The 60948-nt window shown below is 30.0% G+C and overlaps 4 protein-coding genes across 17 annotated transcripts; 1 reads left to right on the forward strand and 3 right to left on the reverse strand.

The window, feature by feature from the left end:
- The first annotated feature begins 4454 nt into the window (after nt 1-4454).
- Nucleotides 4455-17352, forward strand: LOC148239157 (very long chain fatty acid elongase AAEL008004). Its single transcript, XM_088191617.1, has 7 exons — nt 4455-4706; nt 6111-6172; nt 13495-13685; nt 13854-13934; nt 16454-16616; nt 16687-16823; nt 16903-17352. Exons 2-7 carry the CDS (start codon nt 6124-6126, stop codon nt 17182-17184), a joined length of 903 nt encoding a protein of 300 aa, XP_088047743.1. The 5' UTR covers nt 4455-4706; nt 6111-6123; the 3' UTR covers nt 17185-17352.
- On the reverse strand, nt 17340-22760 carry LOC148239158 (caspase-6-like). 2 transcript variants are annotated; one of them, XM_088191638.1, is made up of 7 exons: nt 22671-22760; nt 22448-22500; nt 19554-19617; nt 19400-19473; nt 19205-19333; nt 18659-18810; nt 17340-17861 (listed from the first exon to the last, which is right to left on the reverse strand). In XM_088191638.1, exons 4-7 carry the CDS (start codon nt 19446-19448, stop codon nt 17574-17576), a joined length of 618 nt encoding a protein of 205 aa, XP_088047764.1. In that variant the 5' UTR covers nt 19449-19473; nt 19554-19617; nt 22448-22500; nt 22671-22760; the 3' UTR covers nt 17340-17573. The 2 variants fall into 2 exon arrangements, with proteins under 2 accessions (XP_088047764.1, XP_088047755.1); XM_088191629.1 differs by lacking the exons at nt 22448-22500; nt 22671-22760 and adding an exon at nt 20173-20221.
- Nucleotides 22761-23369: 609 nt separating this feature from the next.
- Nucleotides 23370-29637, reverse strand: LOC148239159 (caspase-1-like). Its single transcript, XM_088187262.1, has 6 exons — nt 29604-29637; nt 29042-29090; nt 28479-28573; nt 28245-28376; nt 25651-25799; nt 23370-25591 (listed from the first exon to the last, which is right to left on the reverse strand). The coding sequence occupies exons 1-6, from the start codon at nt 29605-29607 to the stop codon at nt 25292-25294; spliced, it is 729 nt and encodes a 242-aa protein (XP_088043388.1). The 5' UTR covers nt 29608-29637; the 3' UTR covers nt 23370-25291.
- Nucleotides 29638-30390: 753 nt separating this feature from the next.
- On the reverse strand, nt 30391-60551 carry Klc (kinesin light chain). Of its 13 annotated transcripts, none has more exons than XM_088196264.1 (12): nt 53890-54144; nt 44252-44680; nt 44003-44133; nt 43705-43933; nt 43503-43636; nt 43309-43433; nt 43127-43252; nt 42976-43054; nt 41176-41405; nt 40846-40857; nt 39064-39156; nt 30391-32124 (listed from the first exon to the last, which is right to left on the reverse strand). In XM_088196264.1, exons 1-12 carry the CDS (start codon nt 53916-53918, stop codon nt 32089-32091), a joined length of 1653 nt encoding a protein of 550 aa, XP_088052390.1. In that variant the 5' UTR covers nt 53919-54144; the 3' UTR covers nt 30391-32088. The 13 variants fall into 13 exon arrangements, with proteins under 13 accessions (XP_088052390.1, XP_088052391.1, XP_088052425.1 ...); XM_088196251.1 differs by lacking the exons at nt 30391-32124; nt 53890-54144 and adding exons at nt 38395-38610; nt 60476-60551; XM_088196263.1 differs by lacking the exons at nt 30391-32124; nt 53890-54144 and adding exons at nt 38395-38610; nt 60376-60551.
- Between the last annotated feature and the right edge of the window lie 397 nt (nt 60552-60948).

Consider the following 60948-nt stretch of genomic DNA (forward strand, 5'->3'; position numbering starts at 1 on the left):
GCTTTTAATAAATCTTAATTCCATCAAATTTTAATTTGGACAGTTTTTTACTGAAAGAACACTATCAAATTTGGCATTGATGATCAACATTTTTTCCACAATTGCATTTGCATAAAAACACGGTCGCCCACATAGGACTTCGATCCGCAAAATCCTTGAAAAACTACCAATAAATTTGTTGCGAAAATTTATAAACAATTTTTTATATATCAACAATTAATAGTTAAATATCGATTTATTATCAAGCTTTTCGAATCAATAATATATATACATATATATGAAGAAGTCACTTGTGCTTAAAAGCCAATTTATTTTTTTCAGTCAAAATTCGATGAGCGGATTCTCGTTAGAAATTTGCAAAAGTGAAAGCGTATTATTATTATACTGAAATTAAATATAAAAACGAGTTTTTTTTATTTATAAGCGTACGTCTTAAATTAACTACTCATCATCGCTCGATTAAAGTCTATTCATACGTTTTTACATTCTCTCTATGTTCGTTTCATTAATAAAAAAACGACTACAAAAAATGTAATCGCTTCATTGTCTTCTAAATTAGATTATTTATTATATACAATGATACTTTGTTAAACTACTTTTTATATATATAGCAAATTATCGTATAAAAAATCAAAAGCTTTCAACGCGCTAGGTGCAACGCAACCCATTATTTTTATTAATATAACTCATTGCTTTGCAATCATTACATATTCACATATGAGTTATAGTTAAATATTTTATATTAATAGATTCCTTCATTTTTTACATTAGGGCATGAAAGGTAAAAATCGCTCTTAAATTCATTATGTTAGAATGTTACAATCGATTAATGCAATAACCGGTTATGTCCAGAATGTTGAATTTTATTTTGGTGTTATATTCATATTTTGTAATGCATAACGAAAAATTTCTACATAAGAGCCCTTGAATTATAATGCATTTAGATTATATGCAAAAACGCGTAATGCGTATTCTAAACAAATTGATCATCGATTGTTTTAATACATAAGAGACGCAAAATCACAGAAACACATTATTCAACTAATATGGTTTTTATGTTAAGATAATGCATTATGTCACTGTCATAAACACGTGCTACTTTTTATAATAACTCATATGACATTGCTTTTGTATTTACGTGCAATAAGTGTCAACGTTTTAGATAAGCATACATTGAAAAATTTTGTTTGTAAACTAATTAGTGTTCTTTTATATTTAAATGTTTATGTTTTAAATTTTTAAGTCAACCAAATTCGATATAGAGTACCGCAATCAAAATAAAAAGCATGTAAATAAAATTATATAAAATTACTAATACACAGAAACAGTAACAAAAAGATTACAAGAAAAAATCTTATATGTGTTTAGCATTCAATGAAAGATTACAACTGATTCTAAATTATATTTTAAAAAGTACAAAAAATATATTTACATAAGTGTTTAATCCTCAATTTGAATATATTATAATGTTTTCTTTATTACATATGCTATTAATGGAAACCCGCATTTAAAGTAAAAATTACTATTATCCAAAAAAATCTTTTTTTGTTAAAGTTTCATTGATTGTCTAATGAAATTATCTATATATTTATATATAAATGGTTAAAGAACTAAAAATCAGATTAAGACATTTTTGCAGTTATAAAAACAATGTAAAATTACAATTAAAATAAACCTTAACAGTTTCAAGCACTTAATGACACTCAAGCTTGTTCGTTTTTACACTCAAGTCACTTAAATGAATAATTGAATACTTTTCATTGTATTCGGCATTGTCATTTTTCTGATTTATGATCAATAGTTTTATTAAATACACTACCTTAGTCATTATATAATATTATATATAAAGGTGTAAAAAAATGCCATTTTTAAATTATCACACTTCGAAGACGAAAAGTCTAGTTTTCCGGTCATCCCAGAATAACTTGCGTCACGTCATCGAAGCCCAGGTGGGTTCTTTGATTTAATTCATTAGACAGGTGTTTGACTTGGACCGATCCGAAGCGTTGACCTTTGGAACGGTCGTTTGAGACCTCAGCCGTAGTAACACGAAAATAAAATAATCAGTAGATTTTTCAACCATATGCCAGATTCATTAAATATTTGTTCCTTCTTAAACATTTTTTTCTTAATAACAATTCAAAACATCATCATGATAGTGATGTAGGGTCATCATTTTGCATTTAAACGTCACGATTACAACAAGCGAGATGATACACGATTTTCATTAATGCGGATAGGAAAATTATTTAGCACGAACGCGTGGCGGTTCTCAAACTAAATTTTATAAATTATTGCATATCTATAGGCTACTTTTCAGTGCGCGATATCAGGTGGTTTTATGTACCAATATATTATATGGTAATGGACTAGATCCGTTTTCGCGTTTGTGGGTTAATAATATGTTTAAGAAATAAGTATTATTATAAAATATATTTAATTATATGATACGCGATTTGTAATTCAATATTGCTTAATAAGTTTGATTACAATATATTCAGTTACTTACAATTTTCAATCATATTTTTTAAATTTTCATTGATTATATTTTATATAATTACATAAGTAAATTTCTAAAAATTTTATCTCATAATTTCTACAAAAATAGTATTTATTGCTTTATCGCGAATATTTTATCTAGACAAAAAATCAACGTAATAGATAATTCTCATATATTTTTACTAAAATTTATGGTAGAAAAGCTCCTACATTATAATAATATGATAAGTTAATTTACTCAAGAGGTATTATAATAATAAATTTTCATTATATTTATTTTATATACATAAAAATATAGAGTAGTATGATAATTATATAACTATAAAGTATGTTATAACTACATATTTTGTAGTTATGGTTGTATAACGATAAAATATATATATATTATATGGTTATATAACTAAAATCCAAACCCTTTTTTTTCAATTATTTTTCTATTGATAGTCTAAAATGTGAATTGTAAAAAAAAGTATTTTCTTTATATACGGTAAAATCTCAATATAGCGAAGCTCACGGGACTGAAGTAAAAATTTCGTTATATTGAATGTAAGGAAGATGTTATATTATAATTTTATATTTAATTACCATATTTCTACAGCATCAAAATAACCTCTTACGAGACTAACAGATCGTTTTTTGTTTATTTTTAGGGATACTGTAATAAATACTGTTTTATAAAAAAAGTTTGAGGGTTGACGAAACACCTTGAATGTCACTTGTAAACTAATCCGGCACACACAAAGTCAAGGACTGGATTCGAATAAATATTGTGAAAGTTGTAGTCATTCTTAAATTCGGATCAAAATATTTCGTTATATTGAGATCAGTCTTCGTTACACTGAAAACATTTTATATGAATGTTTTTCGGGGTTTTGTTATACTGAGAATTTTATTATTTCGGTATTCGTTACAAAAAAATTTCACTACATTAAATTGTTCAGAAATCACAGTAAGTAGGCAACATTTAATAAAATCATTTCACTAATTTACTTTCGGCAAAAATACCATTGTTTCACCTACACTCATCTTGTACAGCAGTCTTACTAAGAATATCATTTTTTTGAGAATACCGATTAATTTTTATTTCTGATTTAAAATACAGTTACGTAATTTATCACACTCCTATTCTAGTTTTATGAAACTGCAACGACTATTAAATTTTTTTTTAATGTATAAAGTAGTTATACTTCAATCTTGTGGTATATATGTTTTGTATTATATTTAAAGTATGGCTCTAATAATATTTTACATGTTTTACCCATCCGTAAATTTTTACAATAATAAGCATAAAATGTTACTTCTTCCCTAAAGCTTTTAAAGAAAAACATTTCAATAAATATAAATTATATCTAAAATTGTTTTTTTAAGAAATGATTGTATAAATGTATCTTGACCCAAATATTTCTAACACTTTCTTACTTATGATTGACAAGAGATTTAAAGATAAAATTATAAAAAAACAGCCTTTGAAATGGATATGTGTGGTAAAGTAGATGCAATATTTTCAATGCTTGATTTTGTTACATAGTAGAGTTCTAATCATATTTATTTTTGGGAGTTATAAGTATAATATTACATATTTTTGTTAAAAATATTTTTTTACTTTCAATTACATAGATAGAACCAAAAATTGTGTATTTCACTTAAAATAATTAATTCAATAAAAGCACTAAGCAGTAAATATGTTTAATTAATATCACTAAAGAAATATATTCTTTTTAATTCATTGCCAGTACTAATTAAATATTTTTTTTAATATTTCTGATCACTGATTAAGATCAAATTACAATGATAATAAAACAATACTCAAATATATGTATTAAATTGCGATTTAAATCGAACCACGATTTTAAGTTTAATTTTAAAATATTTATATAACTTCAACATATTGAGAACCACTGATCAACATCGACGATAGTGGGATGGTGAATGTGCGTTGATATCAGATGCCAAACATTACAACTGTGTGTTCAGTGCACAACAGACCTGTGGACCAAAACGTCGGCGTGCTCCGCAGGTCTTTCGGAAACTTAATTAGTACTTATTATGGAACGAAGTTTCGCGGCCGGCACCCAAGCCCACGGTTGACGGCGTCTAACAACCCCTAACAAGCGCGTGGACGCTATTGAGAACCAGTGCAAAACATACCAAGAAACATTTTGTGATTTTGTGATATTTTTATTATTTTTATATAAACGTTAATTTAGGTACGTATTTTTTTTATATACAATAACAAAGCTTAAAAGCTCTGCACATAACTTAATTTATTTTTCGCGCATTAGAAACATTTTCTAAACGCAGATGCACTTTCACATGTCATTTTTTAGAACAGAAATTCGAAAGCTCCAAATTGTCGAAATTGTTTCAATCGAAAACTCTCGTTTGGTAATTGTTTCCAAATGTAAATTTGAGCGTTTCTATTTATTTTAATTAACTAAAATGTACTTCAAGAGATTTTGAATAAAGGCAAACAGAGCGTCTAAATGGTACAAATATTTTCTGTTTCAAAAACGTACACCGCGACGAATATATTATAATATTTTTAGTTTTGCATGTGAATAAAGTTTAAAGCCAGTTGGTTTTATGGAATGTCGACATTATGGGTGTTATACGTTTGACCTCCATTAGTGGTTTATAACGTTTTAGGTAGAATTGTTAATTTTCTATCAGTGTTAAAAAAACATGATTAGCATAAATTTGTCATAAAAGAAAGAGTATATTATTATTTTTATTATCTTATTATATTATTTAAAATATCAATATTTTATCGATGGAAAATTAAAATTGTATCATGGAAAATGTATGATAAATTAGATTTATTTTCCAAAAAACGCAAATATTTCTCTCAAATACAAAATCAATATCAGAGAATTTTTATGTATTTATACGCATATGAATTCCATTTTATACATAACCAGAGCCTATATATTTTTGATTGTCATATGCTATATAGATTAGCCTTTTTACTTATTATTCTATTCTTACTAACGCATTTAAAACAAAACTTTTCTTTGGTAATTAAAAATACTACAATATGAAGAACAATTTAAAATTATGTTAGTTAGCTGTAAACTTAAACATTGATAGGAATAATAGTATTAAGCTCATGGGTTACTAAATCTCAATAATTTATATTCATACTATAATTCCGATTTATTACTACAGATATCACGAATTAGTATTTATATAATCAATAAAGTTTATTGGAGTATTAAATGTATTAAAAAGTTATCTACGTTCTATAATATGAATGAATTGAAAAAACAGTTCTTTTGCAGATTTTATGCTTGTAATAAGTCACATATTTTATTACCGCATATTAAATTAAAAATATATATATATAAAAAAATATGCATTTCTCAATCTGAACCAACCTGTTTAAATTGTTGTAATTTTAAAATACATATTTATGATTGTTTTATTGAATATACAAAGGCTAAATTAAATTATATCAGTAAATATATTTACAAATATTAAAAAATATATGTATTTCAGAATGTTAATACAATAGAAACACCGCAATTACATCATTTCTAAATTGAATATATATTAATTTTATATTTAATATTACTCTTAATAAGTGTTTTAATTTTAATTTATTTCTTTTACAGATTACTTACCAAAATGTCTAACCTTATGGAGTCATATAGGAATTTTATGGAGGCGAAGAGTGGTGAGTACTGTTTTCAATTTCAATATACAATAGAGAAAGAATCCAATTATGGAATGCTCGATTATCTTTTGCGTATCAAAATCATATCTACGATCTAATTTTCCACGATTTTAATCAAAACTCTCACTTGGTCCAACTAAAAACAACAGATACAGCTTTTACTGTATTTTTTAATAAAAAAAATCGACACGCCTAACCTTAATAGCGTTTTTTTAGCATTCTATTTAATATTCTCACATTCTAAACGCGATAAAAAGTTAAATTAAAACTATGTCAAAAGGGTTTTGCGCTATTGATAATGTATTAATAATACTAGATAGATTTATAATTTAATACATTAGAAGAAGCAAAAAATAGAGCGATTACTAATGGTACTATAATATACTTATTTATGATATGGACAGGCAAGATTTAGTTATATGTTATTTATTACTCATATGTGATAATAAAATATTATTTTTTGCAATACTTACAAATAAGGATAATAGTTATTTTATATTTTTAAGGTCATAAACACATACTATATGTATAGTAATATAGCATTCGATACACTGTTCAATGTCAATGAACTTATAGTTAGATTATAATATCTCACAAGATTTTTATTGTAAAATTAATTATGATTATATTGATTGTTAATTATGTTGAGTTAGAATCATTTAGTTACTTTGATGATGTGTTATGTGATAATTATCTAACACTAGCTCTATAAAAAAACTATTTCATAACAGATATTTATTAAATCTGCATAACATGTTGATAATTAGTTACGTTTGCTTAACTATTTTAAATCATTTTTTTTAATTAGACTTGAAATGCTTAAAGAAAAATATCTTCATGCCTGTATAGCACAAAAATATCTCCGGAACTCAAATCGCAGAAAACATAGCATTGATTTATTTTGCAAATGTTTTTGTATACTAATTTAATTATTTTACAGAGCTGTTTATATTATATTATATAAATATATTGCTGCGATTGTAAAACTAATCGTAGTTGTTTTTTGTGATTTTCTGCGACCTACCTCAATACATAAAAAAATGTGTTGTTTACGAGTGAAATTATTAGTACATCTCATAGTTCCACGAAAAAAAATGTAAAACGCTTTTATGATGTCAGATTTCCATAACTTGAACATAAAGAATGGTGGGAGCTATTTTAACCCGAAAATGAGTTCATTAATTTTGCTTAAAGCCATCGAAATCAATAATATTTTGCTAAAAAAATAAGGCATTAGTTGTGTGTTGCAAATGTAAAAATAAAATAAAAATAAGCATTAAATCATGTTATTAACTCTCGAGATGATAAGTGTCATTCTGAATAATTTTCTCGATACTGTTGACCATCAGATTATTCCTACGATCTCAGTGGAAACATTTTGGCTAGAAAAACTTCTACTAAAGATCTCAGGATCACTTTTGAAAGCATGTGAAGATTCTCTCTACACGTAAATGACATCTGCGATAAATCTTACAAGATGAACGGCTTTGTTATGAAAAATTCTTTCACTTTGCAGGGATTCCTGAATTAAGGTATACCCGAATAATCAAATACTTCCCCTTAATCAAAAAAGTACAGAAAAGATTCTTGAGGATAATTGTTTATTGTCCACTTTCTATTCCTGCGCCTTTTTATTAGGAGCGTTAGGATGCGATTCGCTGTGTCTTCTCATAAAATTGTATCAAACTACTGTAAGGTGCTGTCGACAATAGCTGGCCACACACGGGCGGATCTGTCCGCCGGATTTGTCCGAAATGGATGTCCGACGGACTATTCTTGAGGAATTGCAGTTTTGACAAACAATGTATTCACAAACATTAATTATTTTCTTTGTTTTTTACATAATCTAATAACTTCACATAGGCTTGTATTTACAAATACTACAAATTTATTAGTGATAAATTCTCTTACAAAGATTGCATATCACGTTCATAATGAATCAGAAGACAATGATTTACCTTATATTTATTATATATTATAAATAATAAGTCGTTCGACTGTGTGTATGACGTAAAACACGCAAGCATTCATGTGCACAATGACGAACGTTGCATAATTACAAACATGCGTTTTTCACCGTGTGTTGTTGACGTTTTTTTCAAATTCTTTATCATCTTTTTCTCGTTCGTTATACATGAACACGAATGGCCTTATGTAATAATAATTGCAAACTCGGCGACCTTATGGAAAATGTTGTTATTTTTCCGCAATAGAACACGCCCGCATGGGCCCGTATAAGTAAAATCTGGATATAATAACAATCGTCACTAAAGAATTTATTACAATATTTATATATAGTGTCAATAGTTTAAGAAGATGTTGTAATGATAGTAGATTATTTACAAGTTATAAATAGTTGATTTGAAGATTTATTATATTTTTATTTAAAATTTATTGAAAAAATATTTTATATCAATACACCTAACTTTAAAAATTAAACATTAAAAAATTACGTTTTTATTAGTTAATGTTTATGTCATAGTTAATACCGATGGCTCAAAGTATAAATTTAATAACTCCACTTTTGAGTGAAAATGACTTAACAATGTTACATTGTACATTTAATCGAAATATATCTACAAAATCAAACACTACAAACTTTTATTTTCAATTTGTTTTTCCTGTACTTGTCAAATATGGAGTTGGCAATTTTACACTTAAAGCCGTCAATATGCTTTTTTAGGATTATTATAGTAATAATAAACTATGAACTTTATGGTAATATCCCGTTCAAAAACGATTGTTTGAAGTTAAAATTAATATATGTGGTTATTTACAGCTACAAGATTTTGCTTTATTTAATTCTTCTTAATAAAATATATTAATTTTAATGAACGTATTTAATTCTTTCAACGCCAAGCGCATGATATGATGCGCTCGTTAAAACCTTCGTTTTTTAAAGAAACGGAAAGGTAAAAGTTGGCAATATATGTTTTAAAAATCAGTTTGAGTTCCTAGTAAACGATTTCAGTGATTTTATTTATAGAATTTGCGATGAAACAGTGGTATATATAATTATAAAGTCACGCCTTAATTTTAGTCGATTGTATTTCGCGCGCGATTTCGATCGTGCTTCTTTAGACCACTTTTAGGGTTAGCACAAACGCATCGCGGAAATTCGTTTTTTTATACTTTAATTTATGAATCGAAATTAAATTATGTCATCAATATTTCAATGATAATTGTGATTTGTAAATACTTGTGAATATATTTATACGTTATTTCGACTGTTTTAATATTGTCAACTGTTTTTGTGATTGCTTTTTATTGTTTGTAATAATTAAATAATAATAATAATAATTACTATTAAATACTTATTAATAAATATAAATAAGATATAATTAATAAAATATGAATATTAACTCTTAGTAAATATTAAATAATAATAATAATAACAAAAACGATTCCTTGTCGTAGAATCATTTTATTTTACTTGTTCTATTATTTTATAATTTATTTGTAATGTGTTTATTTATTTACATTAAATTAATTCCATCGTGACCTAACAGGTTACCCCAATGCGTCACGATGGTCGAAAAGTTTATTATTTATTGTATATATATGTGTGTGTGTGTGTGTGTGCAATATATATTACATATTCCGCCTGGAGTGTAGATATGTTGCACTCTTGCCGGTCCCAAGCCCGGATAAAGGAGGAGGGTTTCTATCATGGAGCAAACCAACCAACGTGGATAAATCCAAATAGTTATGAAAAAATCACAAAGAAATAATAAATCCGCCCCAATTCATAATGACCTAGACCATGGTTTCCCAAACTATGTTCCGCGGAACACTGGTGTTCCGCGAATCCAAAATATGTGTTCCATGGAGCCTAAATAGATATTTCCCAAAAATTTGGAGTAAATTAAAAGAATGAACATATTCTACTTCATAATGAAGGCGAAGATTTTAGTACCTAGAAGTTGGGTACAGCAAAATAAGCTAAGTGTTCCGCCAAAATTTTCGGATTTGCGAAGTGTTCCGTCGCTCAAAAAGTTTGGGAAACCCTTACCTAGACGATCGAAATCTAGATAAACGATTGGATTTCAATTTTGGAAGCTGGAATGTGCAATATTACAACCAGGAAAAATGCAAACAATAGCTGAAGAAATATTAAAACTCAAGATATATCTAGAAGCCCTACAAGAAATTAGGTGGAAAGGCCAAAACCGATCACCGGTTGTAGTGCCGTGGAAGAAGAAGAAGAATATGTATATATTATAAATTATACATCTTATTATATATAGTTAAATGTAACATCGTATCTTGCTATCAAGTTTTATTATTTATTATTTTTATATATAAAGAAATATGACAACCTTCAACAACAACCAATTGCAAACACCATTGATTAAAAACAAACGGTTTGGTTATTAGGGTTATTTTTGTGTACGATATATGTGATTTTGTATGCATCAAAGAAATCTTGTCGATTTGTAAATTGTTAAAACAGGATGTAGGTCAGACGAAGAAAAAATGCGTTGCAGATTTATATATTAAAATTGTTTCAGTGTGAGCATGACCCTGCTTGTCGTTCGCTTGTATAGTGCCGCGCGCGTGCATGTGTGTGTATGTGTGTGTACGCGAGCCAACACGCGGACCGACCAATAGATTTAGTTTTGTTCACTTTATATTTCCAACAATACGACTAAAAATGTTTGTTTATTGATATAATTAGAATGTTTAAATCATGTTAATCATGCATATATAATTTTAAAATATAAAAATTGAGTATTTTGGCTGTAATGATGTGTTAAACAGAGTAAGTAGCCAAAAAATTATATCGCTAAAAACGCATGGCGTACAGCGAGTAATTAAGAATTTACCGGTCGGCGGTCTAAGGGTTATATACATCAATATTATTGAGGATTACACAAACAATATTTTTTTCGTTATCTGGTACATCAACTTTTAAGACGATATTCCTTTTAATTAAATTCTACATAGTTAAATGTACGTTAATGCTCTCTCAAAATGCAACATTAAAAAATATTTATGTGACTATTTCAACACTTGACGGTAATATAGCACAAAATGTTGTCTGGCGACGTTTTTTATTTAGTAGTTTCTTGGACAGACTCGATGATATAGTATCTATTGTAGATCATTATATTACAGCACTATGTCTCTGACTCTGTAAGAAAACGTTGTGTTGAGCGACTTTGAACAGTTTCATTGCTAAACCGCTCATTGTACACAGCTGTGGTCCTATCTTTTCCAATATTTTTCTTTGCTCAGTATGTCGTAGTAAATAACAATAAAAAAAAAATTCATATGTTTTTTACTTTTGGGCGTTAATAGGTTAATAACAATAGAGTGAATATATTGTTTGAAAACTAACGCAATCAAGTCATCAATCAAAATTTTATTTATTAAACTTTCTTATTTTTAGAACAATACAATTTTTTATTGAATTATTGCCTTACTTTAATCATCATAAAATAAACCAAAAACATCGTAGTAACTAAAGAAAAACAATAAATAGTTTATCTATATTATAAAAAAAAATCTGGTGAACAGAAGCGACGTGATATTTGCACATGTCATACTGGCTGCCATTTCTAGGTCAATTGTGCTATTTTCAACTTTCAACTCTTAACATAATTATTAATTGAAAAAATGAGTTTAAGCAATCCCGGGCGAAGCCATATAAAAAATCTAATTATATGTACTTATAACTCATACAATAGATACAAAATCTATTACATATTAGAAAGCTCTTTATCTCTCCACATTAAATATAAAAAATATGTGATTGCTCTTATACTTTTTTGTTAATTTTCATTAGACTAAAATTTGAATACAACCAAATTAGAGTAATCTAGGAAAAATTATTGTGAAGTGATCGATTATACTTATCACTAAGTGTAACAATTTAATTGTACTAGAAATTTTACATAATATAGTTATTGCATTTTTGCAAATATGTAGATCTGGCAATTGAAAAAAAATGCCAAATATATAATTTAAACAAGTTATTGTAATTGTGTTTTCTGCTTTTTTTATATCTAATATGACTTTTCTAGTTAATGAATACATATGTATTATTTTGTATTAGAAAGACTTTTATAGTAAAAATGTGACACGTTTTTTTATTAACGTTAGCTAATTCAATTTTTTAATTTTAAAAATGTGTTCACATACTTTAACTTGTCATTGATTAAAAATCTTACAGACTAATTCAGCTTTAGTTTTATAATAAGCTACAGTTTTCTTGTTAAAAAATCTGATTTTGTGTAATACTGAACCATAGTTTTAGAAAATATAAAATAAATGTAAGTAAATATTAATATAATATTATAAAAATATATATATAAATTACCACATACATAAAAGAACGTAGATCCCGCTATCAGGTGGTGGAATTTAAATGGCACGTCATGGAAGTCGAGAGTTTTTTCTGGCGTGTCGAGTTGAATTATTGTCGGCTGTGATATCTGTGGAGCAGCTGGGATTGACTTTTCGTTTGTTCAAATGATTAAATTGCTCTCTAAATTACACAATTTAACACAATGTAAAATAAGTTTTATTTACATATATAAACACAGATTGGTTTTCAAATATCTAAATATCGAAAATCTATATTTATGTCAGATTATATTCCTTTATTTTTACAAATAACTAGGTAATGTGTCAATTGCTTATGTTTGTATTGGTTAATCTATGAATATGCATGTTCTTGCATTGAATAGTAGGAACACTGTGGATGTTCCGAGGCTAACAACTTGAGTTCGAGAAAAAATTATAGATAATACCCAATATCCTAAAGCCTTGAAATAAAATTATATTAATTTCTAATAATATGTTAACTTCAAATATAAATTATTATTAAAAATATTATTTAATGAAAAATAATATTAAAAATTAACTTTTGCAAGTGATAAAATATATTTTTAGTTGTTAACATTATAATATATATACAGTTTAAGAAGCCATCGACAAGAATATTCTAGTTGATCTAAATATCTGAAATTTAGCCTATAACTAAGAAAAAGAAAATTATTTTGGAATAAACTAGCCTGACATACTATTTAATACTCTTGACTTTATTCATTAATGTGTCAGTTAATATTCATATATAAATTTTTAGAATAATTTACAAGTTTAAATTTGCTTCAAGGTTTATCTAGTTTCTTTTTCGTCTATTTTGTATGTCGTTTCGCAACTTCGTTTCGCCAAAATTACAAGGACTCTCACAAAATTTATAAAACTTGATTAGGATTTATTCCGAAATAAATACACATTAATTATTTAAATAATGAGACATTAGGAATTATTATTAAAGATATGTAATATTTGATATATTTTATTTTATGTTTCAGATCCTAGAACACAGGATTGGTGGATGATGTCAGGACCTGGTCCCTTGTTAGTATTATTGATCACATATGTATATTTCTCCGTCTCGGTGGGTCCGAGATGGATGAGAGATCGTAAACCATATGATCTTAAATACGTCCTGATAGTTTATAACGCCATACAGGTTGTATTTAGTGCCTACCTAGTATACGAAGTAAGTGATATCTTAATTATTATAAACTTGCTATAGTTTTATATCGTCGTATCTATAACCTTTCATTAATCAAATTACAGATACAACGATATATCACTATATAGTTGAACGTTATATAGTTGAAATTATGATAAACTTTTATTTTATTAAATTAACTATAATTTTCAGGGTTTGAACGCGGGATGGTTAAATGAATACAGTTATACATGCCAACCAGTGGACTATTCGAATAGTCCAAATGGAAGAAGGGTGATTATTATTTGTTTTATATACATATATTCTACTTTAGTTTTCTCATGAGCTACATATTTTTATTATTAAAGCAATTAAAAGCATACTTGCAGAATATGGCTTGATTTTGCTTATTTATTCGATAACATCATTCAGATTAGGAAACACTTTGTTGATCAAAATCATTATTTTCATAGTATTGCATCGGATAAAAATAGAATTAATTGTTAATATTTATTCCAAAAAATAAATTTTAGTATTAGTATCTTCAGGAAATATTCAGTGACAAATATATTAGGTAATCTCAAAATAAATGTCGTTTTTTTAATGAAATTAAAAAATAACTTTTAAATTTTCATTTTGATCACATGGATATGCACTGACATGTTTTCTACCCTTAATTAATTTGGAACCCATACACCTTGTCTCCGAGTCTTCCCATTATTATTATTGTGCCGTCGACTTTTTATAGCAATATTACGATTTACAATAAGTGAGAATCGAATGAAGCACATCTAAACCGAATTTTGACCAATAGGAGGGCGCAAAAAACAATTATCCCTTCTCAGAAGTCAAAAATTCACGTCAAAAGCAATAAAATCGTATCGGCGCCGTCGCAGTGGGAACGCTCGTTACCGAGCGTTCCCACTGCGACGGCGCCCACACGACTTTTGACGTGAATTTTTGACTTCTGAGAAGTGATAATTGTTTTTGCGCCCTCCTATTGACCAAAATTCGGTTTGATTACACTTTAACCAATACTATCATATCAAAAGTCTGTAGTTATATTTTAATATAATATCGAAATGTTGACCAACTATGGAGATTATGCGAGATGTGACTTATTTTCACCTTATTTTTCCGCTTATTTTCACCTGAGAGATATTAGTTTGTATTTTAGACTTGACCTAATGAAAGTTCCAAAACTATAATTAGTTTTAGAACATTCAATAAGTGAGGTTTGGGTTTGAACAGCAAATGAACAAATTGAGTTTCATAGTTTCATATCCGTTAAATTTTATTTTCGCTAGTAGAAATATATATCTACTGGTTAAAATGTATTTTGACTTCATTAGTGAAAATATAACATTTTTACATCCATCTAAATAAATAATGAAAAGTATGTAAATATATATAATACTATGTATGGAAAAGTTTAATTCATATGATTTTACTAGCACCTGCCAGAAAAAATATATTTTCACTGGTAAAGCATACATCTATTGGTGAAAATGCATTCCGATAAGATTTCACTGTAATGACATGCTTAAAAAAAATATTCTAGACTATTTTTTTAGATTTTATTTGAGGAATAACCCAAAAATTTTAGATTTAGATTCAGTGACGTCATTTGAACTTTTTCAGGAAGGGGAGGTGAAAAATCGATTTTTTAATATTTAGATGTTATTAAGATTCATAGTATTTCATTAAATGACATGCATTTCTCTAGCAAAATTCAAGGGTTCAATTCCATTGACTGTAACGTTTTGGCCAGCAACATTTTTGAATATGGAATATGAACCAGTGATTCCACCAGCTCATAAAGCGCACCAAACACTGATATTTTGTGGATGTAATGGCGTCTCAATAATGGATTTCCTTCACTCCAAATGAGGCAATTTTGCTTGTTGACGTAGCCATTCAACCAAAAATGAGCCTCATCGTTGAACAAAATTTTGTGGTGAAAATGAGGTTTATTCGAACATTCACCGAAAATACGACGCACACGATGGTCAAACGGCTTCAATTCTTGCACGAGCTGGATCTTTTAAGCTCGTAAACTATGATCTTTCCGCAAAATCTTTCATAAAAAAGATTAACACAGCTCCGATTGCTGTGCACGATGGCGAATTGACTCATTCGGGTCCGCCTCAATATTACGCTCCACGGCAAAAACAACTTCTTCTGTGCGCACTGTACGACGTCTCTGCGGACGCGTTTTATCAATTAAAGTATGCGTGGTGCGAAAACGATCCATGGTTATTCGAATTACTTGCTCGGATGGACGTTTATGTCGACCGTAAAATGGATGTGGCGCACGGTAAGTTTCGTGAACTGAACTACGATTTTCGAAATAAATTTACACAATTTGCAAGCATTGTTCTGGCGTAAGTCTATTCATGATAAAATGGCAAATCAAACTGTGCACAAATCAGCTGTCAGATGTCAAATTGGCTGTCACTGGAAAAAGTGTAGCCAATTCAAAAAACAAACCTCTAAAAAAACAACCTTTATAACAAAAGACATACTCAGGTACGAATGACCAAAGAACGACTGTTATAACTTATATTTTTAAAATGACATTCACTTCAGGATTACTTAATATATATTTATAATTAATTATCTGTTTTTGATGTTGCATAGTTTTATGTCATACATTTTATTTAGAATAAGGACATAAATGTCTAATAAATGAGAGTTTCAGATATAGTAGTTAATCGCTATATTTTAACATTTTTTTAGTAGGTAAAGTAAGCTACATTTGTCCAGAATTTTGTGTTATGAAATATTGATTTTTAATTGCCTCATTGTTACAGATGGCAGGAGCTGTGCATTGGTATTTCGTAGCAAAAATAATAGAACTTTTGGACACTGTCTTCTTCGTGCTGCGAAAGAAGAACAATCAAATTTCATTTTTGCATGTCTATCATCATTTCATGATGCCGATTTGCTCTTGGATTGGGGTCAAGTTCTTGCCTGGTAATTATATTTTTCACAACATTTTTTTACATTATCGTATATGTATTATAATATTAAATAAATATTTTAGGTGGACACGGTACTTTATTAGGCATAATAAACTCTTTCATCCACATAATAATGTACACGTATTATTTAATCGCTGGTCTTGGTCCACAGTACCAAAAGTTCCTGTGGTGGAAAAAATACGTAACACGTCTTCAACTGGTAGGATAATTTAGATAATATTTAATAAAATATATTTATATGTATTTATTTAATATGATATATTTTTTAATTTAAATAGATACAATTCTCCATTATTTTGGTGCACAACCTCCAAGTTCTTCCCAGAGACTGTAATTATCCAAAGGGCATCGTCGTTCTTTTATCGATCAACGCTTTGCTGTTCATCTATTTGTTCGGTTCATTTTACGTAAAGACGTACAAGAAGTCCAAGATGGCGGTAAAGGTCAAAGACGAGATGGTGAAAGAAGGTGATAATAGACCAAACGGAAAGTTCGCCGATGAAGTGTCGCTGTCGAACGGAAAACTGCTGAACGGAAACTTGCGAAAGTTACGGAACTAAGTTTCTTTCTAACCGACAAATTATATTCGTAAGTGTGAATTAGTTTGTAATATAGGTAATTAATAAGTTATATTGTAATTTAAAGTAGTCAGTGTAAAATAAATCGCAATGTTATTTATATTCTTCTTATATTTTGTAAATAAAATCATCATAAATATCTATGAGAAACTATATTTTATTTCAATAAAATACACAGGCTTATGTGTTGTACATATGTAAATTATTGTAATACTAAATCTTGTTTCTAAAATATTTTTATTATTTGACATGTCAAAAATACAATTAACAGTCCTAATTTTAAATTGATAAAATCTTAAAAATGGTTTTCTATATCAGGATAGTATTGTTAAATGATAATTTTTCTTTGATACAATGTAATTTTTGAAATATTAATCAGTACAAATTGTAAGAACTTTGGTCAAAGAGCTTTTGTATTCGGGCTTTTGTATCAAGCCGTTGCTGTTGCAATCGTCACTGACCATCTTGATTATGTGCTGTATCTCAAAGTCAAGTCGAGATTTAAATTCCAAGCTCATTAATTGTGTGGTCAGACCGTTGATGAAAAACGACCCTGCAGTTGTGCTTCTAAATGAACTACAATTCTTTCCCGTGCTCCAAACTGCAAACATGTCTTTGTCGGGCAGTTCTGGGGTTGAATAACTTCCAAGACGACTAGCCTGCAACATGTAAATTAATAAATTATTTGCTTACACTTACAGCAAAATTCAACGGGAAATTGGTATACGAAAAGCTTCGGTGTAAATTAATTATGCTACATATTCTTCAAGGAAACTTTACGAGTGCATTTTTAAGTATATTTAAAGTTTTCACATGTAGGTCTATTAACATAAGGTTATTACTGTTGCAGTGAATCTATCACTATAACACAACATGTTTAATGTGTACTAATGGCAATATACTATAAATATTAATTAATTGTACAATATTTCTAAAACTAAAAAACCTGTAACTTACGAGTTTTGACTTCTACCAATGAAATATTTTATAGTTTAAATGTATAGAGTTAACTTAGTTGATTATCAATTTGTTAACCTATAATTGTACCTAAGCATTCTGATTTCTCGAAAAAATTTGATAAATGAAAAAATTTATATAATACAGTAAAGTATTGCAGATACATTATTACAAATTATTCTTAAAAGAACCCTATGAAAAACACATGCCATCTAAAGTAAAATCAAACATCCTCGTTCTTTTTTATGCTAAAAAAATTCAGCCGTGGAAAAATTTTCTTACACTACTTTCCGTAAGGCTGAAAGAAATTTCTGACTGACCGACCGTTGAGAAAAGACTGACCATTGCCAAAACACGACTCACCGTTGAAACTTAAATTTAAAAAACGCCATTTATTTCGGGCTTACTTAATATATAAATAAATGTATATACAAATGCAGTTTGACGTAATCGGCATATTTATAATTTAATTCAGGATTAGATTAATGAACTTTCTTACTTGAAAAATAAAAACTTTTGGAATTCCTGGCATTTTTTCTTTAAAAGCGTTTAAGATATCCACGTCTGAATATTTTTTATCAAAAGCGCGCATCTTTCCATTATGACCATGTGTCATTATTATAATCCATAAGCACTTTACATCTATTTTAGCTACAAAAAAATAAAATTACATTTTAATTATTAACTTATCCGTTGAAAAATCGACGATTTTTCAAAGGATATATTATAATCAGTGCCGTAGCTATGAGGGAGGCGGAGGGGACGGGCCGCCCTGGGCGGCACTTGCTTGGGGGCGGCATATTCGCGATGGCTCTTAACCCTGAATGCACTAAAACATACATAAATCCACGAATCACAATTTATTATTTTAAGAAATGCTGATTTTATGACCCTGCAAAAAATGTATGGGGGGGGTGGCAAATTTAATGATCGCCCTGAGCGGCACATTCCCGAGCTACGCCACTGATTATAATACTTATACTATTTGTTTTATTGCTGCATCGCATTGCGAAACACAATAAAACACATAGTATCACTTACTTACTTGCGTCATTCAATTTTAAAAACATATCGTCATAATTTAAATTCTCATAAAACACAAGCTTATAGCGAAATTTGCCAGCAAAGCATTTTATCAAATTGTCCTTATCTATTTTGGTATTTTCTCTTGCAGCTGAAAAATTAATTAAAGCAGAATTATGTATTTATATAATAGACTTAAAAATATATATTTACTCACGGCAATTCATTTGTGGTGAAAATTTAACATGATTAAAAATTATAACCATCACTTGACTAGTAGAATACTCATCACTGAAATGTTGAACTTATTATAAGCAAATGTTTATTTTAGTCTATGCATTTATAGTTAATCAATAATATAAAGAAATCACCTTTTGTCATTTTCATTTTTATCTGACGCAGATGCACCTCTTTCGTATGAAGAGAATACCCTCACTTGGAAAAATGTATTATTTTTTAGATAAATTTCAACAATATTTTAAATATAAAAATATACACCCTGTAGTTGTTTTAAGAATGTATTACTAGTCCATTTTTAAATTTCTTGTGGTGACGTAATTGGAAGTCGGAGCTGTGACTGTAATTAACTCTTTTTATCCTAAGCATCATTGCTTAAGTATGCAATAAAAATATAATAAGTAATTTTTTTAATAAAACTAAGATCAAATCGAGTGAGCATTAGTTTATAAAACATGTAGCTATTTTTCGGTGGTCGGTCAAAATGGCGTGCGTCAAATGAGCGCTGCATATATGTATATATATTTTATATATATTTATATATATTATTGAAAACTTTTATATACGGATATCAATCTAATAATAAAAACAAACTACTACGTACATACATAATTATGAATTAAATACAAAACAATATTTGACAATAAAATAGCTGTTAAAAACCATTTTTAAATTACTTCTTTCTCATCCTAGCTATGCTATTGTATGTACATTTATATTTAATAATTGCAAAATAATATTTTCATAACTTACCCATCACAACCACAACTCAATTGCATAACAGTAGGACTTAAACTGACTTATCTTATGATGTAGTTAACACAGGGTTTGTGAACTATTTGTTATATAAATTTTAAAGTTAAAGTTAAAGTTTCTTAAAAAATCTTATTTACCATTAATAAAAATACTTTACTTTTTTAATATTGTAGATATAACATAAGTTGAGTCATAGCGAAAATAGTAAAAATGATAAAAAATTCAAAGTATTTCTAATATCATAAATTTACTACATAATTTCTTTAATTTCTAATAGCAATACTCCATCGTTCAACTAATTTAGGTATACCATTTTTATATAAATATGGAGATTAGAACTAAGAATGACTTTAGTAAAAAATCCACATCTTGGGGGGGTTTGCAATGTTTTTTTATTTATGTTATTTTGCAACGATCGAAACAGATGAAGCAAAGTCAGGATAATATGCTAGGTGTCCAATCGCTTTTCATTTCAGGTCTGAATTTTTTTTTAGTGATGATCGCTTTGTTCTACTTTTCATTGTCATATTGCAACACAATACCCATTCTTCTGTCTAATTGTGATCGTTTTTCTTCTTATTACTTCCATCAATGCATAAGAGTGTCTTTTAAAAGTTCATTATAAATTATTCTTCAACAATCCCTCAACAATACTATAGTTTATATTGTAGGTAAGACTTGGTTTTGCGATTGTTTTCAAGGTTTTTCCATGATCCACCCAGCTTCTTTTATGTTTCTTATTGCTATAGATTAGAGTCTCCAATTCGAGTAATCGAGTACTCGATACTCGAGTATTTTGAAAATTACTCGATTAATACTCGAAATTAAAAAATTTTGAAATATTTCAGAAACAAAAATAACTTTAACTCGGTCCGGTAAAGGTTAACGTCTTGCTTTTATTTGGCGTTTATGCCCGAAGTCCCGAGTTAGAGCGCTTACTATCAGGTATAATTTTTTCATAGTTCCATAGTTGCATAGTTCCGGTCGTCGGCTATGTTAGTGGGTACGACGGAGAAATTTCTTTTGTGTTTTCTGTTCGACAGTCCCGACTTATCTAATTTATGGCAATGAACAATAAGAAATATCAACAAAAATTTTTTTTAGGTTTTATGACTATGCAGTTGTAGCGTAAAGTGTTGTAAATTGTTTATACTGATCCCTCAGCTTAAAATATAAATCAAAACAATTGTGCGTTTTAAAGGCATTTAAAGTAAAGTCAGTTCTTTGCGAACCGTTTAGCTCTAGAGTGAAAGGGATTCACCCAAATACATCTTCGAAAGATATAGATTTAAATTCTACGCATTAATCAGAAGGAGTAGAATATTCTATATCGTTAAAAAAAAAAATCTATTCAAGAAGAATTACAAAATGCTATTTTGTCAATAGTCGAAGGAAATAAGAGAAAAGCAGAGAAGGGAATGAAAGAAGAGAACATAAAAAGAGAGTTCAAAAAATTTTATATCTATAAAAAGCGAACAGATATAAATTAGAAGCCTTATCCAACGCGTTAATGACAATAAGACCAACATCAACAGCAACGGAAAGGGTTTTTTCCATAACGGGAATAATAAAACCAAAGGTTAGCAGTAATATTAAATTCGAGACACTTTTTGCATTATTGTTTTTAAAAAGTATGTTCGTGAAGTTAAAATAATTGTAAAAATTAACATACTAAGTATTTTATTTATTTATTTATATGTGCACGAATTTGAATAATAGCTATTTTGGTACATTTGGTAAATACTCGAAAGTACTCGAGTACTCGAGTATTTTAAAATTTTAATATTCGATACTCGAGTAGTTGCTGGTTCGAGTAATTGGAGACTCTACTATAGATCTACTTTTAATATCCTGTTATTAATTATAAAGCATTATGATTTATGACACAACATAAAAGATTATTTTTTAAATTAATTTAAAAAAATAAAACAATATTGTAGAAATATATGATGCTTGATAAAACCTTTTGGTCAATTATAATTAGAATTTGTTTGTTGCTCTATTGATAAGTAAAAAAAAATATAATTATATTTTACCTGTTTTATTAATACATAATTGATAAGCAACGTAGCAGAAGAATAGCCCACATAATAAATAAAGATATCAATTGTATTATAAATATTTTCAACACAAAATATAATGTCAAATTATACAGCATAAATTAGTAAAAAAATAGTTACCTTATAAAACAAAAAACAAGATTCAGCGATGTACTATTAAATAACAGTACTGAAACATTATTTAGTTGTATTACATTTTGCACCCTACTTACCACATTTAAAAGTTGTCCTCTTGGAGATCAGGGATCACTGTTTGTCGTCTCGGCTGATTCGGCATAGTGTACATTCCAAGGCGGAAGCGAAGTGGTAGTTCAAGCGCAAGTTCCAAAAGAAAATGATAAAGAATAGCACCATTTTAACTTAAGTACAACGACCCTACTAATCATAGATCATTCGACTAATGAAGATAATTTAGATCTTTGGTTTAATACGTACATCATTAAAAATTTAAAAATTGACGAAAAGTGAACCAATGCGGCATAAATACATGATACATTAATGATTTTTTTAATGTTTCTGATATTAATATAGTTTAGAGGAAGATGCAAAGTGCGTATAGATTATAATAAGTATACATGAAAATAATGAAAAATCATTATTTTAAAAGGAAAAAGTCAGAAATATGCATGCTCTGATATTTAAGACCCCTTATTGTTTAGTATAAAATATACAGCGAAAATTTGGAACTTAAGAGAACCGATCTAATTAGCGTTAGCTTTCAAACTAATTTTAATAAAGGATTATTTTAATCTGTAATATAAATAACATGATTGCTAACAGCTGCAATGTAATATAAAATTTCTGGAATTGACTGATATGTAATCTATAAAAGTTGTTTTTCAACATCGAATGATCTGATATATATTGATAACGGCATAAGTATACTTTAGATTATGAAAATATAATCATTAAAGTGTACGATACAAGTAAAAAATAATAATAATTAGATTTTTTATAAACACACAATTTATTAAAACATATGTATGTATATAAATTGCAATAATACATTTATTTGTATTATAATATATGATTTAAGTAAAGTAGCTATTGATTAAATTTAAATTATATAACAAACATTATTTTAATATGATACTGAATGATAAATTTATGAAATTGAATTTCGATGGCCTTGAATACATAAAAAAAATTGTACAAAGCTATTAAATGTCATATCCTTTCTTTTGAACATAATAAAAATGACTAGCGAAACAACGAAAAATCATACACAAAATCAGGGACGTCATTTCAGTTTTTTCCAGGGGGGGGGGGGCAAAAATTGGCCAGTCAGTGCTCGCTTTCTTAATATTTCACGCATTTTTCTGGCATAATTCAAAGAAATCCCTGTTTAGTCTATGTCAAAAGCAATAAAATCATGCCGTCGCAGTGGAAATGCTCGGTTATCTAGCGTTTATATTAAAACTCTTTTTTTTTTCTTTTGATTTTTTGACTTCTGAGAAGTGATAACTGTTTTTGCGCCTTCGTATTGACCTAAATTCGGTTTTAATATACTTATATCAGAAGAATAGTTATCACATATTTTTAAAACTGAATTATATATCTACTGGTGAAAATGTATTTGGACTTTACTAGTGAAAATATGACTTTACTGAAAAATATCACGAAAGTGCCCGACAGCGATCGATTTTATAAAACTATTTTTTTTACTATTTGATTAGTTTTGTTAGAACAGTGTTAATTAGACTTGTAGTCAGTGGCGTAGCTAGGGTATGGGCCGCCCGGGGCAATCCTTAAAATTGCCGCGCTCCCCCCCCCCCCATACATTTTTGTAGGGTCATAAAATCAGCATTACTTAAAATACTAAATTGCTTATTATTAAGCTCTTGCTATTCGTAGATTTACATAAATTTTAGTTCATTCAGGGCTAAGAACCACATTAGACGATTCCATCGCGAATATGCCGCCCCCAAGCAAGTGCCACCCGGGGCGGCCCCCCCCCCTCCCCCCCATAGCTATGCCACTGCTTATAGTATAACTTGTCGTTGATACCTGGTCTGCTTATTGTCTATATTTTTACGCTTATCTCGAAAACCCAACAGATGTGCAATTTTATTTTTTGTTTAAAATCACAAGTTTGTTTTATATTGTAAGCTTAAAGATGGTTTTATTTTATTGGACTATTTAAGTTTATTTTAATTAAAAAATATACGTGTTTTTTCACATTATCGTGAAATTATATGTAATAAAGGAGAATTAAAATTTGAAATGGTTATTTTAATCTGAATTTAAAATTTTCATATTAGTAGCGAACACAAATGTACACTTTCAGTATAAACCTAACTATGGGAATAATTCATAATTTTTCTCTACTAATTTCTGAACACGTAGATATTTTTTTCTCGAGTGTTTTAAACTATTAGTTTCATATTTATTCATGCAATAAATATATATTGAGAATATAACACAGGTTAAGGCACACAATTGTTATTAAAACCATAGTAGCGAAATAAACTAAAGACGTAATAAGCGTGTGCCTGTAAAAAAATCACAAACATGTCTTTCAAATTCAATATATCAATCGAAATATGATTCATTAAATAAAATATTTTCAGAAATTCGCAAAAAATCGCAGTGTGATTTTATGTAATACTTATTTTTATTACAGTTAATGGTATACTTTCAAGCTCTGAGACCAACAAAGTCTATTCCAAATGAAATAGTTTTAATCTTAAACAGATGTGCGAATTTACGAAACTATGGAAATATCTATTTCATAATCAATTACAATTTTTTGGAGTGAAGAGTGAAGAATGGAACAATGATTTGGATATCGCCGAGTTATTCAGCTACAATTATAATTTCAAAACAAAGTATGTCCGAATTTTTTATTACAAGTTTAACAACTAGAAATTATAATATATATTTAATAATGTCTCTGCAAATCAAATAAACAACATTAATTATAGATTTTAAGGAATAAATCACGCGTAAAACTTTTTCTATCTTATTTGATTCTAGTTTTTCAATAAACTTGCAATATAAATAACACTTTATTAATTTTTCGATTATTACTTATTATTATAGTATGCAGATATATTTTAATCAGTGGTCCTCTGCGGCGACAGATACAGATCTTTCTGAAGTCTGTTTACGATCTGCGGTTCTTGTACAATTCTATTACTCCTGCACTCCAGCTTCACCATTATGACAACTTTATTCATCTCAGTTACTAAGGATGATCTGGTATCTAAGCTCTTCAATTGTTTCGCCAATCCTGATATGAAGAAAGATCCCGACATAGTATTTCGATAGGAGCGAGAATTCACTCCCGTGCTCCATATCGCAAACATGTCGTCGTCTGGGAGAACCGGAGTTTCAAGAACATTCTCGCGACCGCCCTGAATAAACATTTAAAAATATTAAAAAATCAAATTATGTTCATAAAAAAGTAATTTACCTGGATGATAAAAATTTTCGGAATTCCTGGGAGCTTCTTTTTAAAATAACTAAAAACTTCAGACTCTGGATAAATTTCGTCGCTAGCCCACAAATTACCACCTTCGCCATATGTCATTATTATTATAGTTATACAATCTACATCAGTAGCTAAAATGTAATAAAATAAACTGTAACAAGACTTTACCACAAATATCAAATAGTATACTTACTTATGTATATGTTAAATAATATACTAATTTATAGTATAGACTTTTAAGATAATACTATTTAGATTAGTCTTAAAACTTTTGCTTTGACAATAATTACTTTTATTATAGTTTAAGATTAATAAATAACTTTTAGTATGCATTAAGATACACAGAATAAAAATTTCCAGGAATCGGGACACACTTATGAATTATCTCCCGGGACGAGTAGGAACAGAAACTTTAATCAATACTGCTTAAACATATTTTGAAGAATCGCAAATTTTGAACAATCTGCAATAAATTCATATTAGATTTTTTTACTAAAAATATGAAAATTTTCAGAAGAAATGGCTTTTTTGAAGTTCACTTTGATGTTGCATGTAAATTGTATGCATTTTTTTAAATGTGGAATAGATGCAATAATGCGTTTTGTGGTAAATTTTAATTACCTTTACGTGGACATAATATTCTGAGAAATAAGATACTATTTAAAAAAAATTGTATTGTGTTTAAAGGATCTTAGAAAATGAATTTTAAGAATAGATTTTAAGTGTATGTAAGAATAAATCTGTAATGAAATAAAAAAGCCTAATATTTCGCTGTAATGGCAGATGATGCAACTAATGTTTTGAAACACACTCAACATGTTATTGTTTTTTGTTATGAACTAAAAGGAAAAGTGTACAAAAAATATACAGCTCCACTTGCCATTTTAATTCGGGGCATAGATAGCGAAGCGAATGTGACAGAATAATTTCTCGATGTAATGAGGACAAAAAATATACAACCAATCCAGTGGCGTAGCTAGGATATATGCTGCCCGGGGCAATCCTTAAAATTGCTGCCCCCCCCCCATACATTTTTTTACAGGGTCATAAAATCAGCATTTCTTGGAATAATAAATTGATTATTGATAAGCTCTTGCTATTCGTAGATTTACATAAATTTTAGTTTATTGAGGGTTAAGAACCAGACTAGACGATTCCATCGCGAACATGCCGCCCCAAGCAAGTGCCGCTCGGGGCGGCCCGCCCCCTCCGCCCCACCATAGCTACGCCACTGAACCAATCTAACTGGGATAACCACAGATGGTGCAGCTTCATGGATCAGCAAGAATATTGAAGCTGTTAAGCAGGGACGTCATTTCGATTTTTTCCAGGTAGGAGACAAAAATTTTCAATTCAGTGGTCGTTTTTTTAATATTTCCATTTCACTGAGATTCATTAAATGACATGCATTTTTTTGACCAAATTCAAAGGGGCATCACTGTTTTCACAAATCCACAGCAAAAGCAATAAAATTATGATTTACAATAAGTGAGAATCGAATGAAGCATATTTAAACCGAATTTTGATCAATAGGAGAGCGCAAAAAACAATTATCCCTTCTCAGAAGTCAAAAATCCACGTCAAAAGCAATAAAATCGTGTCGGCGCCGTCGCAGTGGGAACGTTCGTTACCGAACGTTCCCACTGCGACGCCGCCGACACGATTTTATTGCTTTTGACGTGAATTTTTGCCTTCTGAGAAGTGATAATTGTTTTTTGCGCCCTCCTATTTATCAAAAATCGGTTTAAATACACTTTGATCAATTCTCTCATATCAGAAGTCCATAGTAATATTGGTAAGGATAATCATATTTTTAAAACAGTATAATATCAATGTGCAGATGAACTATGGAGCAATATACATGCGACGTTGTCTATACTTATTCTTCCGCTTATTTCCCCCTGAGAGTTGAGTTAGCTTAGTTTGTATTTTGACTAATGAAAATTCTAAAACCATTTACAAGTTGGGTTTGCTTAATTTGTGTAGGTTAAGTTTGGGTTTGAACAGCAAATGTACGTTTCGCAACTGTGAAATCGAGTGTCATTGACATTTTATAACCGCATATAATTTCACTAGCGTCTAACAGTTAAATTATATTTTCGCTAGAAAAAAGATATATCTACTGATGATGTATTTAGACTTCACTAGTGAAAATATAACTTCACAAAAAAATAGATATTCACCGTCAACATTTATACATCACATGTAAATAAATAATTATAGTAAGTACATGAATGTATTTATTACTACATATAGAAAAGTTGAAATCATATAATTTTACTAGCACCTACCAGATAAATTATATTTTCACTGGTAAAAACATATCTCCAGCGGTGAGATGTATTCAAATATAATTCTTCAATCGAATATTCGGATATTCGAATTATTCGCCCAATTTTCAACTATATGAATATTCGAATGATTGATCAAATATTCGTATATACTATCTTTGAATGAAATAATTTGTATACTTAAGCAACACATGTAATTTTTGGTTGAGAATTGATAATAAATTTGTAATAAGCATCGAGAAATCGATAAAAGCAAAAAAACTATAATAAGTAAGTAATACATACCAATTGCAACTCTCTCCAAAGTCGAAAAGATTTCTTCTTTCATCAAGTCTACATAGACATCTACGAGAAATCCTAAGTATTCGAAGCAGCTTTTTAATTTTTTTACATCTTCCTCGCTACCTTTTCTCTCAGCTGAAATATATTTAACATATAATAAATGAATAAATTTAATCTGCATTTTAATTTGTTTATGCAGTATTTTTTTTTATTTGTTTATATAGTATCCATACTTACGTTTTTTCGTTTTTGCGTCAAAATTAACGTTGTTAAAAATGATAGCCAATCCCGTCTTGAAATAATATTCTGTATCGAGTTTTCTATTGCTGCGACTATTAATAAAAAATTTTATAAGATAAACCTGCGAAATTCACAAAATAAATCAATGGACAAAACTCTTTTCCCTCTGATATTATTAAAGTCCCAATAGATTTTCCATTTATTTAAAAGGTAGAAAATTTACGCGATATAAATATAATTTGTTTTTAAAACAAGGTCGAAACACTTAATGTTTAATAAAAAAACAAAATTCTTTTATTTGTTTTTAATAAAGGTATGTTTAATATAATGAATTTAGCTGGGAACTTCATGACTTTTATGAGCAAATATAATACTAGTAAAATACGGTAATAAAACTACCGACTAAAAATATAAATAATTAAAAAAAATATTTTTTAGCAATCTTAACCAGCCTTCATTCGCTAATTAGTTTAGTTAAATTCGTTTTTTGAAAAAAGCATAATTAATAATTTAATATTAATTATTAAAAATGCCCGTGCGTAAATAAAATGTGCACTTACAACTTAGGTTCACATAAATCTACGTGGTTTCTTTTTTGCATAAGTTGAACTAGATAAAGAAAAAATAAAAATAATTAAAAAAATGTGCTATAAGTATTACATATCATTTGAAGTATACCGGAAAACATATAATAAATATTTTTACTTCTTTGGATGAAAAGTAGTAAAGTGCTTTATAAAAATGTTAGTATAAATTAGGCATACTAATATTTTTATTCATAAAAAATATATCGATTTCTGATATTCTTAAATCTTTGGCAATATTCAGTACAATCATAATTCTTATCACTGTTTGATTCATTTATTTTATGATTGTGACTAGATAAATAGATAAATGTAAGTTTGTTTTATTTGTCACATTGTTCCATATTTGATTAGATTGTCACATTATAGGTACAATATAGCGATAAATAAAAATATATATGAATTAAATGTTTTCAGTCAAGTAACGGATACAATTTTTAGAAAAAGTTGTCTGCACAAGTTGAGTAGCTGAGATACACACAAAATGAATTAAAAAACTACAATTGTTCCAGTACACAAATTTGGACTTTATAATTACCCATGTTTGCTGAATATATGTATGTTTATCAGTATATTCGTAGCAATACTAACATAAAATAAATATTTAATTACACTATCAGAAGATATACGATACGAATAGATAGATATGTGTATATATATATAGTAGAGTTGATACTTATATCTTTTAAGTGAATTTTAAATTGATATTATTGTTTCTGTTGTATGGTGATTGTAATATATGGGACCGAAAAGTATTTTTTTTACAAAGAAACCATAAATTTATACTTTTTGCTTTAATATAATAACAAAAACTTATTTGTTTACTAGACCGCGTTTTGAAATAAAATGCTTTAAATAATTTTGATTACTTTTCGGTCCCCTATATATCTTTTACATAATTATTTGACAGTGATATGGGCTTTTTGGATCATATTTGTACAAAATATGCCTCGTGAGGATCTTTGTCAACAATTTACACATATAATGTGTAATGTAATCTTAAAAATATTTTTTGAACCATACTTATGGGCGCCACATAGCCTAAGGATGTCACTGTTGTTATCTCTGCAATCAAAGCTTCTGAGTGCAATGCTCAACCTTATACTATACGTTTAATGGTTGAAATGAAACAAAATCTAAGGTTTGGACCATTTAAAATGGTAATAGAAGAAAAGGTGCTCGGGGCAGAGAAAAAGTTGCAGCAGAGTTTTTCTCAATTGTCATCTACGTAGAAAAAATAATGCTTATTTTTCATTCAATTAATTACAAAATAAACCTAGTTTTTCAATTGACTCAACATCATAGATAATAAAAACATACATTAATTTATTTGAACCTTTTTATTGATATTTTAGCAAAAATCATACAAAATTATCCGACGACGAAACAACAAATATACACTACATAAAATTTAATAAAATGTACTTATAACGAGCTTCAATAAGTAATCGCATAAGTTCGCTTAATCAATTTGAGTGAGGCAAATTTTTCATTTTTATTTTTGACATACAAAAAAACATAATGCACGAGCAAAGTCAAAGCTATATATAACATTCTCTACAGAACGATTCAGCAAATACTGACGATTACAATATTTCTAAAATGTAGTATGGTGCTAAAGTGAAAAGTTTAGTGACTAAGCGTTAAAATTAAAACAAACAATAAACACAAAATCGGGGGCATTTGAATAAAAAGTATAAATACGCACATTTCAAGACTTGAAAAATATTATTTTATAATAAAATCAAAACGTTTTTAAGACAATAGCACCACAAGATTACATTAATGCTTAATATTTGTAGAATATTAATATATCATAATTTATATTATTTATATTGCGTTTATGGTTAAGTTTCTTACTAATTGAAGTTTAAAAATTTATATAACCATAAAGACGACATAAAACGTAATATATGGAGCTTCGCAAAAACTTGAGGAAATAATAATTTAATATGTATATGAATGTTTTAAAAATATTTTAGCTTTTATTTTTTAGAAGAAAAGCAAGTATATATTCCCAATGGTTTTATTTAAAAAAATCCAGAAAATTGATAATGTATATATAATATATAAATTATGTATTTTTTCAAGTTTATTTAAATCCCGGATAAATTGCTGTAAATTAATATTCCATCACCAGCCAGATTCTATGTTTAAAATAATAAATATTTTACAATGTTATATGACTACTCTAACCATATTCTTATTTCATCATACTAATGATAACGAATTATTGTCAATTATATAAAATAGAGCTTAAAGCTCTTAGTTTAGTGACTATTAGTATGATAAAATAATAATATGATTAGAGACAACTGTTTTAAATATGTATCTTTATTCAAAGAATCTTATCTTTTACATATGACAAGCGATTTACGTTATCATCTAAGACAATAAATGTGTATATAGATGTTGTGTTTTTTCGTAAGATTTGCAGCAATTATTATCTCTTCAACTTATAGGGAATTTTCTGATAAAATATATATTTTATCACACAAAATATAACATTCCAAGAATTTAGGCAGATGACGGATTATGATTTTTATTACAAATTTTCCAAGCTCTATTTAGAACTTAGACGTGACTTTTCTTACATACAATGAACGTTTGCCCTATCGATTATTAATATTGTTATTTTTCAGACAATTTTAGCACGCGAATTTTATGTTAAAAGACATTTTCCAATTAATTAAATAATAATTAAGTACATATAGTAACTACCAATGAATCTTCCATTGTGTTTGCATCGTGTCATGGGCTTAGATGTAGTATGTGTAAAAAACGCGTAAAATTAGTAGTAGATATAATACAATATACCAAAACATATTGAAGCTTGCGATGGTATACCACAACCCCGTTTTATGATGAACATTTTGAAATATATTTTTTAACATTCGAAAGCGGTTGTGATTTTTTAAATTCATTTACGCTATCAATTAATTTCCATGGTAAGCTGCTACCGCTCCTGTCCATCTCCAAGTGTGATCTTTCCTGAGTGTCCTTTGGGAGATCCTGATTGGTCATTACTGAGGACGGACAGGGAGCTTGCGCGCTTCATGCTGAAACAATTTTAAAAATAGTGTTTACTGGCTATGAAAATATGATACAAATTAAAAGATATAAGAAATATTTTTATACGTCTGTACAATAACACTCATATTTTAAATTGTCGATATATTTACTATATATATATACATACAATATAGTCTTATTTCTAACCCCGTTATTCATTTTATCATTTGGTTTACTTTCACCTATATTTACCTACATAGAAAGACTTGATATTTATGGGGTTAGAAGGTCAATAATTACTTATTCAATGGTGATAAAGATTTTATTTTTAACCCACCACATTTATACGTTTCATTCGAGTATTTTTTTTATTCGTGGAATTCTGTATTTATGGATATTTTTTACGAATTTGAGCAAAGTTTTTTATAAAAATGCTTTAAAGGAGCACTCCCTAAGCATGAGACGAAACCTATCGCAATCCCTTATTCAAAGCGTAGTGAAATATTGACGACTTGTAAAACAAGTTAATTCGTCACGTCGACATTATACAAACGCAGATTAGTGCTATTTAGAATTAAATTAGTTTAAGTGTTATGTCTGGTCAATGCTATATTGTACATTACATTAAAAACTAATACAATAAACAGTCTAGAAGCGTATAAGATGTGGCTTTATAGGCGTATGCTAAAATTTCCATGGACTAAGTTAGAAAATAATATGTTAGCAGAGTATTTTAATAAATAGTTAATCAGAAATGATTATGTATATAGATTTAATACTATAATAATACACCATACATACAAGTCAGTGGAACGTGCAGGTATCTGAGTTATAAGTGTCCAATGAATAACACTTGTCGTTACGCAAAAGAATTCTTATTAAAAAAAATGACAGACAATAGCATAGAATTGCATTGGCCAAAAGGGTCGAGATTAAGTGGAGCGAAGCAAAGTTCCTACTTCCAAAAGAGTATATAAGCTCGAATATAGCACACTCGCGACGGTGCCCGGATTTTTCCGGCCAGGATTATTCAGGACACTGAAAAATATTGATTCACTGGATTTACTTCATTGAACTCGGTAGTTTAAAATTCAACAATGCAATTTAATCTTATTTTTCTAATAAAATATTAAAAATATTTTTTGTCCGGAATAATCCATGTTCTCAAAAATCCTGTCCGGAAGAAAATCAGTATCATTTTATTAAATGACATACGTTTTTCTGGCCAAATTCAAGGGAGGGCAAATGGCTCCACCTTACCCCCCAAAAGATGTCCCTGCTCTCCAGTCAAAAACTTTATCTAGAACTATTACTTCGCTTCCGACTTGAAATAAACAAGAGTTCAAACGAACTCGCCGAATCAACACAGACGATCCTCAGAAGCCTGAGAAAGCAGCAGCTTATGCATCAACGATCAGATCCGGTCGAACTAAGCAATCACCTGAAATTCATGAGTTCAACCCGATCATCGAAACGACTTGGATACTGCGTGACTCATAAATATGTATTATAAATAATTAGCTTTATTACCCAGCGTCGCCCGGATTAAAATCAAACTCATTCTTTACACAAAATAAAGTCCATCAATTAATAATAATAGTAAACGTTAAAAATAGCACAGTTGATCTAGAAATGGCAGCCAGAATGACATGTGCAAATGTCACATCTCTACTGTTCACCGTTTGGGAAGAATTCTTGTGACAGACAGACACATGTATTTTCTTTGTTTTCCTTATGTAACAATATAACTATAATTTTTTTACAAGAGAAACTTGCAATACAGCTACAAATTACACCATAATTTTTTATTAATCGTTTGCAAAAGATGGAAAAATCCAGTTTTTGGAAGAGTAACGGGAAAATGCTAAATCATATTCGTATTCCTATTATCATAGTAACATAAATAAATTCCTAATTTTAGTTTTTTTATACACTTTTCACTTGATGGTATACAACACACTGTGCATACAACACACCCGTGTGCAACGATACATTTTTACAGTGCAAATTCAGTGAGTGTAAACATATATTCTTACATTGGGGTTAAAATTCACACTAAAGCAAAGGTAGTACTCTAAAACTATAATAATACCTTTTTATTGTTGAAAAAAACACCTTTTTAATGAAGGTTTGTTGTTCATCTATTAATTATATTTCAAGATCCAGTTCTCCACTGATACTATTTACCGTACGATACGCCTTTTCTACTGGACATAATCTCACCTGGCCGGATCCGTGACGTCTACGGACGATGGTAGCGTGGCTGAGTGGCGGTTTCCCGTGAAGCGACTGATGAGCTTGGCCGAAGATCTTCTCAGAGAAGCTTTCAACTTGGAGAAGGAAGCGCTGCGCTGCACCGCCTCTCCGGACTGTTATGCAATTTAACAATCACATGTATGCACACGTGTGGACGAACCATACACACATGCACACACATCATTCCGAGTTAATTCATAAATGCCATGTCTAAAGTGTCTCGATTTTGGTGTACTGTGCGTGATTTATTTTATATATTTTTTTTAAAGATGGTTATGGTATTTGTATTACAATTATATGCAATGACACCAATAATGGATTGTTAAATTGCATAACAGCGACATCTTTACAAGTTTACTGGTTGCTCGCTCTATTTACTAGCTTTGTGCTTGCTGAAAAAACGTATACGTACCGATTTGGTCGCATTCACTCTCGACAGTGAATTAGTACTGTATTATTAAAAGTAAAATCTGACTATTAAAACAATGTTTCAAATGTAGTCAGTTTTGAAAGTAAGAGAAAACCAACAAACTTTATACGATAGATTATTATTGTATTGATAATAACTATCATAAAGGATGATTCACGAATGTTTTTCGTAGAACACGAGGTGTTAAAATCTACGCCGCGCAATAGAGCCATTGAAGCAAAACTTAAACCAGTAAAATATTTACATTGACTTTGTTGCAATATTCGTAAATCTCCCTTTACATATAAACATTAAAAATAAAGATAATTTTATAAATAACTTACAATGATATAAATAAATATATAAATATGAACCATTGGAAATATTCGGTGCATGCTTCGAGACAATCAAAATAGATAGTGTTGAGTTTTCTATATTACTGGTCAACTCATAAATAATGGGGTGTTTTTAATTTGCAATATGATATATGTACCATATTAAATTACATTGTTTCAGTAGTACTATTGTATTTGAGAACAACTTGAACAGTGTAGACGTTAATAAGTATCGAAATTTCATGTAAGCCATGTTTTGTTTTGGGAGTTTTGTTAGAAATATAGAACAAAGATAGTACAAGCGTTTTTAGTCTGGCAAATGCAAGACTTTTCCGGGAGCTTGATAATGATATGTTACAAATGGTAGTAGAGCAGAATTCTACTGTAATGTTGTAGAATGAGCCGAGCATTTCTAGCTAATCCATTCAACAGCTCATCTGCAATCAAATTGTTACTGGTAATGAGAAATGGAATCTGCACAGTAATATTAACTGCAAGGAAACACTATCTCTACTGCCAAAGGAACAACTCCCTCCTAACAAAAATTATACTGGCTGTTTGGTGGAATGTGGAAGGATATATTCATTATGAACTTTCAATAAACAATACTATCACAAAGGAACTGTATTAACAATTAATTCAGCCAAACCAGGCCATTGAAAAGAAGGCTAGCGTTGGCCTAATGAAGAAGTTACATCATGACGCATCCACCATTATGTTCTAGGCATTTTCTAAATACACTAATACAGAAGATATTCAAAGGGAGCTAGGTTATTATTAAGCTTAGGACCGAAAGAATTCTATAACTAGAGAATTAAAAATTTAAGAGCAAAATAGAACGAAAATATTAATAATAATAGAAAATATTTTTGTTACTCCAAATTTAGGGAATATTGTTTTTGTGAAAAATTAAAAATTATATAAAATTAATAAAAAGAGAGATGCTTTAAGAAAGTGAAATTTAGTATATAAAAAAAAATAGTTTTATACGTTTATTTTGTACTACTTACGACGAATTAAAACATACAGTAAACCCCCCAATAACACGGTAAATTGGGGACGTGCTATATGACGTGCGTGTAGTTGGGGGACTAGAAAAAATTCATACAATTTTTTGCAATATGTACGTATGAATCATGCGTGTGGTGAGATATCCTCTTTGGCTCGCTCACACATAAAGTAACAGGCACCCAAATAGCATGTCGCCAATTTACCGTGTTCTTAGGGGGTTTACTGTATATATAATATTTGTCATACTATATTGGTAATAGAAAATTGAATTAATTTCTAATTTTAGGCGCATCTCATATATCGAAATTAAAAAATGGTTATAGAACATATCTAAAAAAAACGTACAAATTCTATCTATGTATGTATATATGTATATAAAAAATGATTTAACATTAAAAATGTCTGAAACACTAAAATCAGTGATTTAGATTACTTTTTAGTTATTCATGCTATATATAATAAAAGTTTCTGTATAAAATACGAATCCATGAATCATATAAATAATTTTAATAAAATTCAATTAAATGATACTTTTTTTCAAAACATTGAAATAAATTATATAAATATTCAACCTATTTTCAATAAGAAATGCACCTACTCTATTTTTTCTCAAAAGCACACAAAACACAGAATTCATGTGAAGAGCAAATAAACCGGTTTTTTAAATTAATAAAACTAATAATTTCAAATATGAATATAATTAGAAAGTACGCACAGAGATAGGAAAAAATTATAATAAATAAGACAATAGCGCTAAGATTATAATCTCCTTAGAGCGAATATAATCTTATCGCTAATGTATGTAATGCCCTCTAATTGATTATTGAATAAAATCATATTACTAACCAATTACAGAGCAGAAATTTAAGAACATATGATATCATGTATTGAAAGATGTTTTTGTACATTGACTATTGAAAATAAATATACTGTAGTGCAGTATATATTATTTATTCTTTTGCGGCTCATCGTTAAATATTTGGGGGGTGCTGCTATATTATTATTTTATAAATGTACATTGTCGAGCTTTAGAATTATATTTATATTATTACATATAACAATATAAATATAATTCCAATGCGAATTACGTTCGATAGTATACATTTATAAAATAATATTACAGCAGCACCCCCAACTATTTAAACACGAGTCACTAGTCACAACTAGCTTGGACTTGATTCAATAATAAACAATGATCGTCCTATTTAAATATCACAATCTTATTTTTAATACAAATATAGCAGATTTAATAATTAATTGAATCTTTCCTTTTTTATAAAATATATATTTTTTAATCACTTTTAAGAATTATTAACTAAACTTATTTATGTTCATAACATTCCATATATTATTTTTTACTGTCGAGAGTTCTATCGCTCAATAATAATAATAATAATAATGTGAATATAGATATATTTAAATATAAATTTATAATTACAATAATTAACATAAGTGTAATATTCATTTAAAAAGAAAAGACATCGCAGTTACACAACATTACCATTATAGTTGTATGAATCGGCAGCTTCTTTTTGCGACTATCGTCGAGTATCTAAACACCATTTACATGTGCAAAATATTTCAAAGATCATGCAAAGCGAAATAAATAAATAAAAAATGCACTTTAAAATAAATACAGTGACTTTCGTTTATTAATATATATATATAATATAAATTAAAAATACAATTTTTTACAAATGCGTGCATACAATATGATGATTAAACAGTGCGAAGCGAAACGAAAAAAATAATATTAAATACGAAAACATAAAATTATCATTTGTAAAAATATATTCAGAACATTTAGCTATAAAAATATTTCATACTGACAATTCAGTTAAAAATATACTATATAAAAAATGTAAACATACAGACAAATTGCTCGAATAATTGTGGGTCATGTGTTAAAAAACAATAATACAAATCTCACTGTTCAAATGCCTATTACAATCATAAATGCAATCTTCGTGATATTGGAATGAATCTTTAAAATGTGTGATGTATGAAAATGGTGACCTTTTTTTAAAATAGAAATTCACTAACTTATCACAGAGTACTTAAAAACATTCACTTACATTTACAAATCAAACCATAGGAGATTCCGTACAATGTGTAATTAAAATATAAAACGATGTCATGAAATAAAATTCTATACTGTCTTAATGGCGCGCTTAAACGTAGCCTCAAAGAATTAGATCAACGTTAATAATAAATAATCGAGACTGCGTTTAAGCGGGCCGCTCTCGTTGGATAAAATTGAAACGTCCGAAGCATACAATATCAAATTGTGCCGTAAATAAGTATTCTTTTTTGGCGTTACAAAGCTTGTTTTTAATTTAATATTAATTATTTAATTAAATAGATTGAATGGGTGAAAAATTAAAATTAATATATTTAATTCGACGATGATGATGATGACAAACTATGTTTGTTCATTGATTGGTGCTTGTGTGAATTCCGAGGGCGTTAAACAATTTCGACTTCAAATTTGATTTCGTCTCTGTATTCGTGCCTCCTCCAGCCTGATAGAAAAAAATAATAAAAAAATAAAATAAAAAGAAATGCAAAATATAAAATAAATCGCAAAATGTATAACAAAATAAACATAATACAAAATACTGTTACTGTGCAAAAAAATACGTTATTTAATCAAACTAATACAATACTTACATATATTAGAGTCGGATTCAATAAAACTGGTTGATCAAAGTTCATCAGATCTAAATATAATATATCTGGCAATTACCTCTACTCGACTGCATCGAACTTTGAAACTATCCCTCTATTGAATCTGACTATAACGGATTCTAATACTATTTAACTCTGTAGAAAATGTATTAAGTATCTAATTCATAATCGACAAGTCCCTGGGATTTATATGTATATGTACATATGTAAAAAAACTACTATTCCGGTCTTTACAGACATATATGCGAGACAACACCTATATTTTATACATTAGACCTCAATCTAACCTCCTCCTGTTGGTCGATCTGCACAGAGTCAACAGACTCCCTGCTCCCCCTACGCCCTCCACGTAGTTTAGACTGTTTCACTATGCCCAATGCCTGCAATTCGACAAATGTCATTCGAAAACCGCTGCGTCGAAAAAAATAAAACCCAATAATTAAAAGAAAAACATATGTAATCCTTGTCCTAATCTGTTTCATTCGACAAAAGAGTAACACTCATGGAAACATATAGTAACACTCATCTAATTTTTATGTGTATTGTGTTAACCATTTAATTATGAGATTATTGAACCATAAAACTTAAATCCTGTACATTAATATGTGAAGAAAAATTTAACTCATTCACCCTTATGACTTTTTTGTTAACACAAATGAAGCAATGTTTTTCTTACATTGACGGGATTCAACGAATATCGCTGGCAGAGTTTTACAACTCAATAAGCTCTAAATAATTACTAATAATAATATCAGAATAATATTTATGTGATAGATTTGTGAAGTCCAGTTTTGCTTTAAAATATTATTGCAAATGTTAAGATACAATTCACGTTTAACCTTTTGGTTGCCGAACTTTTTGGGTTTACTAACTAAATACAGTAAACCCCCCAATAACACGGAAAATTGGGGACGTGCTATTTGAGTGCATATAGTTGGGGAACTTTTTTGTAATAGGTATGTACGAATCAGGCGTGTGTGTAGATATCCTCCCTTTGACTCACACTCACACATAAAGTAATGGGCATCCAAATAGCACGTCCCCAATTTACCGTGTTATTGGGGAGTTTACTGTATATTGTTTATAACATATTAAAAAATGTTATTTTTTAACGATGCAAATGCCATACGCCCATTAAAAAATTTTCTGATCCTTTCTTCAATGATGACATCGGATTTAAAAATTTTTGCCAAAGAAGCAAAAACCAATATATCGAATTTCAGCAACTGAAGGGCTACATGTACATCAGTGGCGTGCCCTCCATATATGCGATTGATTCAAAACGCCACCAGCATGCACGGTTAATCGACTATAAACACGATCACGTGATCGGCTGAGTCGCTCGCCATCAACCGTTCATACTGGTCGCTTTTTGAATCTATCGCATCTATGGACGGCACGCCACTGATATACATATTTTAGCATTATTAATTCTAATTAAATGTTGAAAAATAAATTTTAAATTAGATAAGAATTACCATATTATATGTTTCATATTAGATAGCTTTAATTATTGTTATAATTTTTATTGTGTTACTCAACTGTCGATTGATAAAGATAGTTAAAATTTAATATTATAATATAAGACCCATAGAAAAGTTATTCATAAATGATTTTATCCCAGGTTAATAGTTATATTCGTCGATTTGATAAACGATTCTGATGAGAAATAAAATCAAAAATTGATCATACGTCACACGTGCTTTTAGTGCCACTCTTGTTAGTAACTCGATTGTTGTGGTTAAATGGGAGGCGATTGACAATGACACAAGTGTGTAATTTACGCAATTGTACAGTAGTAACATATGTGAAACTTTGGCGTTGACTCCGAAAGTGTATATGATGTGGAATGAGAAACGGATCACATACAACTCGTATATGTTACATAATGCATGTGGAAAATCATTCAGATCACAATTTTAAATTCATCTAATGACTTTTGATAATGACACATGCATTATGTAGATATATTAATACGACGACAAAAATATAAAACGTGCACTTCTCTGCAAGATTACGAATGTCTTGCCATTTTTTTATAGATTAAAAAAATAGAAAGTTCGACTTACTTGCTGTAGAGGCTGTTTGCAGCGTGCAAAAAATAAAGCTCATATGTTAAACATGTTAGTATAAGTATATATTCACACCAAAATTGTGATTTTATTATATTAGATTGATCAGCTGTACACGTTCATGCATAAATGAGGGTATACAAACAAAGGCGAAATTTAAGTATTTTTATTTATCAACTGCTGCCTTTTCTTTTATACCCTTCAAATACTAATGATATGATCATGGACCTAAAACCCAATATAACTGTATATGACGATGGCATAATTACACAACCAACTATCTCCCGGTGATAATTAATGCTTAATAATACAGATTTAATTGACAACCTCGACGCGACGACTCCGCAAGGCGCAGTCCTCTAACGTCTCGGCGGCTTCGTATTTCCCTTGACGGCGGTAGAGCGCCCCCAGATTCTTCAAAGTCGTCGTCACCGTAGGACTGTCCACCTTGGCCGCCTTGTGCCAGCCTCCGTAATCTCCGTACGGCGCATTCTCCTTCTGAAGATGCTTGTTCTCTTCGCGCTCTTCAGCCACTTGCCAAATTGGCTTATTGACACCTGCCAAAAAAAAATCATCAATACAAACAGATCAAAACTAAACTAAAAAAATTAAATATACAATTAAAGCGACTACTTTAAGAGTAGTGTGACACAATTCGGACATAGTGTGACATGATTGAAATGAGTAAATATATTTTAATGTCCTATCTGTGTCACACTACATCCTAACAACGTCACACTCACCCGAATTCGATTTGGATCCATTTACAGTCGACAAACTCGCACAACTCATCAAATTATTAAAAAAATAAAATAAATAAATAAAATAAAAATATTACTTATATTATTTAATGTCATTGTGTATTACATGCAAACAACGTATACATTTGACATTTGAAAGAAAACAAAATTAAAAAATAATACACATAAGCTTATATATGGTTTAAAAAGATCTTCAGGAATGTCTTTAATTACGACATTTGATTTTATCGACCATAAAAATTGTGTCGTAACACATAATACGATAACAAAATTAAACATGCACAATGTTCAATTCAATAAAATGTATATATGTATAAAGTAAAATACAAATTTAATTATATAAAATAGCATTAATTATATTTAGAGATGGCCTGGAGACAGCTAAAGCTGTGCAACTACACAAAGACCTGCTCTCCTAAGATAATGATTAAATATGAAAATCGTCATTAAGTACAAAAATATGTAGGAGTCAAAGAGAAAATAAAAACACTTAATTATTAATTTAGACAACTACCAAAACCACTCAGAAATACTAATTCTGAAACTGAGATTCAAAAAATAATCTTTGAATAAATGAGATAATTTTATATCCAACTTATTAACGCATTTCTGGTTCTCATTTTTACATATCATTGATTCACAAATAGTTAAAAAAAAACACACATTTTACGAAATGGCTTTGAAAAGGCACAATTCTCCAAATCTTTTCCGATAATATATATTAACCTGCCTAGAGAAGTTAAAAATAAACTTACCTCACAAAACAATATATCAATATTTTAAAAACATTAATTATTGATAAATTATTTTTAAAAAAATATTCATAATTATTTCAATTAATCATAAAATCGGCAAAAGGATACAAATCAATATAAAATAAATATGTGACAATAAAATAATAAAATAATTGTGATACAATAAAAACGTATGTCAATTAATAGTATGTTCGATAATATTATTTTACCTTTTATTTTAAATGTTTTTTGAAAAACATTTATCGGTCATTAAATAACATAGTGTCAAACAAATTGAAACTAACAATACTTAAAAATTCAGTGACTAGAAAACACATAACCTCCAGTCACGTCCTAATTACAAAAATAAAACTGGTAACCATTTCTTAAAAGTAAAAAAATATATGTAACCCCACAAAAAAATTGCATCGAAAACTTCTTCACAAACTAGAGTTAGTGGTGTCTGCAGTATAAAGCATTAGATATTCGGTAAGTACAACGATTTTCGAGTATAACTTTCAAATTAAAAATCTACAAAACTGTATGTGCAAAAACAAACCATATGTTCTTTCACCAAATAATAAAAGCCTTCTGCTTTTTAAAATCGGTTCCCTCATCTTTATTATCCTTACCATCAATCGTTCCAAATTCGCGTTCATGAGCTCTTGTTAATACTTGCTTATACAAAATTTCAGCTTCTTTGAATTTTCCCTATTGATAAAAACAAACATTAATCCGCATTTAAAAAAAAAATATCAGATACACTATCAACGCGTTACTCACTTGTTTAAGATAAGATGAAGCCAAATTGTTTTTAGTTTTAGCTACGTTAGGATCGTCGAGACCCAATCTCATTTCATAGATTTCTAAGGCCCTTTGATAATAGCGTTCCACTTCTTCGTATTTCCCCTAAAAATAATATACGTTACAACCTGCATATTTAAAATATCGACTTATATTCTTACTTGATTTTGACATAACAGAGCGAGATTGTTAAGTTGTTTAGCAACATCAGGATGATCTTTTCCTAATACCGCTTCGCGAATTGATAGAGCCCTCTTGCACAATGGTTCGGCTTCTCTATATTTACCTACAATGACATTTTATTTATTCTCGATAATTGATATTATGATATTATAATATTAAAATATAATCTAACCTCGCTTTCCATATAATACGGCCAAATTATTAAGAGTAGCTGCCACAGCCGGATGATTTTCGCCGAGAGTCGCTTCTCTGATACTCAATGCATCATTCAAAAGATTCGCAGCCTCTCTGTATTTATTTTGATCTCTGTAATTAAATATAATATTTTAAAAACAATACATAGCATATTGCTATTCAATGATTTTTAAACAAACCTATATACGAGAGCGAGGATGTTGAGCATGGTAGCAACGTCGGGATGATCGCGACCCGAAGTTTTTTCAAGATCTTCCAAAGCCTGTTTGCAAAGAGGTACGGCAACTTCGTAACGTCCTTGAGATGCATATTGGATGACGAGATTGTGCAAAGTTCTCAAACGTGCTGGTATTTCATATCCGGCGTTAACTTGTTGAGCGAACTGCGACGGCGGCGTCGGTGACATAGCTGATATTTTGCAATAAATCGCATCAACATACATATAATAATAATCGAAAATACAATCAATCAACTTACTATTCCTCTCCTCTTGGTCCTCATCCGGGAACAGATCGACCATTGGATCGTCTTGTTTCGTTCCCCCTGGTTTGTCACCAGCTGCTCTGTTGGAATCATTGCTCTCTTCGTTCAAGTCGCTATCATATTTCCTGAAAATAATAGCAATCTCTCAAGTTTTGAAACATATATTAGGTTGCTTTGAAAATATTTGCAATTTTGTTTATTTGAAAAGAAGCATTATTTCAGTATAGTGAAATATAATAATACCTCATCGACGCCATGAACGTCAGATGATTGTTGTCCTCTTCCAATTGAGCGACCTGTTGTTCAGCAGCTTGAAGACGCTGTTGCGCAGCGGCCAGCTCGTCTCTCAACCACGCATTCTCTTGGCAAAGACGTCTCACTTGTGTACGCAGCTTCTGTTTCTCGGCTTCGACTGTTTGCAAGTGAGAAGCCAGCGCCATCATGACCTGAGCTTCTCCGAGACCTAGCTCGATCATGTCGATGGCGTGTCTAACTAAGCCGGCCTTCTCTTCGGCGGCTGGCTGATTGAGAGCTAGAGCGGCGGCCAATCCTTGCAACAGTTGAGTGTGCTCGGCCCGCAACGCCTCCAGACCCTGGGCAACCGTGCGAGCGCCGGCCACCATCTCTTCTTGGGTCATTTGCGTCATCTTGCCGATATTTTCGATCTTCTTACTGCAATTAAAAAATATATACATATACTTAATCTGATATACTCAAACCCGATTAATAAAAAAAATATATCTTAATTTATAGCAGTGGAAAACTGTTAAAGGGGTTACAATATCAAAATAACTATGTGGTTTCAACACACCCATGTCAACTCAAAGTAACTTTAAGATGAGCAACTGAAGACTTCAATATTTACATTACTCATTTATTTTGTGTTTTTTATTGTTAACTTTAAACGTAAATAACATTTAAAATATATGCCGCAAAAAAAACATCTTACAATGTTTATTATAAAATCTTAATTTGTTTATGAATTACTGTTTTTTATCGGGACTGTTTAAAATTGGAATCCACAAATTTGTATCGACGCCCAAGAGTCGATTTGACACTGTCGTTAGTCGATTTGGGCTCAATGGTCAATGAAAAAAAAATGAAAAATCACTACATATATGAATTTATTTTTGAGCGATGAGCTAAAATTAAATAATAATTCTCTACTAAACGATCTTTTAATATATGACAATTAGTAATAAAGGAGATGGATAAAAATCGCAAAATTCTTGAAGGGGTCGGTCGACGGACCCCTTGTCTAAAAGATGTCGGAAAGAAAAGTGGTGACAATTAAAATGAATCTGTGGGGGCTGATTTATTTGGCCACAAGCTAGGCGGCACTCTAAAACATTGACATAGCGGCGGCGAGAGCAACATCTTTCCGGTGAACACAACGATCAAGGGCGCCTCATCCGTCTATTTCTCATCATTCAGTATAGCATTTATATTAATTTCAATAAACTACTACTGCAGCCCAATATATATTTAATTGCCACCTATCACCACATATCTGATTAAATGTTAAATGTTTTATTTATTATTAGAATCGTACCTGTCGAAAATTTATACAAAGCGTGTTTGTAAAAGCAATATAACTCAACAACTGACCTTACTTAACCGATTATATAGTTATAATACTAAAAATAATAAGCTCGTATTTTTCGGGTCAGAATTTTAATATGGTTGTAAAAGTCAGAATATAAGCGGCTAGAATAAAAATTAGATGGTAAGAATTATTTTGACAGACAGTCAGTATTGACAAAGAATAACCAGTATTTATATTAATGATCTGTATTTTAACCTCAAGGTCAGTTTTATGTTGACAGATGGTCAGCATAATAATACATGGTCATTAACAATGTGTTTTAAGGCTCGCAACATCGTCATATGTAAACACAAGCATGCTCTCCACCGCCGCTCTGTCGTTATTCTCGCTACGTTCGTTGCGTCTTACATATAATTAAATAGATTCGTTAAGACTTATTCATGGGATGTTCATTGTTCTGACCAAAGCTCGCTCGCAACCTAACCTATCCAACAGTTTAAGTGCGAGCGAAATATTTTATATTTATATTTATAAACGATATAATCTTTTTTTAATTCACATGTTCGTCCTATAGTTTTATCCTGAACTTTGCTATTTTTATTCTAACCGTTTGATATTTATTCCGAACCTGAATAATTTAATTATTACCATTCATTATTTTAATTCTGATCATTCTATATTTTCATTCTGACCATATACTATTTTTATTATAATAATTTGATATTTATTCTGATCCTGAATAATATAATTATGACAGATTTGGTTTTTATTCCGACCGAAAGATTATTTAACCCTTTGGACGCGTTAATCAAAAATAAATATAAAATTGATTTTTTTTAAAATGCAAATTTTACCTTGATACTGTGTTTAAATGTTCTGATTTTTAAATTTTTATTAATTTAAAATGATATTTTATGTTTATTCACAAAAAAAAGTTTTTTCTTAAAATCATTTTTTTTTTTACTGACTTTTGCGTAAAGAGATAAAAAAATCAATTGAGTGACTGTAGTCGACTATCGCGTCCAAAGGGTTAAATTCTGACCATTTAATTTGTTGACAAAACAATATATTACATTCACAGTTTGAGAAACTGGCGAACGCATCGAGATGACTCAACCTGTTTTGTTATGACACACGTCGGTTTAAGAACACGATGACTCAATTTATATATATACATATACATACATATATAAGTATGTCTAATAATTGTTTTGGGAAAGTATAATTTTTGTTTAAAATGGGAAAATTTAAATAAAGGTTAGTTTTAAAACACCTAAATAATCCAATCAATTTTTTTATAGTTGCCATCGCCTGTCAATAGCAGTTTCCTACTTTGTCTTTTACATGGAGAAACATCTATCATGAATTAGTTCACATGAACATGGTTGGCAGTAGGTGGCGATTCGTAAATTGTCATATTGCTATTATTGATTTAAATACATTTATAACGTTATATAACGCATCGTATATAATAGCGCCCTATCAATTTTAATTATTTGTTTTATTTATATACATTTATTGCAATGACAGCTTTTAGATGACTGTCTGTAGTTTTTCAACATTTTATGCAAATGACAAAATGAGATGTCATTCAACCGATAAAACAAAACTACCGGCATTCGCTGATAAACTACTATTCATAATTTCGAAACTTTGTTTATATATATGTACATGTATATAAAGACAGCGAATACGCATTCCAAGTATGGAAACCATATAATCCAATCAAAAATTCATTTCCGAAGACACTAGGCAGTTTCTCCTCGCGCACATCGCTAATTAAAGTCGAGCGAATCAGAGTGTGACACTTCTGTTTCATTTTTGTAGCCAGCCTTTTAGAAAGACAAGAACCAAATATAACACGACCGAAAAAACTAGTAAACTCGAGTTAAAAAAATGTGAACGATCTATTAAGTTATTTTTGGATGAAAAAAGCTAATATATGTCCAGTCGTGAAAAACACCATATCGATTTTCATTTTACGAGTGTCGCAAGCTTACTCCCTTGCGCGTCGTATCGAATGTCGTGGAGGTATGTTAAAAAATCGATTCTATAACATACAGTTCACAGATGCGTCTGAAAGCATTCTGGAAAAAATCACAGATATCACAATTCTCGGGTTCAAAAACCAGCAATTTGACCTTTCAACACCATCGATCGTCAAATAGCGTGCTAATAAAGTGCCGTGTTCTAGAAACGATTGTATCGTACGTAATATGCACGCATTCGGCAATAACCTATTTTATGTGAAATCTTAGAGTTGAAAAAATCCGATTGGTCATGAAAATTCCCACTTCTCAATTATCAAAATTCTGGTTCTATTCATATTAGTGTGCTGACAAATCTAAACCAAACTAAAATAAACCGGACATTGTTAACTCCAATGCACCCATCACAATACCCCACACGTTCGACTATTATTAAATATCTCAGAGCGTGAAATATCAAATATAATTAATATTAATCCAGCGTTTATTATTTTAAAACACCTCATATAATAAACGTTATTTTTATTATAAAAAAAGTTTGAGAAGCACTGATTTTTTTAATGAAAATTATTACGAATTAATGGTGAAATATTAACATTTTTTCTAGTATAAACCAAATACAGATCGAACAAATGCTATTTTTTTATGTTGGCAGCACTGTAAATTAGACAGCTGTCAATAATCACGCGTGTTCAAAGTGTCAAATGTTAGTTTGCATCAACACATTTACGAAATGGATCGCTTAACCAACGCTCAAAGCGTTAAAATTGTTCAATTGTTCTACGGAAATTACAAGTCTATGTATCGAAATTTACGGGAAAATTATGTCAATTTTATCGTCATACTGAGCGAACAATTCGCAACGCAGTGATTTTTTTTGAAGACTAGAAGCGTTTGAGTAAGGTAAGGCTTGTGCATCATTGTGGCGCCCGTTCAACCGAGAATATTGATGCTGTATGCAGGGCCGGCCCTAGGTTATTTGGCGCCCCAGACAAAAACTAAATTTGCGCGCCCCCTCCCCCCTATTAATACTTGATGAGCGCAAAAATATAATTCAAATTAAATAAATAATATATTATATTTGACAACATGCTCTTTTTTACGATTGTGGGTATTTAAGAATTTATAATTTATTTTTTGTTGTGATTTTTTACGTGTGAAATAATTTAAAGAGTACACAGTAGTGTATAAAAACTAATATCAGATTATATTCCTTAACAATATTGTTTGATAATTTTAAGTGAATATTGCGCCTTTATTTGGTATCACGGCGCCCCACAAAATCTAGCGCCCCAGGCGATTGCCTGTACTGCCTGCCCCTCGGGCCGGCCCTGGCTGTATGTGCGGCCGAGGACCCGGAATTGTCGATTCGTCGGCTTTCGCAGCTTTTAGGCTTTTTTTATGGCTCTCTTTGACTCATTTTGCATCTGAACTTGCACCTACACCTGTATAAAATTCAGACAACACAAGAACTAAGGCCAAGAAAACATGGACAGCAATTGGATGTTAAAGCAACAGGAAATTTATGCTGATTTTTCAAAGAAAATCTTCTCTGATGAGACACATTTTCACCTCTCTGAGTAATATTTACATGTGATTTACGAGAGAGCATCACATGCTTTAAATGTTACTGTTTTGTAAGCATTGTGGTCAGGCGGCGTCAATGGGCCTTTTTTGATCAAAACGATGAAGATTGGACTGCGCTATAAGCGCCTGATAACCGATTATTTTTGGCACAATATCGAATATATAATGTAGAAGACGTGTGGTTTCAACAAGATGCCGCAGCTTGCCACACATCAGGTGCAACGTTTTTTTTATTTTACGTTTTGGTGACGTCAATTTGATCATGCAATTTAACGTCGTTAATTTTTTGTGGGGTAATGCTAATGTCGTGTCTACGCCGACAAACCCGAAACAATTAAGCACATAAAAACCAACACCGCCCGAAATGTACGAAAGTCGTCGAAAATTACATTTAAAAAATCGGCTGAGGCGGCTTTTTAATTGATATTAATTTGCATAAATAATAAAAATACATGGAATGTTCTATTAATAAAAAAAATCCGAAGATATTCTTTAATTTTTTTTAAGTTAAGAAACTGAAGTTGGATGATCCTTTATAATTACATACCTATAAATATAATCAACTAAAAGGGTTGTTTTATTTTTAAAGTTAAATTTATGGACATTACATACGTTATGTGATACGTTTACACAAAAATCTAATATTCAAATAAGAGCCTAAACGATTATGTATATACATACATAAACATATTAGCATATGTTAATTATGTCATGATCACTATACAAATTCAAACGAGCCTAAGCAATATTAACACTAACAACTACTTTTTATCGTAAGCAAATGTTAACCAATATAGTATAATATAGTATAATACATCAAAATGTTAACCAATATAGTATAATACAATCCGAAACGTATTATATTAGAATGGAAGGTAATTAATTGCCTTATGTACACCTATATATATTGTTATGTTAGGTTTGAACAGTAACGGAGTCGTAAATTGTGGGTTTATTGTCGAGTTATATTACGGTTACATACATGATTTACTAACGGTTAAGTAAGTTATCCTTTGATTTTACTACGGTTACGATTCTATTACAAAAATAAAGTATATAAAAAATACTCGAAGTGATCCAAAAACTTTTAAAGCATTTATAGTTTTAATTAGAAACATTCGAAATACATGAAAAATCTATTATGAATCGAGTGTGATTAATTAGTCGTTAATTTGCATTACTTTCTGGTTAAGTTCGTGAACGATATTCTCACCCAAAACGAAATACTTCAGCGGCCAATTAACCATTAGGAGGGAATTGAAGTCGAAAATTATATTTTTCTCACCGCCGCCGTGAGTGACTGGGCACATTTCCCACCCAAGAATCGAGCATCGTAAAAGCCAAGGCTAAACGAATTTCCTACCGAAAGCGGTAGAAAGGGAAGAACCTTCAACTCACCCGGGCCCATCCCCCCTGCCCATTTCGGGTAGATCAGGTTTGGTCACCATAGAAACGGTACATAGACGTAGGGAGGCAGTCATCTCATCAAAGAACTTTAGAATTGGCCGAAACGTGACAAAAATCCTAAAATAATAAGTAGTGCGAGTAGAAAAAACTAAAATTTACGGTATTTTTTACGAACATGACAAAATGGCTTTCTTTAATAATTTCGTTAAATGATGGGAATATTTTAATAATTCAAAAACTACTCTTAAATAAATTACCGCGAAATTTTGTTCGGCAGTGGTAAAAAATGCAGACCGGAAGCGTTCACATCGCTTTACCGACGATGAGTCACGCTACGCGTTTGCTCATTCTTTGTGAAAATCGAAAGCAATTGCGCAAAGTGCATTAGTATTTCAATGAAAAACTAAGAATTATTGTTTCCGAAAGCGGCTAAACAAGAGCAAGGATAAAAATGTATAGTTAGTTGTTTTTATAACTACAGTAATACTTTTAAACCGAGATACATACATCAATAGTTATCACTAAAATATCGAACGAGTCTCAAATCTTTCAAGCGACGAATCGCTAAAAATGTTGATTATCTCAACCTGAGAGACAAAAATTTGTCGCATTAAACGCAATAATTTATTTATTTGCTACTTTCTAATATTAAGATATTTTGTCAGCATAATACAAACATTGTAAAATGACCGACAATGAATCATCGCCGTTTCGCAAAATTTAGTCTAACTAGATATGTATTACACAATAAAAAATAATCTGTTTCCGCCCAGAATTGCCGCATTGGCAAAACCAGTAGTAGAATATCACCTTTTTTGGGCTAAAAATAAATATTTGTACTATATTGAGACGCAAATATTATTTTTTGCGATGCATTTGTTTTATTGAAGTTGTGTCAGAAGAGCCTGAAGAATCGACATTCACTTATTGGAAGCTTTGTTCCAACGCAGTGAATCACACTTGAATTAAACAATGCAGATCTGTCATAGTTTTGAATGTCAAAGCTGCAAACGCTTTTAAAACTTCACGATGAAGCGATAATTTTTTTATTAATTTATTATTATTAAATCATCCGTTCTAACCTGACAGGCCAATGTCCAATGCGTTACAAAGGGATACATATGTACCAACTAAATAAATCAATCAGATATAATGAGTATCTAATATAATAAGTATTAACCGCCAGATTGAAAATCTGGGAAACGGTGGCATCTATATAATTAATTATAAATTATTGTGTATAATATAATGCCGCACCCGGGGCTCGAACCCACAACCTCAGACTTACCAGTCTGAGACTAAGACACATGACATGACTGAACCTCGACGACGGTATTCAAATTGCTTTGACAGCAATAAGTTCAAATCATGAGGTTCTTGAGTCAAAACTGAAACAATATCATTTCTCAAAGGCTTGAAGAGAAAATATATTTATTTCAATAAACCAAATTTTTCATATAAATTGATTAATAAACTATTTTGATTTTAAATGTTCTTTGAATTATTAATTTTTAACTATGAGAGGAGGGTAATATCAGTATAAGTTATTATTCTATAGTAATATCTATAAAAAATAATACCCGACTTCCTGGGCAAGAACGGAAAGGGTTTCTTCTAATTATAAAAGAGTATGGGAGCTTGAATAGCGACGCACTGAATTCACTTATGTCATAAACTTTCAGTCAGAACTGACACTTCTACTGTTTTGCTTCAGTGAGTTCAGCAGAACTCGAACCAAGCGGAGACGACCCTTCCAGTACCGAAAAAGCAGCCACGTTAATCCTAAAATTCAACCAGGTATTCTAAAACTTTGAAACTACGTGACGCAATACACGTACAGTATACCCCCCAATAACACGGTAAATTAGAAACGTGCTATCTGGGTGCGTGTAGTTAGGGGACTAGAAAATACTCATACTTTTTTTGCAATGCGGAACGTGTTATCAGATTCCTCTCCTTAGAATATAAATTAAGTAACAGGCACCCAAATATCACGTCCCCAATTTCCGTGTTATTGGGGGGTCTGCTGCATTTAATACACTAATAATTGCAAAAATTAAATATGAATTTAAGAATTGTTGAAATTAGAAAATATAATTATAACTTTGTATATATTTGATTAGTGCGAAATGTATATCGTTTTCAACAATTTGTGTTTGTAAAAAAAAAAATTGAATTGTATGTTTTAAACCATTTTTTTGTTAAAATCGAAATAAATATCGTTAAAAACATACAATTTTTTGCAGATTCTTCTCTTTTTTATAGTAGTTTATTATTCGAAATATTTTAATACCTAATATATACGACCTAGCGCGATTTAAGTCCCGTGAAATTAAGAAAACTTAATTTGTGATAATCGATCGAAATTATAATTATATAATGTTCACTAATCCGATCTCCCAGACACGATAGAAATTTGATCCATATAGGATTCGAACCCAGGTCTTTCAAGTAACAGCCAGCGATTTATACACTATCGTGCTTTCCGTATCTCTTCCGCTTGACAATCTGATTAGACTTTCAATGTATCATAATGTTAGTTCCTAAGCTACGAATTTTACTTTACATTCACATTAAAATGAAAATCAAAGATTTATATCAATCTGATGGTCAAAAACATATAAACAATTCATTCACATAAATTTTCACCGATGATTATTTTACATTAGATATGATATTTTATTCGTATCCATCTTCCTTTACGTGGACAAAATAAAAAAAAAACGAAAAATCGACAGTGTCAAGTTTTTGACGAATCTTATTCTACTTTTAGAAAAGATAAATACATTTTTTAAACAGTTTTAGTATACAATGTTGCGTAATATAAGATCATCAATATGAACATGTTATTTACGTTCCATATAAAGGTAACATTAACCTACTTTTCTCTATTGTTAAAATATCACAATGTTTTTGTATTGTTTTTAATACCTCGAATATTGTTTTTTTTAATTATATAAATATATACATATTTTTTAATCTAATAAAGCAGTTTATGTGAATCAAAATTTAAATGTGTTTATTTCATCTGCAAAGCATTATTTTACAAAATATGCGAGCTGCTCTGTACTGCAATCGCTCAATAGCTTCTACTAGCGCAAACTACTTAGAATAATGCATGCAGTTCGGCCTTCGGCCACGCGCCGCTCAATAGGTTAACTAAGAAATTAACAAAAAAAACGCATTTTAACGCATACATCCAAACCAAGGCTTCACTCAAATCGATTTTCAGCGACTATGTTCAAATTGGAAACTACACACACGTGACGGCGCACTTTTACTCACAATGTAACCAATATTATAATTAAGCAAAAGCGACACAATAGCGTTGCGCCATTAATATAACAACTCACATTCTATACGCGTTGAGGGTTTTTGACATTATAGTGTAAAGACGAGCGGTTGCTCTCAGTCGATGGGCATTCTCCCCTCGGGCCGGTGCATACAACGGGTTACTCAATAATTCATAAAACCATTTATTTATGTAATGTTTTCTCTACAAATTTATATGGGTTTTCTCTGTATCGTTCCGGCGTCAGATCGATGGGGTTGTGGCGTTAGCGGCGTCGGATCGATCGCGCGGCGTCCCCGAAAGACCGACCCTTACTGAGCACATGAGTCGATGCTGACGCGCCCCACGCTTTGGGGTGCGCTGGGTAGGCGTTTCTCAAACTGTACGAAGTGACTCGAGCTTTTATGACTGCGTAGGGGGTGGTGGAGTTGCAACAGCGCGCCGCAGAAAAAAAGAAAAGCGATCATTATATCTATTTATATCTCAATTTAAACCGGCGAAATTAAATCAAAAATGGTTAATTAACTTAAGATTATCCCAGGATAAAAAAGGCTACAGATCACGTTATTGGCTTAACGAAAAGAGATTCTGTATATCAGGGGGAAGAAGGGAGGGTATTTAAATCCCGCAGCGAGAATATTTTTAATATTTTTCTCTTCAACAAAAATTACCAAGTATAAAATCTGATGTGAAGTCAAATATATTAAATGTTTTTTTACTGATTTAGCAACTTGACAGAATGTTATTTGCATACCTAATAAAAAGCATTAAAATAAATAAATATTCGGTCACTCATCCGATTTTAATGAAAATTTCATTTTAATTATGCAATCGATTACTAATTAAATAAGGTTAAGTATCTCTTTTCGGATTTATCTCAAAAGCCTTTTAAAATCTATGTTAGATTATTTATCATCTTTACTGCAAACTTATATTGAAATTGGTTAGGTTTGTTTATGTGCAATCGTACATATAAAAAGTGTGACATAATGTTCTATGATTTTCATTTAGAAACAATGAGATTTTAAAATTATGTAAATTTAAAATATCACATATTTCATTTTTATGATTTTTTAATAAATACTAAACCAATAAATTATATAAAAAAAAATATTTGAGGAATCATTGTGTAAATAATACACACAAATGAGTAATATAACCTTGAATTATTCATTACCAGTATTCATTGTTTAAGAATTGTAATTAGTTATATTTTCTTACATCATATATTACTTGTTTGTAATACAGTTTTAATTAAAATTGAACCCAAAAAGCAGCATTTATATGTATGCTGTTTTTTCTTACATTTACAAAAATGTATAGCTTTTTATAAACTAACAATAATTTCAGTACCAGTAATCGTATCAATGGTACTATTGTGTAACGGGATATTTTTAAATCAACAATGGCAGTGGAGATAAAATAATCTCAGTTAAGCTATATTATGCTTTATGACTCATAATGCGACAATAGCACTTAAAAACACCTGTAATGCAATGAGCAGGGATGCCATTAAATTTAGTAAGTGTCAAATGTGGTTCTAAAAAAATGTTTACGTTGAATATCTGCGTAAGGGCGGGTTGTTAGTGAGGATATTAGGGCTGCCATCAACGCAGGTCCAAGATTAACGATACAGAAGCTAGCACAAAAATTTGAAGAAAATGGATATCTCGAGAAAAACCTCTCGCATCGAATCTCAATATGCCAGTAATTAACGATTATAGAACAGAAAGATTTATTTTGAGTCGAATTGTTACTGAAGATAAGAAGTGGATCCTTTACTTTAACACGCGTAAAAGGTAGTGGTTGGATGTGTAATGGAACCCGATCGGAAATGTGAACTTTAAGATATCAAAAGTTGATATTGTGATTAATAGTATGATTCAGTTTAAGAATATGATGATATTTATTTATTTGTTATATATTAAAACAATGATTTTTTTTAATGCATACTAATTGAACAACCAATCGAGGTGATGAAATGACGGACTGATTTATTTTTACGTTTTATATTTTTGTAGAATGAGACTATACAACAGAGACATCATTTGAGCGGGGTGGCATTTTCCCCTCTTGAATTTGGCCAAAAGAATGCATGTTATGTAATGAAATAGACTCGGGTCTCTTTATGCGTTAGATACGTTCCACAGGAAAACGCATCAAAAAGACCTGACACATGTATAAAAATAATGGATACGTTCAATAATTTTATGAGTAAAAATATACCGAAAATTGCATAAAAAAGTTTATTACACGCGACGTAAAAGGAAGCAAATCAATCCTCAATTTCAACCCCGAGAACAACATTACACCCCAATAAGATAATACTACACATTTGGTGAGATTTGAAGAGCATAACTCATTATGAGTTAGAAGATTATAGGCAGACAATTACGATATACATTGTGTGCTCAATTAATTCGTTTAAAAGCAACTCATACCATAAAAGACCTTTCCTTATAAATTAAAGATTTGTAATTTTACACCATGTATCCAAAAAGACGATAGAAAAAAAAAATGATTTACTTGGGAACGCCTTTCTCACCCACCGTATTCTGCAGACATTGCTCCAAACGAAAATCATCTATTTAGATCCATGCAAAAGTTTTTAGATGGAAAAAAATATTTTACAAAAACGAATATAAAACACATTAAAAAATGATTATTCTTCGAATCAGATAAAAATTATTAACACGTGGAGATTAATTATTACAATATATTACTAAATTATATATTACATAATTTAGTAAAAGTATAACACGTTTTAATTTTTAACTCATTTAACCAGCACCTTAAAAACGCAGATAAACAATACATTTTAGTTTAATAAATAAAATACCAAGCACCTTGAATATAAATAATGTTAACACACACTCAAATATTTACGTCTTCGAATTAATTAATCATTACAACTATCAGAACCAAAATTTCTCCTAATATAATTGGACTATAACGACTTTTTTAATGTACGCCAGAATGTAGATGATGTGAAAACGAACCAAATCCAACACAGCTTAAAATTTAATTATACCCAAGTTAATTAAAACTGTCCCAATTTAACCGACTGAATCGCAAAACGGATTATTTAAACAGATGTTCTATGATCGCACTGAAATTAAACTGCCAACTATAATATAATATATATAATTAATTGATTACTGATATTGTTTATATGCGATAAAAATAATACGTAATTTTCTGCTGTGGACTTTATAGGGATCATATAAAAATGAATAATAAAACTTATCTTATAAATTTAAAGAAATGTTTTTCCCTGAAGTATTTAACATTATTATTGTTAGATGTTACAGTAATTAAAAATAAAAACCCAGTTAACACAGTTAACAAAGAGAAAGTTAATATTAACAATTCAAGAAACTTGAAACCATCTAATAGATTCTGATAAGATAATTAATTCTCTTTGTTTGACTGACCATGAGTTGAGACAATAACAAACCAAATCATTACTGAAAGCTGATATTCACTATAAACTCAAATAGTTCCAACTGACAATAATTCAATCGAAATTTCTAGAAAAATCAAAATAAAAATAAATCACTTTCATATAAAAATCTACGATTGATAGTATCAATACATGATAGAAACTAAACGTTTTGAACTTTTTAAAATCATCATAAATCAGGAAGCTTATAACGAATATTCCAAAGTTAAACCAAATTAAATAAATTAAGATATTTTAATATTAATTTTCTTTATATTAGAAAGATCAAATACTGTATATTTTATTGCTTCTTTTACTCATAAAAAATATTGGAAGATTTAAGTAAGAATGTATTGTTTTTTTACTCGTAGAATAAATACATTGTATCCATTGTTTGTATTATACATACACACGTTTAAAAAATTGGTAATAAATTTGTTTACTTATGCATAATATAGATAGTTAATAAGAGCAAAAGGAAAAAATAAATATAGACAAAAATAAAGACCTCCAAGACAAGAACATGTTAATGGACATTTTTTAAGAAAATCAAATTTTTTAAGAATTTCGAATAAACACATTTGCATTGTTCAAAAACAATAAGAATATGTATAGAAGCAACTGAAAATCTTATGGGGGCTAACAATTCTTCGTCAAAATATCTCTATTATTCTTAATGAAATGTGGTATCTTCGCCTATCAATGAACCTTACAGAATAATTCAACTGCAAATTCAAAAAAAAAACACGTTTTCACTTATATTATTCACTTCTTAGTCTACAACTTACAAGATCATATCATTTGATAATAAATTTAGCTGAACAGTATAAATATTATTAATAAAATTCGTCATGAACCTGTCTAATTTTCATTTATCAAAATTGTTGCAAGCGGGACGTCTTTCAGAAAAGATTTATTGTGCATTTTGTTACCGAGTCGGAGCCAAACATTTTCCTTCTGTAAAATAATTACCATATTCGAGTGACCATCATTTGGAAAAGGAATAATGATAATTATATTTGGAAATTGCCCCAATTGAAATTTAAAAAACATATATAACGAAAATTAATTTTTTTGTACTTTTTCTAATTACTTACAAATTGAAGAATGCTCTCAAAAAGAAACGCCCACTGTATAGCCCGGAACTAATGACTGTTTTTTGTGTTCAAAATTGTGCTTTAAGTTAGATCTGCGTGAAAAAAAATTAAATCATATTTTTGCCCCAAAATTAGGACGACCCTGAAAATTAGATGATAATCTGCTAAAAGATGAATTAAAGCCCTAGCAAACCATCAAAGATTTATCAAAGAGCATCTCCATTTTCTACAGTGCAGTATAGTTAAAAGAACAGAGCATCACATGTAACAAAGCAGAGATCTTTATTATCGAGACATCTTAATTTGGGTGGGATTAATTTTGAATTTCAAAGTCCAGGCTTAACGATTACTGTAGAGGTATATTTAATTGTTAAAAATTAGAGAGGATGAAACAGAAATTTATTTATTTTTTATCACAACAACGCACGCAATTGAGAACTTGTACCACATCCTCCTTATTTATCAGATAATGCTCCTTCAAATTATTATCTCTTCAAAATAATGAGAATATTCTAAGAGATAAACAATTTCAACGTGCTATCGAGATTGATAACCACCTATTTCATATCATTCTCGAAAACAAGCATTTTATTATAAAAAAGTGAGCAAAAAATGCAGATGAGTTGGGAAATGATTGTTAGTAATAACGAAAATAATATTTTAGATTAGTGTGATGCATAGATGTAATATGAAAAAAATATAGGTAAGATATTAATAGTATATAATACACGTCAATCTTATTTAAACAAAAAATATTACAATAATATTTGAGGTTGTGTCAAGAACGTACTTCATTAAAACATCGTTCGCTATTTCTAATGTTCTTAATTTAAATAATTGTACAAACTGCTATTATTAACAGGTAAATTTTTTCGCCGCATGCTGCATGACGACAGGCAGTTTCGCAAGAATTTCATGCAATGGAATTAGATATTACAGAGATCAAAAAAGGTAGATTATACCTGTCCCATGGATTACCATCAGCGAACATGGCAGATAGTTACACCTAATCCTTTGCTCAAATGTAATGTATTCTTGAAATGGTTATTAAAAGCAATAATTTTCATTTGAAATTCATCCAAAATATTATTAAAATGAAAAGAAGATGGAGGAAACATTAGTTTAAAAAACAGCATTTGCGTATGTATAGAAAAATAATAAGCATCGTCTTCATTAGATTGTGAAGCCCTCAATGCAAGTTATGTTATAAATGTTTCTATATTTGTAATAAACATTACTATTAATATTTCAACTAAAAATATGTACATAGTTCATCCAATCTTCATTATTAAATTCAGCAGTAATTCAGTTTGTGAAATGAAGTTTTCAACTGTATATTTAATGTTACACTAGTAATTTTGTATTAAGTCTGTTTTTTATTATCATTTCAATCCTCATCCCCGTTATTAATATTTGTTTTGTTATAAATTATTACAATAAAGGTGATTTTGCAAACTAAATTTTAATTAAATTCAGCTAACATATGGTATCAGCTGAATCGATTTTTGACAAATTTAACGTCGATTATGTCATTTAGTATTTCGCGATGACTCATCGCATGACCTTAGTTTTATTGTGACATTTGCGCAAAACGCAAAAACAAAATGATAAAGGGGTTTGTCTTTTAGAATCCGTATTCACAAAAATGACTCGCGGCTAATTGCGAAAACGGAGAGTAAAAAATACGATACACATACACATATACGAGAGCGATAGAGCGCGACGAGAGAAAATCGAAACTTTAAAGTAAAAAAAGTGTTGTTGGCCCAAAGGCGTCGAAAGGCGGCCATCGCGATCGCGATCGCGACATATGACGAATTTGCACAAAAATCAAAAACGTCGCGCGCCCATCGATTTTGACCGAGGCGCCGCTCTCGACCGGGACGCGCCTTTTAACGGGCTCCCGAGCCCCGAGTCCCGGCCGCCGACGCCCCGGGCAAGAGACGTCGTATGCGTTTTTTGCGCTCGAGAATCCTCCATGACAGTCGGAATGCGAACAGTTACGAACTTGGTTCGGGGGGCGGAGTCGCTTGCTAAAGGGGCACGCGGACTGCGCGGACGCGCTCGAAACTAAGACTAACTCGGCGGAAAGCGCGGAAGCGACTTACGGTGCTCGGTCATCCATAACTTTGGGAAGAGCGACCACCGAGCCGAGGCTCGCCCGCTGTGGACGCGGTCACAACTAACAGCTCGCTACATAGAGCTACGCGGCTCGATGTAACGAGGGATTTTTTAAATAATTTTACCTTTCATCATCAGCTGCTTCATGGCAAAGAAGATAGCATAGAACGTCAGGACGAGACCAAAAGTGATATGACACAAACATAAAATGGCGATACTCTACTGTATGAACACTATCAAAGAAACATTGCACGTGAATTGTTATCAAACACGATCTACTATCAACTACTCCCGCAAACACAAACTGTTGTATGAGATTATCAATGCGGATTTATGAGATTTACTTTATTCACTCTAAACTACAGATCTACGACTAGGCATATAATAAGGTGACCAGCCGTCCTCATTCAAATTTTTGTCCTCCTCGAACGAAAGTGTCAAAGCTAACATTTTTTTAATG

The sequence above is a fragment of the Plectrocnemia conspersa genome, unplaced genomic scaffold (genome assembly GCF_051122295.1).
Source record: "Plectrocnemia conspersa isolate PC_06_02 unplaced genomic scaffold, ASM5112229v1 ptg000001l, whole genome shotgun sequence".
Lineage (NCBI taxonomy): Eukaryota > Metazoa > Arthropoda > Insecta > Trichoptera > Polycentropodidae > Plectrocnemia > Plectrocnemia conspersa.

Excerpts from the sequence above, each read along its gene's own strand:
- LOC148239157 (XM_088191617.1), top strand. The coding sequence starts at position 6,124 with ATGTCTAACCTTATGGAGTCATATAGGAATTTTATGGAGGCGAAGAGT. Across the intron at positions 6,173-13,494 it reads TTTTATGGAGGCGAAGAGTG|ATCCTAGAACACAGGATTGG; the intron begins GTGAGTACTGTT and ends TTTATGTTTCAG. Across the intron at positions 16,617-16,686 it reads TGGGGTCAAGTTCTTGCCTG|GTGGACACGGTACTTTATTA; the intron begins GTAATTATATTT and ends TAAATATTTTAG.
- Klc (XM_088196240.1), bottom strand. The coding sequence starts at position 53,918 with ATGTCAAAAACCCTCAACGCGTATAGAAT. Across the intron at positions 43,637-43,704 it reads ATCCTCGCTCTCGTATATAG|AGATCAAAATAAATACAGAG; the intron begins GTTTGTTTAAAA and ends ATTTAATTACAG. Across the intron at positions 38,611-39,063 it reads AGATCGACCAACAGGAGGAG|GCTGGAGGAGGCACGAATAC; the intron begins GTTAGATTGAGG and ends TTTTTCTATCAG.
- LOC148239159 (XM_088187262.1), bottom strand. Across the intron at positions 28,574-29,041 it reads GATTTATGTGAACCTAAGTT|TCGCAGCAATAGAAAACTCG; the intron begins GTAAGTGCACAT and ends TTTTATTAATAG. Across the intron at positions 28,377-28,478 it reads TGACGCAAAAACGAAAAAAC|CTGAGAGAAAAGGTAGCGAG; the intron begins GTAAGTATGGAT and ends AATATATTTCAG.
- LOC148239158 (XM_088191629.1), bottom strand. Across the intron at positions 19,474-19,553 it reads AAAAATGAAAATGACAAAAG|TGATGAGTATTCTACTAGTC; the intron begins GTGATTTCTTTA and ends TCAACATTTCAG. Across the intron at positions 18,811-19,204 it reads TTTAAAATTGAATGACGCAA|CTAAAATAGATGTAAAGTGC; the intron begins GTAAGTAAGTGA and ends ATTTTTTTGTAG.